The 65,341-nt window shown below is 36.5% G+C and overlaps 1 protein-coding gene across 2 annotated transcripts; it reads left to right on the forward strand.

The window, feature by feature from the left end:
• Positions 1 to 36,302: 36,302 nt before the first annotated feature.
• fign (fidgetin) lies at positions 36,303 to 60,460 on the forward strand. 2 transcript variants are annotated; one of them, XM_042002758.1, is made up of 2 exons: positions 36,303 to 36,552; positions 57,977 to 60,460. In XM_042002758.1, the coding sequence occupies exon 2, from the start codon at positions 57,985 to 57,987 to the stop codon at positions 60,214 to 60,216; it is 2,232 nt and encodes a 743-aa protein (XP_041858692.1). In that variant the 5' UTR covers positions 36,303 to 36,552; positions 57,977 to 57,984; the 3' UTR covers positions 60,217 to 60,460. The 2 variants fall into 2 exon arrangements, with proteins under 2 accessions (XP_041858692.1, XP_041858691.1); XM_042002757.1 differs by lacking the exon at positions 36,303 to 36,552 and adding an exon at positions 37,137 to 37,428.
• Positions 60,461 to 65,341: the final 4,881 nt, after the last annotated feature.

The following is a 65,341-nucleotide window of genomic DNA, read 5'->3' on the forward strand; positions in this document are numbered from 1 at the left end:
CAGTGTTAGTATGTTAATTTAACCAGCATTTACAAATTATTTTCCAAATATTTATAGGTAATACTGTATAATAAGATGTGAACTGAAATGCAGAGATGCCTTGGAGGTAACCATGGCTGGATAATATTGAGTGAAGCATCTTATAGATATATCACTCAGTTTTGATGTTTTAGTAGGGTCCACTGCATGTGGGTGTTTATTTCAGTTTTTTACAAGCACCAATATAATCCTGTCAGAAGGTCAAAAGATATGTTTTCCTATCTGATCAATTTGACAAACACCGGTCCTCACAGTTTTCTTACCTTGCACTTTTTCTGATGACCCATTTTTCCTCCCATTGAGAGGTCATCACATCTCCTCTTGATTCTTCTAATGTGTGTCACCTAAATTCATCCATTCTCCTTACTCTTTTTATTCTGTGCAGAGTCCTGGGAATTGAAGCTCAACCAGCTGACTGTGAGAGGCAGATCCTGGATACTTAATTGCAGTACAAGCAATTAGGAACACACTATTATACTACATGCATTTCTTCAAACGTGCTTTAGGTTATGAATGAAAAACCCCCCGTATCCAAGTTCCACCTGACAAATGAAATATGTATTTTATTTTGTAATTCGTGCAAAGACTGAAAGTCCCAATCAAGCTCAGATTTCCTTGATTTTGAAGAAATGGAAATATATACTGTCAGGATGAAAAATCTATTAAATAAATTCAATGGCTATTAAATAATAACTTTTTGAAAAAAAACTGACTAAAATTCCCTCTCATTAATTTTATACAAACTTTTCAGAACTCTGAAACAAATTGCCCAATTTTTGAAGCTATATCTGGCCTAAAGCTGGTTCTGTCAATTTGCACTATTTTGAATAGATTTCATAAACTACCCGCTTGGGATCATGTTAGCAGTATGTGAATGAATGCACATTATCTGGCACATAAGAGTTCATAAGTGCAATCAGAGCATTTTAAACAGAAGTGAGAAAGCTGCAGGAAAACCCAGAATGCTCATTATCTCTTTAAGTTGCCACTGGCTATCTAGCAAAATGTTGTGTTGCTAATCTCTTTACATCTGATGTATTTCACTGAAACATACAGTAAAATAATGATATCCTTATCGTCTGTTCCCTCTTTGAGAATAAATGGAAGATATGAGTTTTCATTTTGATGTTGTTCTGTTTTGATTAGGGTTCAAGGCAGAGGTGGATATGTTCGCCCGTGAGAGAATAAAGACAAAGGACTTCACAAGGATTTCCTTCATGCCTGAGCATTAATCTTATTGCAAATGTATAATATACACAGTTTATCTACATTATCTAACTATATTACTTCAGTAGATTTCCTCAGATCTTGTATTACAAGGTGACAAATAACTGCATTATTCACACATGACTTTTTTGTGTAAAAGGCAAACATCTTTATTTCTTTAAGGGATACAGGGTTTTCATTCAAACCTGAGATCTTCTTATTTGACCATAAGTAGTGCCTCCCTCTGGAGCCTTGGATTGTTATTGTACAGGATGGCCTTATTTCTGACGGCCTGGAGCCGGAGCTGGGACAGTTTTCTTTTAAATCAGCTATGGGATCTCATAGACCACACTGATTTCCTTGTAGGCTTTTACGCTCTTAAGAAATGATCACCCTCTTTCAATGCCCTGCAGATTTAAACAGGGCAGAATGGTTCACTCCTCTTTCACTCGGCTTCATGACTCTACCTCTGTAACCAATAAAAGACTAACTAGAAAAAAATGAGGCAATGTGAGAATCAATCTACTATAGGTCTCCCCATAGTTTTCTCATCATTTCTTATGTCGTATGTCATCTTGTATTGTAGTTCAGCAAAGTTAAACTTGGTATGAGGGACAGTCTCTCAGCTATTCAATGCTCAGAGAAGTCAGAGTGTGAAAAGGTTTCAGACAAAGTGTGACATAAGTTGCTTTTCAGAGTTAAGTTGACTACAGTTGAAGATTGAATCTTTTGTTTGCTGTAATTTCTATTAACATACATTTGGATTTTTTATTATCCATAATATTTTGATTGTGACAGCACCTTAGCCCAGTGAACATTATTATATCCCCATTAAGCCAAAACTGAACAAAAACACATTTTGTTCACACAGTAGTCAATTCTGTGAATAGACAAATTTTTTTTTAGGTCATCTTATCACCATTTTTATTTGCAATCTTTACAAATATAATTCCTGTTTACCTAAGCTTCTGCCAATAATTTGGCTTTAAAGACTTTTACCATTTTCTATATGCCAGCTACAGTAAAGCACCGCAGTATTTCCTTTGGTCTGCTCAGCTCTATTCTGTGACTACTCTATATCAGGGGATGAAGCTGTCTGTTCAGGTGATTGACACAAGCCCACATTAAGAGGTGGTTTTGGAAATTAGTCCATGGAGACCCTTTGGAGCTGAGCAGGAGAAGGAGGGCTGTCTCTGAGAGGAGCCGTGCCTTTTTAACCCCGCTCATTTGTATGCCGATGTGCGAGTGGCAAGCTGCTCTCTAAATGGCTGAGGCATCCTGGCTGGTACCCCCTCGACACGTTCCTGCACAGACAGACCCCGTGGAGAGCTGCCAACAATATGCAGCCCAGAATCCTCAAATTACAATGGGCCCAATTAATAATCACATAGTTAGTTCATATTTTATATCTTATAGAGAATTCAGATTAACAAAGCATCCATCAGAAATTAATACCCTCTGTTTTTCATAACCATTACCAAGCTTTACCTTAACACTGTGAACTTTGTGTTTTCTTTTCTACAGAATGTTAGAATTTGGGATATTTTTAATGATGTGGTAGCTTGACCATTCCTTCACCCTCCTTTCAATCCACCATTATGGACAGATGTGTAAAAAATACATAATAATGGGATCACTGAGGGATGGTCATGAAATTTGAATAAGTCTGGGAGGAATTCACCGTGAAATAAAGCCCATACCTAAAAATGAAAGTATTTCCAGTTTTGGACCAATTAAGCCCTTTCCAAATAGGGAATACTTTAGTTTGTAGATAACATTTGTAGTTTAATAAAAGGTGACATTTTTCTTTATAAGCCTTTGTGTTATGTATAAATTCTCCATCTGCCCAAATAATTTAGCAAATGTGTTTGTGAAATCTAAAATATGCAACCAAAACAGATAAATAAACAAAAATAAAATACCCCCCCCCCCCCCAAAAAAAAAAACAAACAACAACAACAAAAACAGAATAAAATTAAAAATAAAAAGCCATCTATTGGCTAATGCTGCATTAGCCAATAGTTGTCATTCTAATCTATGTGTGTGTTCACTGTTTGGCTACAATACATTACAAGTACAGACAATGTCAGCATGGTCCTTTGTATGTCAGTGAAGAACAATTTTTAGATTTTGACATGTTCATTTAAAAGTTGTTAATCAGATATAAATATGCAAAGCAGCTTCCCTGGGCTCTCTTTGAAATGCAAATACAGGGTGCAAACAAAGGTGGGGTGAATATAGGTTCTGATGCAGCAGAATCATGGAGGTGTATTACTGTTCATATCTCATTAAAATATGAAAGACGTCAGTTATGTTCCCTCAACCTTTTTGAAATGGCGTTGCTGTGTTTTTTAAGGGTTTGTGATGAGATTTGACATTTAGGGTTTTTCATTTCCATCAATTAAGCTAGAGAAGCTTCTAAAAGTAACATTCAACAATAAAAATATCAGTTTACTCCTGTTGTACTCTCTCCATCTTTTGATACAAAACAGATTTAACAAAAGTTAAATTTGGCCTGTATTTTGGCAGATCTAATAAATGTGCAGCTGTGATATTCAGGTGGGTGATTGGTGGCATACCTTAATGGTTTGGCAGATTATGAAAAGGGCTTAAGTGATGCTGTAAATCAGTCTGTTATTGCTTGTATAATTTTCATTCATAAGCATGTATTTACAGTTTCCGTTACGGTAAATAAATATACCCTGTACCTTTTTTCGGGGGGTGGGGGGGGGGGGGGGGGGGTGGTTTGCTTAGTAGAATTCTACTGCAAAGTAGAATAAAAACATCTATTGTCCACAGGCAGTTTTACTGGTTTTAAATGCTGATGAAAACAAAAATTATGAACAGTGTCTCATTACAATTACTTTTAAATTATATATGAGAACCCTATTTTAGCAAAAAAAAAGCATTTGGACAATGATGGGTTGAGTGGTGAAGCTTTACACACAGCTATCAAACCAAGTTTTATTTTCTTTCTTTTCAGTGATGTCTAAAAGTTTTTTCTTCGCTTTCTGTTCCATTCTTTCTTAAATTTAGGCCATTTTCCCACATACTATTTGTCGCTTTCTATTAACTTTGCTTTTACTTGCTGGTTGGTTAGATTTATTTACCTCAATCATCTGGTTCACAAATACTAACCTCTGTTGGCAGACATTATTTTATAGTCAGAGTTGGTATTAATAAAAAAAATTGTTCTACACTCTTGAATTACAGGGGGGAAAAATATAGGATTTATTCAAACTTTATGACAATGATGTTATAAGGTTCTGTAATATTCATGTTAGAGTGTGTTGATCCAAAAACTGGTCTTTGTTTTCTTCTTTGTAAAATTAAATGTGAAAATACCACAACAACAACAACATAAACTACTACTACTATTAATAATAATGATAATAAAAATAATCACTATTATTATCATTAATTTTTTTAAAAAAACATAACATATCAACCTTTATAAATAAAAACAATTAACATTTTCATACAGTTACACAATCCTATTTCTCTACTTTGGTACTCTAAAATAAATATAGTAGCCTAAGTTTACAGTAAAATAAGAGTACATTGCTGAAATTACTGACAAATCTGTTATTTTAGAGCAAAATTCTTAACTATGCTTGAGGTAATAGAAAAAAAAGTAGATAAAAAAAATAGTTGAGTCTGGAGTTTAAAATGTTTCAACTTTTGCTGTCAGTTTGACTTGAAGCCACTGGCTCAAAGCTCTCATGAAACCAATGAACGAGTGTTATTATCCTCTGCTTGTTTACATGTTGTGGTGTACCCAGAGAAGAAAGCAGTTCTATTTGTCCCAAATCAAACTACTCAACACTGTTCGGTCAGTTTTACTGTCTTGAACATGCCCCAGCCACTGTCTCATTCCAGTGTAATACAAACACTGTATGAGAGCGCACTTCATTGGATGATTAGTTGCTTTAGTTGCTTTTATCCCCAGAGAGTAAGAATACTAAGAAACAATAGAAATAATTTTCCAGGAATGACTATTTCTCTCACTGTTGAACCAGAAACTGGCATACATGGGACGTACAGCTGAATGTAAAACATGTTAAACAAAATACTTCAAATTTTATCTCTCACTTATTTTATGTATTTAACTTCACTTGTAAAACTTTCATATAGAGTTGGAGCTGTGAATGGTTAAATAGCACTGCACCTTGCCACTGGTCAGCCAAAACTTTGTTGATGATTTGTACTTTACTCTCATATCTACACATTTCCAATTTCAGTAGAAAAAGTGGGATTCCTGAGTGTTTGAAGTACCATTTTCTGAGTCTTTGGAGTGGAAAATAGGATTCAAATCCTGTTCAACACCTCTTCATTAACTAACCAACCAAATGCCAACCACAAAAAGAGCTTGCATCAAAGAACTTTGATAACTACATTTCTGTGCCTCCTGAAAATATTTCCAGGAGTATTTCACAGTGGTTTTAATGCTTTGTAAAAAGTGCACTGGAACACTGGAAAAGTCAAGTTTTTCATAATTATTCGTTGTGCCTGGTGAATATAAAGTAACCCCGACCAATCCCTCTGGAGAGGTGTTTTAGTTCCTGGTGTGTACAGCCACTTAACCAGACTCACAGACATTAGCCACCCATGACTTTACTGCCAATCCAGATTCGACACCCACTGTACTCCCCATTAAAATTTTACAGGTCAAAAATTTAAAAGGCAGTTAAAGAAATGTTCTTTTTCATTACACGTGACAAAAAATGAGTAGGTCGCATAATGGCACCGTAATTAAGGACTCGTGGTTTGATACAGTGTGACTGTAAATCAATGTAAGACTAATTAATCAATATTTTAATTATTAGACCTTGTAATGAGGATTTTGTTAAATTCCCTTGGATCGTGTTGCCACTCTGGCCTCCTCTGTCATCATTAGCAGGAACACTGAGGCTTTACTGTGTTTAATGTGTCATCATCCTGCAATGAATAGTGACATCAAAGAGCTTAAATCTTTGCTTTTTCTTACTCTTTATGCTTAAGTCAAGATTCAAAGCTCTGTCTATAGATGGCCTTACTCCATGGCCATTTGTATCATTATAATTTCCTCCATAGTTTTCTTTTTTAAACATGTGCCTACATCTTATGTTTTTTTTCCTTTTGTTTGCTTTTTTCATCAGTACCCACCAAAATAATTTATTTTCAATAGGCAACCTTTACATAAACATATGCAGCTGACAATAGCAGTCAGATTAATTTATTGTAATTAATGTAATTAATGTTTTAGATTATTTATTAGTCGTTCTCTTAATCTTTAGTCTTGTGGGGGCCTAAAGTAATGTAAAATACATTATGCACAATATGACATTTAAAGTCACACTATGTAACTTTTGAACTTTAACATTCTGGAGTCCTAACTGGTTTAATGGCACTATGGCATCTATTATGTACATTTCTGGAGCTGTCATTGCCCAGCAGCATCCCAAGGCTGAGAAACAGCAATTCCCAATTTTATTTTCCGGGCTGAGTTTCCCTTTACACACCTCGTCATATGCTAGCAAGTGGATATCAACACACCAGCTGTTTTGATGTCACATCATGGCTAATTCAGCAAAGGAAGGCAAGAAGACATCATCAGAAGATGAGAGGAAAAGAAACAGAGAAAGAGACAGAAGATAAGTCAACATCAGATTGGCTTTTACTGGCTGGATAGAGCTCACAGTACAGTAAGGATGCAAGATGGATGCCGAATTTAGTTAGGGGACGCGTCACTGAGTTCCGTAGTGTGTCTTTAACACAATCAAATTATATCAAAACCTAATATTGTTTTAAAAGAACTGGCCAAATTAACTGTGATGTCACTCAGTGCTTAACTCTCAAAGGCCTATATTAAAAAATATCCACCACAAACTCATTGTTAAACTCCAGTTATCAAACCTAGAAATGCATTTTTATTACAAAGCAGCTATGTCTACAAATAATGGTCTTTCATTGGACACAAATCCAGTCCTATAGCTAAAAATTCTGTTTGAGCTTCTTCAGGGTCTAATTAACCAAAGAAGAAGTCATAATAAGGGTGAAGTATAAACAAAATAAATAAATAAAAAAGCTAATTAACAGCAAGTGGCTGTTGGCTAATGCTGTGAAAGGGTGGTAACTTGTACAGGGTGTGCCATGATTCTGATCCAACGTCAGCTCAAAACCCAGGCAATATCCAATTTTCCTGACCCCGAACAGAATAAAGAGGATCTACTTTAGAGAATGGATAGAAAGTTGGACACTTGCTGAATGGGGGTCTATTGAAGCTATTTTAAGTCGGTGCATTCAGATCTATGGTTGCAAAGTGACCTTCCACAGGTTAAAGAAATACGGTGCATACAAAGTAGTCAACATACATTAAAACATACATTGTTCTAATATTGCTCAACATCAAGCATTTGTTGAGACTGCAATCTTATTAATCCACTGCTATCTTGTGATTATTCAGATTAGAAATTTTAATTGTTTGACATCTCCAAACATAGTAAACATTAAAATATCATCTAACTGTTGCAAAAACAGAATCAAGGCCATTAAATGTTGAGAAGAAAGTCACGATGAAGCTTTTTGAAACTGAAGGAAGGTTAAGACTTAGGCAGTGATCTGCAGGTTTATTATTATTATTAGCCACCCCATTCCATATATATATGTATATATATATATATATATATATATATATATATATATATATATATATATATATATATATGTTAGGCTCCAACTTCTCCACGGCTCTAGACTTGCCATTTGAGAATAATTTCTGAAAATTTCCAATTGCAGTTGAAAGATTTAAATTGAAGATGCACTATGTTTAGTTTTGAAACTTGCCAGTACTTGCGTATACTAAAGCAGAACTTGGTGATAAATTAATTTGTTGAAAAAACAGTAACTGATTACATTACCACAAATATTCTGAATGTAAGATTAAAGGGGTTAATTGCGATGGCAATACCTAAGTCTTGCTTGTGCAGTTGCTATGGGAAACAGCACATAAGCTGTGTTGTTTTGCTCCTATTCAAGGATCAGTTGGCATTTCTTATGGTCATTACAAAGACATCATAGACTACAGGTGTCACTCTTTTCTTTGTCTGTTCATTTATATTAGAAATATGTAATTCAGTAAAACAAAATCAAATAATTGGAAACCCTCAGTGTTTTCCAATGTGATCCATCCATCTATCTATCCATCCATCCGTCCATCCATCAACCCAAAATAAGCAGAAACTTCATTCTGAAAACACTAGACATGCACGTAGACCAAGAATAGATTTTACTTGACAATCTTTTATTTATAATATTGTGTGTTTTTCCAAATGAGGCGAAATCCGTCTCTGCTGTTTCTTCTGCAGTGAAAGTAATAGCTTTGGATTTTAATTCTATAATCTGTGTGAAGTCAAATCGATACAGCAGCAATGAAGTTGGATACCTGAAAGCAGAAACAATATAAGACAAGATAAAGTTGCATCAGGTCCAATAATATGAAGATCACCCTTCCACCTAAAACGGTGTTTAGTCATTAATGAGGAAGTCATGTTATAAAATCTTATAAAACTAGCATGTAATGCTGATCACACACACACACACACATAACACACACACACACACACACACACACACACACACACACACAGGGTATATATATATATATATATATATATATATATATATATATATATACACACTACCGTTCAAAAGTTTGGGGTCACTTTGCCATGGGAGTCAATAGGGAAGTGACCCCAAACTTTTGAATGGTAGTGTATGTATATATATATATATATATATATATATATACCCTGTATAAATATATATATAATTATATAATTATATATACATATATATATATAATTTTTTAATATATATAGATATATTTATGGATAACAGCCATTTGTCATGGCAGCCAATAGAGCTTCCCTGCACTCCAATACCAGTGAAAATCTCTTCTTGATGGCATAGAACAAAATTAATATAGACACAAGCCTAGTTTTCAGAAACAGAATATATAATATTGGCTATTAGGAATTGGTTTACCTTTACAATCAAGGCAAGGCAAATTTATTTGTATAGAACATTTCATGTACAAGTAATAGGTAGTAGGTAATTACATAAAACATTACAGCAGGGTGCAGAAAGCAATACAAGTGTATTAAAAAACAAAGAATAAACGAAATAAAACTAATTAAATAAAAACAGAAAGAAAAAGCTAAAATAAAATAGACAAAATCAAGAAAAAAGGTTCCAGTGTGTGGAAAGACAGTATTAAGACATGAATTTTAAAGATTCCAGCTTAAAAGAAACAGATGCAGAATTGGACTTCTAAATAAAAACTATTGAAGTGCAACAGAGAGCAGGTGGGTCTTTAACTTAGATTTAAATTAACTGTTTCAGCTGATCTGAGGCTTTCTGGGAGTTTGTTCCAGAAATGTGGAGCATAGAAGCTGAATGCAGCTTTTCCATGTCTGGTTCTGTCTCTGGGAACTGATAAGAATCTGGATCCAGATGACCTGAGGGTTCTGGTAGATTTATACTGGGTGAAGAGGTCACTAAACCCTTTACAGCATTATAAACCAACAGCAGAACTTTAAAGTCTATTCTCTGATGAACAGGCAGCCAGTGTAAAGTCCTCAGTCAAGCCTGGTAGGACTGCAGTCATCCTCAACAGTCCCTTTTGGAGTACCAGCATCCTGGACATCAGGGTCTCTATTGTTGGTAAAAGACTACCGTAGTAACAGTTGTCTTCACCTGGCAACATCTCCAATGCCACTGTCAGTGGTTTTAAAACACTGCAGTATTCCTTCAGGAATAGATGTTCGCGTTCTGTCGGGGCTTCAAGTCCAGTCTAGTACAAAGCATATTCAAATCATTGGCCGGGGTGTCACAGATATGGCACAAGGCATCATGGTAGGAATTCCACCTTGTTGATGAAGGCACAATCAGTTTTTGCACCACATGTTTCATCTACAATTTCAGAGGTCACGGTAGAATGGCTTGCCTTAGTCCATGGAGCAGCACACTTCCCTGTTCCACTCCTGTACACAAGGTTTGCATTTCTATTGGATGACAGCCATTTGTCGACGTCATTGCATAAGATCAAATTGAACGTATCTAAAAGGACATATAAAATGTGGGAGAAGAGAACACTGTCCTTCTGTGGTCCTAAGCAACTCTTCCACATCTGTGAAAACAACACCCTGCTATTCATCCTCTTCCTGGTTGGTGTGGTCAGGCTCAGGAGGTGCGCACATCTTAAAAGCTTTAACAAAATTCGAACCATTATCTGTAATGGTGGCGGTGATCCGATGAGAAAAGCCAAATGCTGGATGAATCTGCTACATTTCAAAACCAATGACATCATATGTATGTCTGCCCTTTATTCTTTTGCATGCAACTGCAGCTTTCTTGCGATTCAAGTTACGTGAATTGATCCAGTGTACTGTGATTTCCTTCTTTTTTTCACTCACTTCTTTTCGGTAGCATTCATCCAGATAGCCCCTGAAAGTTCTACGATCTGACCGTGGGTGCCTGTCTCCTGTTAACGGTATCTTGTTATGTTTTTTTTTTGTTTGTTTTTTTTTGTTTTTTTTTAAGTGAAAGATTCCACAATATTGATAGACAACATTTCTTTGACAATGACTGGACTGACAAGCTTATTCATTATTAATTTCACCGGGACACCAGCCCAAGCGTTATGCACCAGACTAGGAATCCTCCAGAACCTCTTTATGTGTATTTCAGCGTGAGAAATCGGAGGTGTGGTGAGAGAGCGTGTGAAGCCACTCAAATTTATGAGTCTCACGGCCAATGCGTGAGCGATGGCAGCCCTGTCCCGGGTATCTTGGGCTACAAGCTATACGTTAGCATGTTTTGCTTACAAATGCTTGGTGAGGTTAGCAGTTGAGTTTACAGCAGTGGACAACAATTTTTTGGCAGGACACAGCGTACACCTTATGCTCACATTCCTCCCTCTAACTTTAATGAGTTGAAAGTAATAGGAATAATTCTATCCCTTCTCACTCACCATGCTATCACCAGCCTCTGTCATACTCTGTGTGGCCTGAGAGCTCAGGAGTTGTGACTACTGCACAAGCACACATGCGGCTGGGAAAACAGTGTTGCTGTCAGCTCCATAGACCTAAAGAATGCATTCTTTAGGTCTATGGTCAGATCTGTCCCTAAGAAAATTAACGTTGTGATAAACTGAAAACATAAACTATGTTTCATTCAAATTTTCATTAGTAATGCATTACACTACTTTTTAGTTATATCTCCATATTGTGTGCAGCGCTTTACTTTGTAACATGTTAAACATAATGCTGCTTGGAGTCAATGTGGAGATGCTAAGCAGATAAGTGTAGTGGTCTTGCTAACATTCTCAAAGTTGCAATATATGTGTCACTAGTGCATCTGCAAAGTATTTGGTACCATAGCATTAGCCAACCTTAGCCAACAGATGACGCAGTAGTTGATTTATGCTCTCTAACTGAAGCCATAAGAAAGATAAGTATCATGAAACTTTGTAGTGTTAATACTAGCAGTTAGTTGGGGTTTGCTCCTTGTGCCAAATCAAATGTTTATCTGCAACTTTAATATTGTAAAATAGAAAAATAATACTTACTACCTATAATTCGAATGCCAACATAAAGCTTGTGCAGTTCACACAGCCTTATGATGTGAAGCTCCTGTTTAATAAACAAATTTACACAGACAAATTCTTGTACATGGTTGTGGGCAAGGCTGAGCTAGCTTACATTTTGTAAGTGTTTACTGCTGGAGGCCAGCTACTGTGCTGGTATACAACAAGATCTTCCACTTTTCCTTAGCTTATTTGAAAGGTTTTAGAGTCTTCTAAGAGTAGAGGGGGGTGATGGGCTGGGAAGCTGGGGGGGGGGGGGGGGGGGGATTGGACTTCATATTAGCAGGGCTGTGAAGTGGAAGAACAAGCAAGGTTAATGAGCAAAAGCAGACAGAGCAGTGCTCACAATGAAATACAAAAGCAAAGAGAGGTGAAAAAGGAATGCTTTTTTTTTTTTTAATTTTGTGGAACAAAGATGCGTGGTGGAGAAAACAAGCATTGATGCTTTGTTTATTAATACAGTTTTATGTATGCAGACATGTAGACAAATGGTTATACCAGGACTTATTATTTTTCTGTGAGATGTGCTTCCATAAATGGAATTACACAACCCATCTGAGTGTGGCCTGTGAGTGTCAAGCTACATCTTAACCACAACTGGCAAAACTGTGTGGAGCTCATCTCCGCTGAGGCAGAACTAAAATCTGGAAATAATCAGCTACTGGGGAACATGAGAAATTCTCCAGAAAACACTTTAACGCCACTGGAGCCCACTGCTTCTCAAGATTTGATTCAGGTACCTAATCCCAGGCGGCAGCTGCCCACCCGCCCCCTTGCTTTTCTTTCGTACAGTGGAGTGCAGCAGCCATGGGGTGTCAACAGGGGCAGAGAGACTGCTGTGGCTGACACCTGCTGGGCGCTATAAATATATATATAAAAAAAAAAAACTGGAGCTGCCATTGTTAGTTTGTACTGTAGTTCTCTCTCCCAGGCCACTTTCTCTTGTAGGCTGATGTCTACTTTAATGCAGACTGAAGGCTTCTGCCATCACCAAACCATTAGATAAGCAAGGCATCCAAATGACTCAACTGATTCCACCCAGCAGCAGCAAAGATCCTCAGCCTAGATCACAGAGAAAAGCTGCCACTGTAGCTGGTGTTCCACATCAGAGCTATTTCCTTAACTTAAGATTTCTGTTAGGCAGTACATTTAGAAACTTGTTATCTTTTATGTTATCAAGACACCTGTCTTGAGATTAAAAGCAGATTTACTTACATTTACAATGCATTGAAATTTTACACAAATTATTTATTTATTTTAGTGGAATGTGGTTTTATAAACATGACACAATCTGCTAGAAAACAAATGTTCATTAAGACTGACCTTGGTTAACCTGGTTGTGATGTTGCTATTGTGGAAAGTGAGCAGCTCCATCTTCCTCTCTCTGTCCCTCTGTGTGTCATGTGAGTAATGTTAGAACCAGCATGATGTGAGGTTATGACAACATCTTTCTGTCCAGACAGTCATTTCAGAATTGGTCCTGGCATTAAGGTAACAGCTACAGTATGATACAGGTTAGAGTAAAGACATAGCCTAGGGCTAATACCAGAGGTCTTCCTATTAAGGTTAAGAGTTATGGATCTACAAAAGGTTACAGTTCTTTGAAAATAACTGGATGTTGCAGTAGAACAGCATAATCAGTCCAAAACAAGGAAAACTAAAAATTAAACCTCACTTGAAGCCTTTCCTGCAACCCATAGATCTCTTTATGTTGAAAAAACCAAGGCAACAGCAACTTTTGTGTTATTCTTCTCTAAAGGACCTTAATTCGGGTGTTTTATCCAATGGAAGGAAATTTGGAAGCTCACACCTTCTGGACCCTGGACTCTGGTATACACCAACATGCATGTTCAGAAGCTTTGATCAAAATGTATTGGTTGCAAGCAGAAAACTTTAATATAAGTAACATGGCACCACTATATCAGGACTTATCATACAAGCAGGGTTGTGCTAAACTGTGTATGATCATTTTCCCCAACTGCTGTATAATCATGTTGTTTTTCTTTTTACTGAAATCTTTACTGGCGTCAACCAGACAACATTAGGGTAAAACAGAAAGCTTAAATCATTAAAACCGAAAGTCTAAGCCCAACCCTTTTACCTCCTAATGTAACTTTGACATTTGTTTATAGGGCAGTTTTTACCCCCAGCATTAAGTCTTGCCCTGTACATCTAGTGGCAAAGTGCAACCAGCATTGGCAGAAGTTCAGTATTTCACTCTCTGGGAATAAGAACTCGTTGGTCAATTACTTTCTGTTGAGGTAGATTTCCATTTGGCTTGCATGTTGTATCTTAAGCAGGTTGTACTTGATTAATAGCTAAATTCCCTGATTTAAAAAATATACATTGATCTCTTTTTAATTTTTTAGAACTTGGCAAGCAGTATGGTGGTACATTACCACTAATAGCTCCAACAGTGTTAATCAGAGAAATAAACATTATGTCTTAACTGCAATATTTTCACAGCGTGATAGCAAGGAATTAAGTGTTGTTGGGCTATTATGGCATTAACTTTAACTGTTTACATTTTACAGATGTTTTTGCCTAAATTCAACACTTTATTTTGTGTGTTTTAGCTTTGTTTGGATTCCAGCAAAAACTATTTTATCATGCATCTCATTGATTACAGCCTTGATGCTATTGTGTGTGTAACAGCTTTGCTATGAATAAGCAATGCATTTGATCCTTTTATCAACCTAACAAGCTGTATAACATAAGAAAAAAAAGTAAAGCCTTAGAAATCCCAAGATATTGGTCAGTGATTGAACAACCTCATAATGAGTATTTTTGCTAAGAAGGCTATGTGTTCTTTTCATGGAAAAAAAATTACTTTAACACATGTTGTCAAGCTTTGCATCTGACCTGGTAAAATTGCTTTTAGTATTGCAGTTTGTTCAACATGTTCTAATAAATACATAAGTAAAATTCAACATCCCAACAGATGTCAAAGAGAAGGAGAGTTTTTGTTGAAGATTAGCAGTATATGAACCACACATTACCATAGATCAGCAGCATGATCACATTTAACACATGCATTACTTGCATTACCTGCACCCATGGAGAAATGAAATGTAAAAATCTTGTTGTGTTCTTAGAATAACCAAAATGCTTTCTTTGATACTGAGGTGTTTGCATTTGGCTTTTTTTTTTCATCTTCCCTAGCTCTCGGGTTTGGTTGTAATCTACACCAGTTGTAGAACTGCTCTTTACACATGACTACTGGAATTCCAATTTGCAGCACTCTGACGGCTACAGGCAGTTGTGGAGCTTTGGCAGGATCGTCAAAGCCAAACTGCCCCCTTCGCCGTCTGCATCTGTGACATCTCCATTCCTTGCTCTTGTCAGTTGGTTGAAGAATAGGTGGATTAACGTCAGTTCCAGGAAGCTTCACAAAGCAAATAGTAGCTTCAAACATGTGAGTGACTCTTGTTAAGATGGTCATCTGCAGCATATGTCAGAGGGGAGAAAAAAAAAAGAAAAACAGAGGGCTAGAACACACTGGCGACACCTTGGGTTATCAAACCAACCTATTTAGAGGCAGCAGCTTAATCAAATGTAAGCAACATCAGGCAACTGACACCTGAATGTGCACTGGAAAATGCTATGCTTGTGTGTATATTTTCTGTTTGACCCTCCCCCATGGCCTTCTCTTCCCCTTGATTTTCCCAAGGGACACCCCACTGAGGAAACAACAGGGCTGCTAAAATGTACAAAACCAGTTCTCTGCAGGTTTATGTTACCTTTTTCTGCGTATAGAGTGAATATCTGAACTGAGCAAAACCAAATGAAAAAGCAATATATAACCACTATTCATCCTCACAGAATTATACTTGAACATCCTTAGACACGATAGTGCATCACTTAACATTTAATCTAATAATTTACAGAAAGAAATGGGCAAAGTGTGATGCTTTTAAAAGATTTAATACAATTTATTCACTGTACCTACAGAAATAAGTCTTTAAAAGGTTAATGTAGAGATAAAATATTAATAGCTGTTCTATAACCTAAGAAGACATAACACAAACATGAAAAAATTACAAAAGAACGATTATACCAGTGCTTTCCTTACTATTACTTGAATAAAAAAATGGCGTAAAAACATGATTAAGTTCTTCATGTTGGGTTGAGACAAGATTGGCAAGACTCTGCTGGTAATCCACACTTTGGAACACACATGATAAACTTGCGCCTTGTACCTCTTTATCACGAGAGTCCCCTGTACAGGGAGTAACGAGAAATAATGTGAAGCACAGAAGATCTTTTCATATGCTAGGAAACACCTAGCTAACTTGTAGCATGCCAAAATCACAGAGAGAAACTTAGCTACAAGACTCTACCAAGCACTGCCATCCAAGCAAAACACAATTTAAACACCAATATGAGCAAAAACAAAAACATGAGAACAGCACAATCCACTTTTGAGCTTCTGCTAATTCTCCACTTCAAGCAAACCACACAAACAAGGTGTCAAATGAAAACAGAGATTCTGCTGTTTACAAAGACGTCTGTCTCATCACTGTGGGACTATGAGCTAGCAGCCTATAAGTATCAAAACAAAAAATCACAAAATAATAAAGCCTCTTTTACAGTTGTAATCAAAAGTTTTATTAGACCTTGAAAAACATTGTTAATGTGTAAGTCTATCTTTATTTGATTCCTGGAGGTCCTGGTTGTTTACAAGAAGATGAAATGATGTCAATCGTAGCTGTCACACATTCATACTGTTTTTTCCTTCAGTGGCGCTAACATAAAAATATATATTATGGGCATGATTTTAGTGATGTTTAACCTTTTTGTTTAACATACCAGAAACAGTCTGTAAGCAGATTTCATTTTCAATTACAGTAAACAATAATTCCTTTAAAAATAATATAAGTCTGTATATTTTTTGGAACTATCATTACTATTATTTCACTTTGGAAAAAAATAAGCTTGACTTAGACTTAAATATCAGCAGGTTTGAAAGGACTAGCAGTGGGTGAGGCATGTGTTCAGCAGGCAGAGTTAAAATGTGCCAATAAATATGTATTAGACCGTGCTGCTCTCTAACAGGTCATTCACATGTGCACTTATGTTTGGGCCTTCTCCTTGATAGTGTGCCACATGGCCAAGCTATTTATATCCCCAACGCTGAGATCTAAGTAACATCAGTGACAGTTGTGTAAAGATGACTATGAATCTGTAACTTGAAAAGAAAGAAAAAAAAATCAGGCTGGATGGTTTAAAAACCTTTTAAATGTTCAGTGTTGTGATGTGAATTACTCTATTCCTTTATATGTTTTTTTTTCATAATTCACTGGGATTTTTTTTTTTTGTTAATTTTCAGTTTAAGATACAGTTTATACAATGCATAAACAATATTTTCTTTCAGCTCTTTGTGTATGTGCCAGAAAATGATGGCAGTTGTCTGATGTAGCCTGTTTTCACAAACACCTACAAGCAAAAATGCAACACTAAGACAAAGATTTTCGTCATTTGTCCTTCTTTTACATAATAGTAGTAAGGAGTTGTATTTACAGCATGATTTCTCTTCAGTCATTATCTGGAGTTTTGCTCAATTATCAACACAAAGGGTATTGAACCATTAGAATTGGTCTCTTTAAAGTTGTGACAGTTCAAGGGGACCAGGAGCCATAACATATTCAAAATGGATCATAGCAAGGTCAGGGTTTTAGTACCTTTCCATGTCTATGCACTCAAGCAGACAAGGATGCAACACATTTCATCTGGGACTGCTGGGGAAGACAATGTAGAGCCATGACTTGTCTGGATGCCTGCTACTCGTCCTTAGCACAAATGGCTTAGTAACAGCCCTGTGCTGAAATAAATCTGTGATCCAGTCTGCTCATGTTATCAAAGTAGTAGCAGATTCTTTGCACTCCTCAACTAAGCAATGCACCTCATCTGCTTTGTAATGCATGCACTTTACATTGCAATATGTACCACTGGCTCATGCATGTCTGATTGACCTGCATTCTAAAGCCAGCCAGCTCTCTGCTCACCACACCTGGGGCCCATGGCTGGCGTGTGGCTGTCACTGGCCATCGCCATGCCATGCGATTGATGACAGCTATTCACCGATGAAGCTGTATTCATCATTCCTGTCCAGGGCTGCACTGACCAGATGGACCCTGACCATCCATCCACTGTCAGGGACACATCTGTTCCTGTTGTTGCTTAGAGTACTAACAAGTCACCGACTCCCTGAAAGGCTGGTGTCAGCCACGGAGGGATGAACGCCGCAACATGCTGTCTGTTAAAGACAGAGAAAAATCCCCAGCACAAAACTACGGAATCCTTGTTTCACAATTGTTTGCTCGGCATGATTATTGTCTAAAATGTAAAACTTATTTTGTGGAATTTTAAAGAACATTCTTCCAGAAAGGTTGCTTGCTTTTCTCACTTTAGTTCAAACTCTGCATTAACTTGTGATCGCACTGCAAAATGGAAAAGTTTTCTTGGAATTCTTCTAACTAGAAATGAGTGAAATAGCAGATTTTTTTTCAGCTTAATTCTTCCCTCATTTTTAGATAAAGATAAATATTGAAAAAAAGATATCAGCATTGTTTGGAAACATTCCATTCACTGTCAAAACACAGTGAAGAATTGCTATAATTTTGAAATAGTGAATGGTGCTGAATTGAACTCATTTGCCCACTTTGCAAATGTAAACTATAAAAGAATCAAACAATAAATAAATAAATAAACACGTATTAAAATGTTTTATTTTATCCTTGGACAAGCTTAATGTATGTTGTTAGACAATCAAGATGCTGATGAAACCAAAATGCAAACAGAATAGACTATATATGTGCAATTTTGCTTTAAAACACAATATTGGTAAAAAGAAAAAAAAAAAAAAAAAAAAAAAAAAGTTATATTGAAGAGTTTTCCCATTTTCCAGAATCATAAACTGAATAAAATAACTCAGGACTGACCACAACTAAAACTGTTTTGCCAAAATTGGCCACAATCAAGCTGGCAATTTCTGCCTATGCACAAACAGCCTCAAATACAGCCAAGCCTGCCAATTAAAGACATATAATGTAAGATATTTCTAAAAACTAACAAACAATGTTAAACTGCTACCAAAGCAATCCTTCTGAGTCACGTCATACGACCTGTAGAAGTGAGTGAGTATACATCTATGTCTCTGCTGAGACATTTCCCTCTGCTGGGATTTCCCATCATCTTTTATGTTTTTTTGGGGTGGCTTTAGGCATAAGGTGTGTAGACACCAGCCAATGAGAGCATGAAGCTGTGCTAGTTAAAAGAAGAAAAAAGAAAAAAAGATAGATAGAGATCAGTTCAAATTGCTGTCACACATACACAAGCCCTGTTGGCAGAAAATGGACTTTCACAAGAAATCCACAGATGCAGCAGCTTCCCACAGGGTTGTGTGGGTGGTGTGGGTGTGTTTATTTGTGTTTTAAAACTTGAAGGGTATTTATTTAAGGGGTTTTTCTTTTTTTGAAGTGGGGTTGTGTATATAACTTCTGAGCACTCCATGTCTTTTCTACAGTTGACTGTAGTCAGAGCACTCCCAGTTTGGAGAATCAGGGAGGAATTCTGACAGGTGAGATAAGAGCTAAGAGCTACTCAGAACAAGGTCATAAAAGAGCAAATTTTTGCCATCTAAAACAATTGCAAACTTTGTCCATTTCATAGATGTTTTACACTAAATTGCAGATTTTGAGACTATTTCAGTTTTGCATGAGATAAATGTTCTCTTTGTCACTTTATTTTCCTAACCTCAGTATGCTGATGTGACTTTTCATTTCTTATATTGTGACTGTATCCTTTCCTCACTCAAACTGCTTTTAATTTTTTTAGGGTTAAGGTATTTAAATAGCTAAAATGAGCTCTTCTTCTGCCCCACCGTGAGCGGCAAAAACTGAGAAGCATAAGAAAAAAATTAATAAAGAAGGAAATTAAGAATCTAGGAAAAGATACAAACAAAAAAAGTAGCATTTGCTAGTTGTGACTGGAACAAGGTTTCACAAAAATAGCTTACATTGTTCTCTAAAAAGCTTTCAAACAAACACACCTTTGTTGGCACTGTTTTTATATATGAATTATGCCTGACTGAAGCTCTTGTCCATAAAAGTAGCACTCAAAATCACAATCATCATTTATGCTAGTAAACTGCTATGATTTCTTTTTTCACATTAACTGATTTATTTTCTATAACCACTTAGTTTTGTTTTGGAGCTGGAGCCTTGACATTCCTGGAGAACACAGATCGAGGAAGAACATAAAAACGCCACACAAGCAGGCCTTTGTAGAGATTTGAACAAGGAACCTTCTTGCTTTGAGGCACTAAACATGTTCCTCACCCTCAAACTGTACTAAATTCCCATGCAGGAAACAATAATTTGTCACCCTTCCAAATTTTTTAACAAACAAGAATTACCAACAGGGCTAGATAGGGGCCACCAGGCCATTACATTAATGTAAGAAAATGATGACAAAATGTTAGGACAACAGTTTTCAGGTCTGCAATTAATGTTGTTTAAGAGAACAACCAAATATAATTGCTTTAATAAAGTTAGTTCATTTTCATATTACTTGCAAATGAAAATACTTAATTTTCTTTCAGAGCACAAAAAGTAACGTTTCTCCTCTAAACTGACTAATAAGTAGACTCTATCTTCTTAAATAATGCATCATTCTTTAGAAGCGGTCCATAAACATAGACTAATATAAATAAAACTGTCCTCACTGCCCATATTGATTTATTTGAAAACACACTGGTTAAATCACAAATAATAAGAATGACATGAAATAATTCGATATAAATCAACTGATAATGCCATGAAAAACTGAAGTGACAGAACAAAGCAAATCTCATCCAGGCATATGACAAAAAAGTATTAATCTGGGCTTTGTGAGTACCTCAGTCAGTGGAATAAGGTTGGCAACTCCAGGTATGATTTCACTGGTTATTTCATCCTTGCTGCTCTGTGTGGTCACATGAGCACACTGTATAAAGAAACAGTTGAGAGCTGGTGGGTTTGAAGGCACTGGAGTTGGGCCAGTTGTTTAAAAGGCTGTTTAACAGATCTGACTTCATTAGAATCTCAGTGAGGAGTCCAAGTGTGCCGGAGGAAGCCCCATGAAGTTCTTCATTGCCTTAAGACTCAATTGTAATCACCTTACTCATCATGACTGACAGAAGAGCTATCTTGCTTGATTGAAAGTATTGATCTTTTGGCAGGTCTCTGCAGACAACTCTGAAATGCACAATCACAGTGCTCATTTAAAACAAAAAAACAAAACAAAATCTCTTCATCTGCCTTAATCATCTGATCAATAATTAGCATGAGGACAGTGGAGGCTCTAGCTATGTGTTAGGTTAGACAGCTTTCAGCCGCCTGCTGGCTTCTCTGTTTCCCACAGGAGAGGAATTTGCTGAATAAAGCTGATCCAGCGGATTGGGGCAGTGAGGGCAGGGTGGAAGCCCAAACAGCAATGACTTTCAGTTTCATAAGCTCCACCCAACCAGCTCCGTCCATCCCCTTCAATGTCGTGCAAGATCGACAAGATTTCTGTTACCCTCAGCTACGGCAAACTGCCAAGTGCTGCTGGAACCAAAAATCATTCTCACAGCATCCTGTCGTAGCAGCATGAACTTGTTAATCTTCTGATAATTGCGGCTTTAAAGAAGTTTCACAACTGAGGTGGTAGGAAAACAGAGAGGGTCCTCGATCACAATGCGCCACGCTAATAAACATGTTTCTACCTTTAGTCTATAGTATTAATATGAATATGTTGTGAAAAAATGTTTGAAAGAGTTACTTTTGCATATTGTGGACAGGCACAAAATGGAAATCTTTCAAATGTTCTTCTGCTAAACTCCATCAGTATTATGACTTTTTGTTTGACATGTTTGTTATTCACTGTACACTTTCAGTCTTCATCTCTGTTTAGGGACCATTATCAAGATATAAAGCACAGCAACACTGGATGTGCTGATATTACAGGACTGCATGGTTCTTTTCTTCTGAAAAAGAAGCCACATATCTAAATGCAAACAGACACAGGAGTTTCACAAAGGAGACTACGGTTTGCGTCTCATCCAGGGAAATCATTCTCTTGAGTATACAATCTCATGGTGCAGCGTTAAAAAGACTCAAAAAGAAACTAATTTCATTTGTGAAGATGTAAAGAAATGCTGCAGGGTTTCATTGCATGATTAATTTCAAAGTGTTATGTTCCAGCTGCAGGATTTTTAACCTTCATTTTGTGTCTTTTGGTTGCGGATGAGGTGGGAGTAGGAACCTTAATAATCTAAAAACATACCATAAGAGGGTCTATCAGTGACACACTGACCTTATAATGACATCAAACACAAAGAGGTTATGAAAATCAATAAATAAAAATAATAATAAAAAAAAAAAAACCTAAATGTGGATGTAAATAGCGTAATTTTAATTGTAGTTTTTCTGTAAATTACCATGAGTCTGTGTAAAAGTGCTAATAATTGCATTTTATGTGCAAGTTTGAGACTGAATGCGTGTGTAACACATGTTTGAAACAGAGAAAAGATGAGAGGAAGGATTTTGTCATTTGAAATTACAGCCAAGTTATAACTGTCTTCACATCCACACCCTATAATTGGCTAGTGTGGTCACAAGGGCTGCAAAAAAGAGAATACGAAGGAGCAAATGGGAAAACAAAGGAAATACAAGTAAAAGGTGTTGTCTCCACAGAGAAATATAACGCATTCCTATGCACGAGTCATAATCAACAGAGCTCTCTTTGGTGTAAATCTGTGTGTTGTGTCGTGTGAAGTGGAGAATGCCATTCATCTGAGAACTGAAAACATTTGACATCTTTTAGTGTAAACTCACAAAATTTTGGGCAGGATATCGATGCAGCTTTTACAGATGTTGATGTGAGACAGAACTGACACTGAAACCTGTTTTGGACTGAAACCCATCCTTGTTATTTACAGAACCTTGACCCTAGCAAATACCCTAACTTCAGAACAACACAAAAAAATCTTAGCGGCAATGTACAAAGTGCTTTATAAGCAGGTTCACTTTAGCCACTATTTATCTGGAATCTGAATGCATGAGTTAATAAGACAGACTTATGTTGTGATGACACATTGTTACTGCATAGTTTCCCAGCCAAGCAAATCTATTTGTCACAAAATTGTCCAAAAATCAAAAGGATATTCTTCTTGAGGACAAAGAATAACAGTGTCTTCTGTTATGATCTGAAGCATTTTTACAGACATTTACAAAGGAAAATAATTGCAGGATGACAATCTTACAAGTAGGGTTAATTTAGATGATTCTAGCCACACTTCTGGTGTACTCCAAGTAGGTTAACTTCTTTCTTTATGTGCTACCCTTTCATCAAACACCATTTGATTATTGTTTTGTAATTAATAAAATGAAGCAAGGTAAGGGTCCTTGAATGCCAAGATAGAACCTCTTCTGAACAGCCTCTTTTTGTTTGTGTTGATTACAACCCCATGATACTGACAAGCGCAGACAAACTCATCAGCTAATTGTAAAGGGTATATAGAAAGGTCGCAGAACAATTAAAACAAATTCAACCTGCAAGAACAGTGACTGCACACAGCTTTCGAACACATATACACACAGACAACTGACAAAATGTGTGAAAAGCAAATAAATAAGTGACTCAAATTACAACAAGATAGACAAACCAATGATATATATCTGTTTTGTACATTTTATCAGTTCACTTTGTAATTTGTTGTAAGGCAGCAGAGTTACAAGGAAACACAAACAAGCACTTTATCAGAAAATAGCTGATTTCTTTGGAAGGCATGGCCATGTGTTTTGGTTTAGACTAATACAGAATATAATGTAACCCATCATCTTTTCTGCATTTAGAAAGTTTCATGTATTTTTTTCTGGTATGTATTCAGATTGTGAATCACCTTCCCACAGGGCTATTCAGCACCTTAATCTTAGTCTGCTGATAAAGTTAGAGATGATAAAATGTAAAAGAAGAGCAGCTCTCTTTTAAACCAACCTTGAGTGTTTTCACATACAGAATTGCTCTCCTACCATTGGCTGTTAAGACTTTGCTGCAAATTATTTCTGCTTTTTGTCACCATGGGTATAAAAAGTAAGAACAATGACAAAAAAGTAGTGCTGTGAAATGAAAAGGACATTTTTCTTTGAACACTTCTTTTTTGCCCTTGTATTAAAACGGTCTACTTTGAAAACACATTATTGTGTGTTGCATCTTTTTCATACTTAGATTTTTTAATCATTGCTTTAAAGCATGCATCTTTATACAAAACTTAGCAGAAAGTATTAAGACAGGTACCAAAGAGCTCTGAATAGTAAGACACACAATAACCAGGGATCCAATTAAGGCCTCTCACTAAGAGGAATAATTGAAAACATACCTCAAAGTGTCATGATTTTTCACTAGAAAGTACTTAGCAAGGTGTCTCTTTGTTTGCTTAATTGTAACACTACTGTTATGTTGCCTTCATGAAGGCCAAATCTTGTTGGAGACATGCCAGTTGTTTTCTACTTGTTGAGTCCATTACTCTGTTTGCTCAAAAGCAAGCAAATACACACAGATAGACTCTCCCCAGCGCACAGCACTGCCTCAGAGGTTTAGATGATTGGATTATTATTATCTGGAATTCAAGTAAAACACATGAGTACCATGTAGCTCTCAGCAAGGTTTTGCTCTGTATTCTTATGTTGTTTGCAATGGTTCTGTTATGATGTTTTGGACTTTTTGTCAGTATTTAGTCATTTCTATCTCTATAGATCTTGGGATGTTATAGTTCTATATGAAATACTGCTGCAGTAGTAGTTTTCACGACTACTTTTACAGATATGAACAAGCCTTAAGTGTAATTTCTGTTTCTAATGCAAGGTGGAAGTGTGCAGGCTGTTATCTGCTTAAATTCTTTATCATCTATATATGAGTCCTGCTCCATCTGCAAAATACATAAAAAGACAAGACAAATAGCTTCCTATCAATTACATTCATTCAAAAGGTCTACTGGTTGTTAGAAATAATATAATCGGTGTCCATCAGTATGGATATAATAATTTTTACTCCATGTCTGTTTCACGTTGTACCATGAGTCTGGGTTGGCCATTTACCTGAGAGGACTGACTGTTAGAGTTACATGATTTAACAAGAGCTGCCAGTAAATTTATAGTATATGTATTATTGAGAAGTGTGTGTTTAAAATGATGGGTTGGTAAAAATTAATCAACAAAACACACTAAAACCAAAATAAAGGTTAAATTGAACTGGAACCACATTCTGCTATATCAAATGATGTGTTTTATATACAGTAAATAGCTTGTCTCTTGTACATAAAATAACAAGATGGCAATTTAGTAAATTAGACACCTAAATGCAGGCTATAATTGGAAAGATGAAACAATTTGCCCCATTAGGGTGTAAATAAGCACAAAATCATATCAGCCAAAGATAATACAAACAATGCGATACTGTACTACCAATTTATCTATTCTTAATGAGGAATGATACATAAAACTACATTTTACATGCAAAATTACTCTTGATATAGAAAAAAAAAACAATTAATAAACAGAAAATGTCCCATGCAACTAATAAGCAACAAACTAAGTAAAATCTGAAAGTGAGAAAAAATTTGACCACTGGTGTTGGTCAAGTACAAGAGTTTCAACAAATAAAAACAAATCAAGATTTAGATAAAACTCCCATAAAGAAATTTGAAACATTTTAAAATGTAGATTAAAAAGTGGGTGGAGCATAGTCCTTTGTCCACCCAGAGACATGCAGGTGAGTGAAATCAGATAAATCTATGTTGAATATTAAAGGAAAGTAAAGAAAAACTTTCTATAAGCTGTCCTGCTAAACTACATCTTGTGTCTTGTATGTTTTACCCAAGCGATTACATTGAATCCTTAAGTAAGGATGTTTTCAAACATCAAGTACCAGTCAACACTAAAGTATTACATAACTCCTAAACTATTTTGTGTTATTGAAAATATAACTGCTGTTATTATCATGTATAATGGCATAATGAATTGTTACCAGCATGGACTGTGTAGTTCAAGATGTTGACACAGCTTTATCAAACTTTAATATTGTTCAAATAAATAAAAAGTCTGTTGGTTGCAGGGATGGCTTTCTGTGTTTAAATATAGTAAACTTTCACCTTGTTAGTTTTTTTTGTCAGAATCTAACCAAGACACCGGCCCTTCCTATACTAAATGCTTTAAACCTAACCATTACCATAAAAACTAGACAGGCCTCCCAAGAAAATGACAACATAAGTTATTTCAGTCTGTGCCCCAAGACAACATATTTTCATGATCAATGGCAAAGCCTCTAGTGGGCAGGAATTATGACAGATAGAGAAAAAGAAAGTCAGAGCATGCTGTTATGTTGTTAAAATCTACCAAACCCAAACCAGCAGCATCACATCATCAAACAGACATATTATGTCATTTAGGTTTAGAGTACTTGGTAATGACATTAATCACACCTTATGTATGGAGTAAAACTGCAGCAGTCTGGAGTTTTCATGTAATTTATCAGCACTTTTATTAATTACAGAAACAGTATGCATATAGTTACAGTCCATGTTATATTTATCTCTACACGTACCTTGTAGGTATTTGCATTCATTGTGTTTGTGTCCATCTGTCAGTGCATGTACATGTGTGAGTGGGTGATTCTGAGCATGAGCTTGAATATATGTTTGTCTGTCGATGTGTTTGTTGATGCCTATTCTGTGCTCCTCTGCTCATGCACAGGCACTCAAGAGACGCCTGCGCTAATGGAAGCTGAAGCTGTCGTGGCTGTATTGATTGCTCAGACCTGCAGATTATTGCTCTGAAGAGTGACCAACAACAACCCACTGAGGTAGAAAAAAAACTTCTCTAACCAACAGCAGTCTGGCTGCTCTACCCTGAGAAGCAACATGTTTAATTGTTTGTGGTGTTCTCCGGCCCCTGCTGCTCAGGGCCCTGGGGGAGAAAGGCAAGTCCAGGGCCTGACCTTTCCCTTCCATCGCCAGCCTCATTCACACATAGGCTGGGAAATGTATCAGTGCTCCCAGCTTCAGCATTGCTCCAATTACCACATTCAAACAAAATTGGAGCCCTTATCAACTGGAATAGGAACACTGCATCCATTGGAGACCATGGGGTAGCTTATGCACTGAATTCTACAAAAACAAGTTAGATAGACAGAGGATGCTATATTCTGAGGTTTTCTGAATTTATACCATGACAACATCAATTTCCCATCATGACTAGTGTATCTTAATTTATGCTTCCCACAAGGGTTTTATGGGCTTACTGATTAAAAGTCAGATTGTGTTACAGAAATCTTCTTAAACACCTACATTGATTGCTGTACAAATGCAGTGAGAGATGCATTAGGAAAGGCAGACCAGTGTTGGCAACTGAACACACTCCATCAGCATTCAGCTCAGTAGATTGCAATTATAATGAATATTAATGACTGTTTTCTCATACATAATATTCTCATAATGACTCCACAAAGTAAATGCAGCCCTCCTAAAACAACCATTTATCATAACTATGTGCCACAGTAATACTGTCAACCACTGCAAAGATAAGACCATCAGTTACACTCCTTAAACTCTCACATGTAAGTGCACATCTGACAAAGCACATACTGCTTTTGTAAAGATATTACATCTTATATTAAATCCTAATAAACATTACAACGACTGCTTGTAATATAAATATGATCCTCTTTATTCATCATCAACTATAGCAACAAATGTAATTTTACTACCATTATGTTAAATCACAGTATACACACTATTATAAACATCCTCCACTGTCCAATGACCATGCACAATACAAAACAAATTAAATTCTGTTCTTTGAATGTGTTTTAGAAGAACCCTCCTTTACTCCTCAAACACCTTTCCCCGTGGGCCATTAGAACAGCAGAGGAGCCTGGCTCAATCCTCACAGACATTATCTGTGAGCGACTGAACCCTGTTTGGGAATTGGTAAAGCGTACAGAGAAATAGACTTGGGATAGAACACCCTGGCAAATTCCATTTCACATCTGAAGTGGTCTACTTGTGAAAGATCATTTGGGTTGGAGTGAGTAAACAGAGGGGGACTCCATCGCTCTCAATGACTTATGTGTGAAAGCTGGGGATTACAGCCGATCAGGAAGTCTTGAAGTTGTTTGGAAAAGCATTGCCTTGCAAAATGAATCAAACCCCGGGCATTGTGTTTCACAAGCATCTGCTTCTCTCACATTTGTCTATGTTGTGCTGAACTTCTGTGAATTAGGTTAGGCACATATGCTAATGGATCCTTATATTAGCATTTTTTTTCCTTTTTTTTTCTTTTTTGCTTTACTTGTTCAATGACTTTTTGATTAGAAGCACACGTGCTCAAATGTTCCTTGGAATTAAAGATTCTGAAGTGACACTGTATCAGTCATTTTTGAGACAAAGAATATATTACAATATTTACAGCAAGAAATTTGAGTAAAAAGGATGTGAAGGCTTTATTGTAAAAGTTAAAGAAATCTTCCCTGGTTTTATACACTCTACAAATGCAGTGTATGTGTTTAAGGGTCCAATATGCCTCCACTTTTATTGATATTAACTTGAAATTTAGATTACCTACAAAAAAAAAAAAAAAAAAAAAAAAAAAAAAAGGCATGTATGTATACTGCCTGCACTTAAAAATGAATTATGAGATGGTGTCTACATCTTGGAAGACCATTCTCATATGTAATGTTGGCTTTATATAGCTTTGCAAGTACATCCTTGAAATACAAATATCAAAGTCTAGACATAAGTCCTCAGCATATTAAAGTCCAACCAAGTAACAACAAATGAAGAGAGAATTTTAAACAAATCTGACCATAAAGGCATTAACAAAATATACATTTCATTCTTAAGTCATTTGTTCATACAGCTATCAAAGGTATACAGGCAGAATAACCACATTGTACAAAAGGAGGTTTGAAAATTTGTTTTTGAAATCTAATTATTTCAATACATGTTCATCAGCCAGAATAAAAAAAAAGACTCTGATCATAGAGGACTTTTACTTGGGCACAAAAGCACTTAAGTGTGATGGACAAAGAGGCACTCAGTTTCTGTGGAGCTAGTGAAGCTGATAAAAAGGGAGAGGCATTAATTGAATGACCTTGGCATTACTGATTTAAATAAGCAGATCTGCTTCAGTATAGAAAGCATACAGCAGGAGAAAATCATGTCTAACTCGCTTTTAATGTCTGGATCTTTGACCATGTCTTTAATATTATTTAATTGTTCACTAATCTGCTTTAGTAAAATTAACATGATGTGAGTGGACCTTAATAGTCATCTTCTACACAGGAAAGTCTTAAGATTTGAATGAACTTAGGTAAGGGGTTTCTTTAGGTTAAAAACAGACTAATCAACTATTTTAACAGATTACTAATGGGTTGTCTGGATGTCACTGTGATCTCTGACACTACACTGTCCTCTGAACACATCAGGAGAAGGGGCAAACAAGGAGAGGTGGACCAAGAGCCTAATCTGGAATAGTAACGTGTTACCTGAACTCCAGCTGAGGGCAGACACTGGCAGCTATGACAGATCCATCAAAGCAGCAGAGGCTGTCTCTCCTGATGTGGACTTCGGCATGGGCTCTGCCTGCTGCTGAGAGCTGAGTCCAGCTCTGTATTGTCCACTGGCAGCAAGCCAAACTGGCCCTGCCGCTATTGTCCTTCATCCTATAAGCTCCAAAGCCTGCTATTCAATTAAGATACAACAACTTTGCCATGCTTGCTTTAGGAGAGGCTTTAAATAGTTCCTGCATTGAAACTGTGTATTAAAATTAAGAAGACAATAATTGTAGAGGTCCTTTGACATTAATCAAGATCAAGAGAAAGTGGAGGGGCTTTATGAAAAACTGTTTTTGTCATGCTTTCTTGCAGACCATATGACACCATGCTGTACAGTACCAGACTTTCAAACAGTCCCTGTATCATCTGGTGTATCTGTCACATGCACAATTACATTATTGCTGTTTCACTTGCATGAGCCACTGTGTCAGAGCTCTCAAAGCCAAACAGATGGAGCTAGTTGGCAACAGAAGGCAGGCAAATCATGGATCATTTGATTGGAGATCTTATTTAATTATTCAACCAAGTGGCCGTCTTGGATACAACTCAATACATGCTGCCTACTGTACAATATGTGTAAGCAAATGTTACAATCTCCAACTAATAATGAGTTATTCAAATATAAAAAGTAATGTGTTGCATCAAAGTATACATAAAATATCTGGAAGACAAGATTTCTCTTTTTTCTGCAGTTCTGATTTTGCTTTGAACACTGATATTGTGCTTTCCCTTTTGCTTTATAAAACATAATGAAGCAATCAGGAGGACACTACAGTCTTCATTATGTGTATAATGTGTATACCCACCTATCTGGCATATTCCAAGGGTTCCTACAGCCACATTGAGGTGTGATGTTAATTTTACGCAAGCCTTACAAAAACTCAGGGGAAAAATAGGGGGAGAGGCAGCTGTAACAATGAATCCAAATTACAATCGTGTCAAACAAGACAAGAATTTCAAGCAATGAAGTACATTAAATGAAAATTTAACGTTGGCTGGAATAGTTTGCAGAAAAACAAAATGAGCTGTATTTAACATTCAGGCATAATGTTGAAAAGTGACAATTGCTTATCTCCATGGAGATCAATAATGGCTGCAGGATCATTGTGTAAAGTGTGTGCAGGTTTAATGCAGATAGGATGTCATTATTATTTTCTTTCTCCTAATGACCATCATTATGCACGGACACTGATTGAATTCCATTTGTTACCTACGTTTGAGCCTGAGTGGAATAATTACCATTTAAGTATCTCCATTAAAATTCATGCACGGATGTTCATACTCAGACCTTCTTTTAAAAATAACTGAAGTATTCACTGAATACAAAATGCATCGGACGTAACACAGCCTTGCTTTCATACTTCAAGAATAATTACATGTTGTGTTATTAAAGCTTGTCTTCTTTTTAAGAAAGTACTTTTTTTAATGGTGGCTAAAGAAAAGCAGTTGCTTCTCAGTTGCTATCAATACAGCACAAGCTCTTAATATTTAATTAAAATGGATTGCTGGTAAGTGTGATCAATATCCAGCACCCTTTCTAAATTGCTTTTTCAACCTCTCAAGTCACGTAGAAAATAAAAATGTTCTAATGGTTACGTACATATCTGTTTTTTTTCACAGGCTAAAAAGGTGATTGTGCTGCATTCAGATATCACTGGATCTTTTTTCTGCTGTTGGAAGCATGGATGACAGCTTTAAACAAGATTTATTCCCAAGGCAGCTCTGTCATAGGTCTATAAGCCTATTTCTTTCTCCACCGGACCGTGATTTCAGTAACAACAAAACATGCCACTCCTTGTTTCTAGTTTTACTGGTGGTCATCCTGAGTGTATAGTCACCCAAGTGGAAGTAACTACGTTTATGTTGCAGGTAAATAAGGCAGCCTCTTTACTAACACAGCCATCTTTCTGTAAATACACAGCTGTGTCCGAACAGTGAGCCAGTGGAGGAGAACAGAAAGGGGATTTGGCCACACCTAATCAATCACTGACAGATTACTGCTAAAGCCACTTCCATACACATTAAAGAGGGACAAATGCAGAATTGCAACTGAACAAGTTCTAGTTTTAAGCCAACAGTGGGACTTCCTGGTGATTTATCAAAGTCAGTGCTGCTGAGCAGCATGCCTGTGTGATTGTAGTTCACAGCAGACAGAACTGAGGCGTAGCACTGAAAGGAGTGTTTATGCCCTTAGCTGTGGCACTGTCAGCCTTGTGGAATTTACTGTAAATCACATTGCTTTTATTGCAAGATTTAGTAGCTTATCCTCTTGTGGGCTCTATTCACTTCAAGCTTGTCCCTATAAGGATTTTAGTCTATTTTAGAGTCTATAGAGGGACTTGGATACACATTTTTGAAAAAATGTGCAAAATCAGGTTTGTAATTTATCACTTTTAGCACATCTTTCTTTCTGTGATAGCTGCACTAGTGTTACCAAATGCTTCATTGCTGTGACTTAAACACACTGAATGTGCATGTGTGCTCAAAGATCTATTGCAGATCAGAAATCATTGACTTGGATAGGCCAGAAATGCAGTACAGCATCTGATTATGTTGTTTACAGCATCACTTTATGAAAAGCCCCAAATCAAATTTGATTATATTGTGTAATGATAAAGCATATAAACACAGTTTAGAGATGAGAATGTATTAAAGATGGAAGTGCTCAACATCTATTTATTTCTTATGAAAAAAATGTGCTTCTGATTTGATTACTGTAAGGGTCAGTCGATAACTCACTAAAGCAATGATTGGGGTGAATAAAAACTGTTACTTGAACAAATGTGCTCCAGTTTAGCAGCTGGTTTCTCCAGAGTCAGTGTTTCATGGCAGAAAAAGTAAATGCCCAGCAACATTGCTGAAGTGATCACATATGACATAAGAGTCTGTAGGCAGAAGGTTAAAAAAAGCCAGTCACATGTCACATAGACCCCTAGCCTCATTCCTGGGGAAATGAACAATTTCACTGTGTGTGTGTGTGTGTATGTGTGTGTATGTGTGTGACAGGAAAGGGGATATCACCAATTGTTTTAATTTTTTTTAAATGTTTGTATAATCATAACTGAATTTAAATTAATACATTTATTTGTAAAATACCTTATAGGCTCGCTTCAGGAGACTTATAGCAAATATATGAACTTCATCCATCCAATCTCAACTTTATAAAAAAAAATCTATAATGTTAAATTTGAATCTAAGATCATGTAAAAGAAAAAGCAAATGAACAATCATTATGTAATTTTTCTTAAGGTTTGGTACATATCAAGGATTTAAGTGCGTGATGGGAGTGAACTGTGTTTTTGTGGCTGTGTGTGCGGGTGTCTGCATGATGTGTGTATTGACGTGCTGTAGCAAGAGTTCAGGGAGGCAGCTGAGCAAAATAATTTAGAATGTCCTGCCTGCTGACACAAGGACAAAGGCACAGACTGAACATGCCCATATGAGGAATGAGACAATGGACGTGGCTACACCTGGAAATGCACTGCTGTTGTTTTCACCATGACCTCCACAGTGCACCAAGATTTTCACAAGCTATTCCTCTACAAGCTTGGACACTCACTTCTGGTCGAGTTATATGTGTATTAATAGGATATCTCTCCATTGCAGTTCAAAAATCATTAGATGAGTACTGTTATCATCGGGTACCCAGCAGTATAATGTCTTCACTCATAAATTTTGTTATAAGAAAATTACTCTATTGTTTGCTTACAGCGACTTTACTGTAGTGATGAATGCTGCAGGATTGTGAGCTTAAATGGTCGTTTTCCAGAGCAGTTCAGTGGCTGCTTCGTGTGCTGCCTTATGATTTCTCCAAAGAGTTCCTGCAGTTGGAATTAGTATGGTGCAGTCAAGGGAGCACTGAAGGCTGAATCAATGCATCACTCCCAGGGCCTTGGGTATGGAGATGAGAGGGCATAATGCGACTTTTGGTGCTAAACCTCATATCATGTTTCTAACCAGGGTCCTTCTATAGTCCCTAGAGTAGAAGGGATCACCTACCTTTTTTCAAGGTTGTGTACAGATAATAGCAAGAGACTGGATAATAATCTGCAGAAGCATGTGACATAATAATAAATAAATAAATAAGTTGTAAGTTTTTATTAACAAAATACTAAAAAGTGTATAGTATCTGTAAAGTTGTCACAATATAAAAATAGTCACTGTTTTTTAGGAAAATGAAAAAAACAAAAAAAATAGTTTTGCTCAGTCCAGAGACAAAACTCAGCTAAGATTTCAGCAACATATTAACATAACATTAGCAACATATTTATTATTTAATCTGAAAATGATAAATTGTATTTTTATGAAATTTCATTTTAAGCATGCGCATGTGATTTGATGGAAAAGAGTCTTATAAAGTAAAAACATAACCACTTGGCACACTTATTTAAAGAGCCCATATTATAGTCACTAAAACAAAACAAAACTACAACAACAGAAGCACTACCATTCTCCCACCAAACCATGCTACAGCCCCTCTTGTGACCCTTCTGTTTGAAACACTTTATATTGGTTCCAGTCTCTTTGAAGTCCCCATGCAATTAAATTTGGTGTTTAAGTGTTGCACCTATGTTTTTGTCTCCTATCTCACAATATCTGGCACAAGCATGACAAACAGAAACCAAACAAAAAAACAAAAAAGAAAAGAAAAAAAGAAAAAACGGAAAGAAACTGAAGACAATTTCTTAGAGTTTCTCCTTCTCCTGGAAAATGCTACATAAATGTTGAAGATTTATTCTGAGTGTATACTAATTTTCTTCTTTTTTTTATTGCAGCAAAACTGATTCAGTCAACACTCCATTAATCATCTTATAAGAATTTTAAATATGTGTGGTGTTAAGAATGAAGAAGCTAGTTTGTGGTGTAATGTAGAATAAAGCAGCAAATCATAGCAATTAGACTGATTACATCACAGATATTATGTTCTAAAGAACAAATTTAAATGACATCTGCACAACACCATGGGAAGGTACTGCATTGTTGGTTTTGATGCGAAAGTCCTTGTTATGCTAAATGAGATTGAAAGTGCCTGTGTATGTTGCTCAAACAAGGAGGAAATGGTCATTAGAATGAATAAGCATGTTTTTATAGTCCTCGCACCCACATATTTGGCTGGTTTTTACACATCCTCTGCCAAATATTTGCAGTCCAAAAATGTCATGAAAACTGCAAAGTTGCAAGAAACAGGAAATAAAAACAGAGGCTTGTTGCTTCAAAGATTTACACTAAAACACTTCTAGTGGGTTTTAATCCATTTTGAGATTAAATATTTCACCTTTGAGGACCATTCTGAAAGGGCCAGTCTGCACTGATTGATCAGCTGATTGGTAAAAAGCAGCAGTGAAAAGTAGTAATAGTTTGGAAGATGCCAAACTATCTGTTAAGAAGATCTTAGGAGCTTTTTTTTTTTATTTCTTTACACCAATTACGATCTTTTTGGGTGGCACTCAACCAGGATGTAGCTGTGGTGCATCTAAATGACATTTGATGACAAACATATTTTTAAATCTTTACAATGATTCACTGAAAGAACAGTACAGGCTTGCTTTATTGCACAGTCAGATCTTCATTAAAACAAGCTAGTTTTCAGTGTGTAGGCTGATCAAGAAGCTTAGAGGTTGTTGTTAAGCGTGAGGGAGATTTAAAACATAGTTACACAGACTGCACAGGTTGAAAAGAACACTGGTTGAAGGAAGCAGCTTGCTGGGAGGCATAAACGCCATCCACACCAAGAAAAATAAATTTAAATGAAAGTTATAAATAATATTCAGATTCAACTGGATAATGGAGTCCACAATGTAGCTTTTATGGCAATGAGAGGGGCAGAATCATAGCGTTGGGATTGAGATTTGAGCAAGGAGCTGATCAAAATAGAACAGAATCAGAACGCATTAAATTACCTGCAGCACATAAAGTAAGGTTACTTCTTTACTGATGTCCACTTTGATGTTTCCCACCATCTAAACTTGGAAAGAAGATAGTTATAACAAAGTGGTGGATTTTTCTTTTGTCTCAGGAATTTTGCAAACCTACCTTTCTGGTTTCCTTTTTATGCCTCTGTGCAATGTGGTCATCAAAATCCATTTTGGGACCAACCTGTAGCCAGCATGCTTGTCATCACCACTTTATTAACAACGTTCACAATGTTATTGTTATTGTTTATTGTGTAGACACAGCCTTGTTGGAGAAGCTGACATCTGGTGTTTAAAACTGAACCTTGACTAACGGTCACATTTCAGGCCCTTTTGTGGCTGTGGGAGAGAATGGCTGGTGTAGACTTTCATTTTTGTACACACCTTTTACATGCAAAACAAACAAACAAACAAAAAACATAAAATTTTACAGGACACTGATAACGAGACAAAAAATAATAATAACGGTTCTTTACCTCTCTATTGCCATTTATTCTTATTCCTAGTAAACATTTCTTTGTGTTAACCTGTTGTTTTATATAATTGCACCACTATTATCCTTGTAGTGAAATCAAGTCTTGACATCATGAGATGTTAGACTATAAATGCATGTCTTTTAGGGTTGATGTGCTGAAAGGAAATAAGCTTCACTGTCAGGGCTGCGCTGATTAAACCACTAGAATAACATGTCATGAACCTAACAGAGAAATTTGTCCCAAGGTTCTCCTACACTGAAATATACACGAGGCACATCGGACTATACACAGCTGTGCATATACAGTTCAAAGCATAATATGGGAGAAGCGCTTGCAGACAGTAAGATCACAGGTCCAGCCTACGGCAAAATATTGCCAGGGCAGGCTACTTAGCTGCCGCTCATTAAGGCTGATTCTCTTTGAATTTGGCTCTCGCCGGAAAGAACATGCGCAGTTTGCAGCTTGCAGCCTTCAGTCAGTGTAGCAGCTGTCCAGGGTTTGGAATTCCAACATGGCAGAGGCTGTGGCCAGTCTTCCCCTCACTAACTTGGAATGGTTTCAAATCGTAAGCAGCCACGCTTGACCGCAGCGAGCCATTCATCTCCGCTCTCACCGGATCGATGTTACGATAAACCCTGACGCTGCCCTGTCACCTACACAGGTAAGTCCCGTTCTATCAGTAATACGAACAATTTAAAAAGAGAAATGGAACAGCTCTGCACGCACAACCGCTCGCGGAGAGACGGTGTCGCGCATCGCAGGGCTGCAGCGCGGTCTGGTCTGTCTGTGTCCAGTCATTCTGCGTTTTTTTCCCGAAGCAAAAATGACTTGTCACCGCTTTAGAGAACGACTGTGTAACAGCGTTGGAGTTAGATCGACTTTGCGATTAATGTTTAACTCCCCTCGTAGTTTGAGGAGAAAGGTTCACACTCGGCTGAATACAGGTTCCCAAATAACTTTCCTGCAACGAGAAGTTTTTGCATGTCAGCCTGAATAAAACTAGCCGCAGGCGGGAGGTTCATAGATAGATGGGCTGTCATTGCGCTCTTAGTGGGGCAACTGCTGGCAAGTAATCTATTTTAAAAGTAAAGGGAGGGGGCATCACGCTGATTGAGCCCCTTCCTCTAATGGGCGGCATGAAGAATGTGTGTTTTATGTCATCTGCAGTCTCTCACATGCTTCCTATTCTCTGGTTTCAACTAGCGCAAGAAGTGACAGCATTCAGTCGTGCCTCTGTGGCTCCTGCGTCTCTGTTCAGGGCTCGTATTTAGGCTGCACGTTTTTCTTTTCTAACTGTCACGCGTGGCCAGTTTTATTCCGTTTATTTTATTCATAATTACATGGCCTAAATAAATACCTGGGGGAAGAACAAGGGGACGTTCGCTTTTTAAAGTTGTGAAATCCGATAGCTGAGCGGAAAAAGTGGCTGTAATGAGAAGCAACCTTTGGAATTCCTCCTCGTGAAAATTCCGATTCTGCTGTTTTCCTTCTCTTGTTTTTAGGCTTGAAGACATGATCACTAGCACCAGTATTTATGGTAGGACTATGTTTAATTTGTAATTATCCTCAATGTTGTTGTATTATTATTTCGTATTTGTCACATTCGGAAAAAAAGCTGTCATTGCAGCATTTTTGTCTTTGTGCATGCATGGTTCATCTTCTAAAGTTTGCTTGGTTTAAGGTTCAGAAATGTGAGGAATATAGCTCAGCGATATCATGGCACGGTGTGTAATTAATTTCACACAAGTTGCATTATCAGTTAAGTTCAGCCTCTTTAGGAATTTACTCGAATTTTGATTTAGTTTGATTTGTGTGGTTTCTGTAACAGATTTTTTATTCTTTTTCTTTCTTATTGCACTGTTTTCATGTTTTTGCATGCATAACTGACTTTACGTAAATAGATAATGAACATGACATTTTTAGTTAATGCAAATTGGCATTTAGAGATCAAATTTCAAAATCACTCCTAACATTTTTTTCTTCTCTGTCATAAATTAGCCATAAAGGAATTTTTGGGATTAAAGGAATTTATAGGACCTTTTTTTTTCTCATAATGTCATGACATTACATTGGCACAGAATCTGTCTTAATTGTAAAAATACATTATTAGAGTTATATATTCACTAGCACAATTTCACAATTATCAGCATGCATCACATAAATAATGTGTAGTTTATTCAATAATAATGCATGTGAAAGGTTACTTAAATGCTATATAGCAAGGCTGTCAATACAACAATGCTGTAATTTATTATTCTTACAAATAGTATGGTATAAGTAGTCTGTAAATATAGTCAAACACCATATGAATCAGAATTGTGATCAGTTTTATTGTATTTATGTGTGATATAGAATTACTTTTGTTTAGTTTTTGCTGGCTCACAAGTAACCCAAAATCAGAAATTTGTTTGAATTCCCTCACAAGTGAGTTCAAAAGGAATGTCAGAAATAGTTGTTTTTCTTGTTCCAGTAGCAATTATTTGTGACAAGCCAGTAAATGGACAGAAAGTCAGGAGAAGTAACAAGTTGTGTTCAGGGTCTCCTCGGCAAACACTTTGTCCTGGGTGAACCTTCTCCACCTCCGTGAAACAATTCACTTAATTGTGTTCACACATTTCATTTGCATGTTTTGCTTTGAGAGGAAATTAACATCATCAGCAGTGAAGCTGAAGTATGTTTTCACTCCTCTTCAAAAATAACAGCATCCCAGCATCCATCACTCACTGGAAAAAATGTACATTACCCCCATGTTCATTATGTTTGAGTGTTTGGTTGTAATGTGGTTTTTGTAAAGTGGGTATTACATTTTTTCTCTTGGATTTGGATGTTTTTCACTTTTGTATCTCAACCCCCCTCCATGCAAGTGTGGTGGGTTTTATTATTATAAAGAATTTTGTTTTGAGTTGCTCAGACATGGAAACTGCCATCATAACAAATTGTTTGGAGCAATAAATTATATTTTAGTCTTGAACTTTTGCTTGTGCTCTAAATCTAAATACAGTATGCAATCGCTTCAAATGTACCATCTCATAGTAATAATTAATTAAAATAATAAGCCGTATAATAAAAAAAAACACTGATGTTGCTACATGTGCACACCTACTTCAAATTAAATTTTTTTTTTGATCAAGTAAAAGTTGTTTATCATAATAAATTGAGGTAGATCTGTGTTGCAGAAATAGTCTAATTGTACTTATCAAATCTTTCTTCTGTATCTTTGATCTAAAATATTTATCACAAACTAAACAAGCACATAAATTAAGAGTTGAGCCTCTGGAAGAGTTCCATGTCTGAGCTCCTGCAGAGCGTTAGGCAATTCTTGCAGATCCTTTCTTAACTCCAGACACCTCGGGTGTGCATGGAAAGAGGCGGACAGCCCTGTGTATTCCTGATATGATAGCACCTATGATAACAATCTGAGCTGCTGCTTGACATAAATCTCTGAACAGAATTTGACAACAGATGCTGACCCCCCCCTGTTTTCATCACCCTCTTCACTGTATGACACACAGGTTGTAAAGAGAGGTGGTAAATAATAACAAGGAGCTGTGTGGAGTAAACTATATAACTGCATCTACAGAGACTTAAAAATATTAAATAATATCATTGTTATACTTAGATATTTTTACAAAACATACTGGCTGATAGTGGGTGAATCTTAACATTTCCTTTCTTGTAGTGTTATTTGATCTGGCAGAGTAAAAAATATTAAATAGCAAAAGTTAAAATAATGCTTTAAATATTTAATTTTTTTGTTACCGGGCTTTATAAGCTCTCATTGTTTCTGTGTGTTTACAGACTTTTGTCAGATCGCTTATTTTCAGATGTACCCAGACACACATAAAGAAATAATCTGGGATGTGCATCTTGAATAAAATTTGTTCTTAACAGCTTAATGTGCCCTTGTGAAGCAAATTAGCTTCTTTAAATGTTATGTCTATAATCCAAGTGATGACTAAAATTACCAGCGTAATTTGCAGCATTACTTTAGGGCAGGAGTTTCTAAAGTCGGTCCTTGAGGGCCACTGCTCTGCAGGTTTTTGATGTTTCCTGCCCCAGCACACACAAATCAGTTTGATGGGTCAACATGCTTGGGCAGAACTTGACAACAAGCTGTTAAGCCAAGTCATTTAATTTGAATAAGGTGCGTTGGATCAGGGAAACATCTAAAACCCGCAGGATTGTGGATGCCTGAGGACCACGCTTTAGGGAAATGGTATACAAAAGAACTGAAACTTCATATTTACACTAATCAGAACAATTAAAGCAAACTCTAGAATACATTGACTCTGTGAAAATGCCCCCTGGGATGTGTGGAGGGCTTTTGTAAATAGATTAAGATATTGTTAATCTTTACAGATGGATCTATTTGACAGTAACTACAAGAAATCCCATCCAAACCTTTGACTATGTTAAACCAGATCAGAGCAGGATTGTCATTCTGAAGCAGGTACGTTAAGCAGGGTCTTTGCTGTTTTTCAAATAAAAAGCAAGGGAGTCCCCACTGGAGTCAGACTCAAGCAAAAGGGACAGAAAACTCCAGTCTTTTAACATCTCCCCCCTCCCTCCTCTCTCTCTTTGTCTCTGTCTCTGTTCATCTTTCCCTCACTTGTATCCACATCTCTGTCGTTTCCCTCGTGGCAGCTTGCTATGTTATCTTTGCGTATTTCTCTCTACACTGACAATTCTCACAGTGATTTAAGTTGCACTGCATTAGAAGGTGGAGGCAGCTGTCTGTTGCTATACTGAGGGACGTGTTTGCTCTACTGCAAAGATGAAGGACCATGAATCCTTGACATCCTCCCTTTTCTTCCCTCCTCCTCTTCCTCCTACCGTCTCATTTAGACACAGTGACTGTCTGCTCAGACTTGTTTTTTTTTTTCTTTCTTTTTTTTCTTCTTCCTCTGAGTGACAGCATATAGCATAGACATTTTCTAAAATACATGTTCCTACCATCGGCTGCTTGTACTTACCCTTCATATGTCTCCTAGTTACTGGCCTGTCATGTAATTTATTTCTTGTAATTCTAGTAAAATACTCACAGGTGAAATTAGTTTTGCAGATTGTGATGTACAAAACAATGTTGACTACACATTTAAAATATCTGTTTCATTGCAGCTTGCCTCAAATAGACCTTTAGATTTCTTTGATTTGATAAAGTATATTTCTTTTTTTTATGAAAACCATAGATACAGATGGCATTCTTACCATGTGTGCTTGTGTGTGGATGTTGGTCTGTCTATCTGTTTTTCTTTGTGTTTGTAATATTTCACAAATAATTTTGTGTGCAGTTTCTTCAAGATTCAGTATTTTTTTTAAGAAACTAATCCTTCATCTATACTGCCATACTGTAAAACATAATGTGCTTATAGAGCTTAGTGTTCAGTGAATGACTGATTGTAGTAACAACACTTTCATAAGGTTTGTCGCAGGGCTGCTTTATTCAGGCCATTGCCAGGCATATTATTTACACAGAGTGCAACATTTGTTGCCTCAAACTCCTCTTTCTTCCCATTTCCAACACACTGAAACAAGGGGCTTTGTTTCATCTCCTTCACATGAGGTGTCTCTGCACTCATAAGAAGATGAGGCAGCTCAGAGCCTGTTGGGGATTGGCTAGAATAGACAATCCCCAGGTGTACTAAACTAGGTTTAGCACTAAGGCTTTTAATCTGGACTTGTAGCAGATTCATGTGCATTCATAGATTTGCCTCTGTAATTATCATTCCCCCAGTGGCAGCCAGAGAGACGTTTGCCCGAAATCACTGATGTCCTCATTACACTGTTTACATTTTAATTATAGATGTAAAAAAAATTTTTTTAACTGACCAAAACAATTTGGAAACTTAGAAATCTTCTTTTCTGCTTGAAAATAATTCGACATTTTTATCAATATGTGCACCACTGAAAATATATAGATACTATTTTATATATTTTTCTTTTGTTACTTTTTTATATCCCTTTTATGTATTTTCTAATCAAATTTATGTGGTTAACTTAGTACAATCTGGAAGAGAGTGGGATTTGTGCTACAAGTGCATGCTCTGAGGAGATATCAACTGCACTACACAACAGGATGCTATTCACCTATGAGGTATAACAACATCATGTCCTCAGGACTGAATCCACTTCCAAATCTTCAATTCATTTCTTTAACAAGATAATGAACTGTCACAGTCAAGCTTTAAGTACCCAACACTCAAAGAGTAGGATGAACAAAATCTACATTTTCATGACTAGAAAATAGCTGGCACTTTGAGCCGTCATTGTGTCTGAGTACTGTTGCTTATCATTGAATAACCTTGGTGAAGAGAGGTGTTTGTTCCTGTCCTTCTTCCAAGGTGTTTTTTTTTTTTTTTTTTTGGACATGCTGTTGGGGAGTTTCACATTGTGAGAGAACAGCCAGCCTTTCAGCCTTTCACAAGAGAATAAGAGAGAACTCAGTAATTTTTTCTGTATTGAATCGTCTCTTGTGCTCTCACACAAGCCGGTTTCTGATTAATCTGCTAATCGAGGCCACGGCTGCAGATACACTGAAGACTGCAAACAACTAGACTGATTTTGAAGTAGTGTTTCAGTCCGCAACATTTGTCAACTTTAATATGAATTGTTTTAAACAGAAATTGGTTAAAATGTCTGTTCTTTAATACAGATAATTCAGTTTGTCTTTATCACTCATACCCTCTAATAAATATTACACTTGACTGGTTGACGTCGTTTTATAGAAATATAGACAAAATGTAGAATTTTCAATACAATTTTCTTACAGAAAAATAGTCCAGTACAACCATGTTATCTGCGTCTGTTACAATGGTGAAATAATTATTTTATGATTCATGTATTGAAATACATGCCTGTATTAACTTTGATATTTATATTCTAGTGCATGCATGCGTTTGCTTTGAATATAAAAGCTCATCTTTTGACTCTTTTTCCTCCTCCCATTTATCACAGCCTATGCTAATTATCTTAAATACCAATTTGAAACAATTAGCTAAAGCGATGATCAGATGAGATGTGAGCTATCAGTGCTTTTCTTAAAGTTCTCAGAGATTCATTCATCCTCTGTGGCGTCGGGCGGCTGACAGTTTGGCCCGTTGCCAGGTGCTAGCAGCGGGAGCCTTGAGTGCCAGGGACAAGAGAGGATGGGTTGAGGTTTGCCTGATGGCGTGGAGAGGAAAGAAGAAAATCAGGGGATGAGTAGAGGAAAGGGAAGGGGGTGTGGGGGGGTGTTTATGCTGTCATGGAGGTTTAAAGTGTCAGGCTGTGGCAAGGCAGCAGGTGTCTACAGTGACATAGTGACATCAACACTGCAGTTTGTGTAAAAGAAAGGGGATACAACAGAAAAACCAGGAGAGAAATAAAACTTTCATTCTTGTGAAATTAGTACATGTACATGAATTAAATTCACATTAGATTAGAGTTTTGTTTTTGGTGTGTAATTGAATAATTCCTGAAAGTCTTGTCTGTCACCCGGTCCACCCGGTATTAGATTAAATTTTAAAAAGGAAAAAGAACAGCACACACAAAAAAAGAGTGTTCAAGAGTTCAGCATCATTGCTGAGCTTTATGAGGGCTGACACGCTTTTGTGTTCATTATCAGGAAATCACCTCAGGGAGTTGTGTTGACTTTGCATGGTCTAAAATAGCTGTTACAGTGGACTGCCCCACGCTCGCATGCTCACTTCCACTGCAGTTATCTGGGGAGGGAAGGTGGAAATACCAGTCGAAGGTTTTGCTGAGGAGAGCTAAACATAGTTTAAACTCCCACTTTCACAGAGGAAATCAAGCCATTTGTCCTGTTGCTTTGTCCAGCATGTTGCATGGGCTCAATAAAAGCCTGCATTGTGTTTAAGTCCAGTGTAATATGGTATTCTATCTGCAGAGCAAAGACCTGTTTCATGCTGTTAGCTAGTTGTTGCTGCAGTGTGTCCAACTCATTTAGCGCACAGATCATTTCTTTCTTCCTCTGTGACATAAAAACACAACTTCATTGTTAGTTTTTCGCTAATGTTCCTCTTTTTTAAAGGAAAATGTTTCAATACTATATCATTCTTGGCATTATTAGGTCCGCACACAGTCTATAGCAACATTTCTATAAATCTAGAACAATTCATTTAGTTGAAACGTGATGTTTCTGCAGCCCAAACCCTGACCGCATCGCCGCTCCCACATCTTTAAATGGATCCCATGAGTCTTCAGTTCTGTTTTTTCCATTATTCATTTCAAAACTTCCATGTAGCACAGTGAGGCTAGAGAGGTGAAAAATAATTTTGTGTTGGAAAAAAAATTGATGTAAAGCGAAGTCACTGCTTTATGCAAAGTGTGCCATGCCATGGGAGCATGCGAGCTGGTGTACTATCGGAAGAGTGAGCACTGCTTGAAAAAGGAATGGACTGTGCGTGTGTGTCCTGCCTGTGTGTATGTGTGCTCCTGTCAGTCTGTCAGTTAGGCCTAATGTGGCTCCCTAGAGGTACCTGGGGGAGACCCATCTAGCACCCAGTCAGCCTCCGCTGGCGGCCAAGTGGTGACAACGGGTTCCCACAGAGAGCGGAAGTGTCATAGCATGTATGTAAACTAGTGACAGATGACTGGAGACATGTAGCCTGTAGACACTGGTCTTGAAAGTAAAGCAGTTTTGCATCTTTGGCTTCCTTCGCTTTCATCCCACTTGAGACATCAGAGGGTGGGCAACAGGCTCCATCAGCAACACACAATACTGTGACAACAAGTCAAAGATGTGAATAAAAAAGGATGGAAATCATTTGGCACAAAAGACACATGCTCCACATAAAGGTTTCGTTTGTCTTTGAAAGGCTGTAGCAAAGGAGTGAGGGGTTTGTAGTATGCAGAGCTTCAGGCAGCTTTTCTAGGCCACAGGTCATGTGGGTCAGTGTTACACTCCCTGCAGCCTCACTTCAACCCTCGGTCTGGAAATAGAACATGCAACGTCACCCAGCCAGGAGGGAGGTAGATTCCAGACCTCAGTGGCCACAGGCTGCACATGTGGAATCTGCTTGTGTAGTTGACCCCAAGTGTTTGAAACTCAGAGTGCTCCCAGTAGGATATTGTTATTTCATGCATACCCAAATGAGCAGGGCTGTATGAATTGCCTTGTACAAAGTGGACTGGTGTACTTTCTGTTCACTACTGGTTGTTCACAATTCATCAAGGGAGCTCACACTAGCTGGAGGCAGGTTTATTTAGCAGTGTGCACATAACCTGTAAGAAAGGCAAAAACCTTACAAATAAACAGAAAAGTAAATGTTTTTTTTAATGCATATTTTAATGCCAACTGTAATAACTTACAAGTGTTTATTCATTTGGATAATTTCCACTGACAAGATATAAAATCACTATTCCTAGTTCCTAGAAACTCTCAACTTTTGATTTTTTTTAGAATCATCTAAAGGAACCTAAGATTTTTCTTTAACTTTTCCATATGTTATGCTCCTTTTGAGTTTTCTTTCTTACAAAGTCTAATAAATTTGGAGAAGACTTTGTTTAAGCATGATTACAATAACAGTAACTGTAGTCAGCATCAGTCTTTGATAATGAAGTTTTTTTTTTTTCTAATAGTGACTATTTGGGAGATCTGTAGCTTTCTATCCAGGCAAGTAAAATCTATCAGCACTGATGAGTTCATGCTCCAACGAATATATGCATGCCAAACTGTTTATTGTGAGCTCCAATAGTGCTTTTGTGCTTTTCTCTAGTCCACATGGTGCAAAGAGCCAATTCACATTTGAGCAATGGCTGACCCTTGCTTGTGTATATTGATGAGTGGGATTTGTGTCTTGATAGAATTGTGTCTAATTAATTAGCTTTTAATTGGTTGAACTCTGAACATGCAAATGCAGCACAATGCGGAACAATCATTGCTTTAAACTGCATAAAGAACTCCACATAATTAAATCAGGGAAATGTTTGACGTCTGTTTATTCTATGTGCGGTAATTTGTGCTTTGTAGTGTAAAATGCACTTCCTACTTGAGGAATGGAAGGATAACACCCAAAAGGTGTTTGTTGAACAAAGACAGTGGAGAAATATTTGAAATGCCTACCTCTCAATTTCTATTAATTATCTCATTTATTTTTCACAATTGCTTTGTGACACAAATTGACCTTTTTTCTTTCCTTCATTTCATAATCTATTAAGGAATGCTCTAGAATAATATTCATTGCACGTTCCTCATTTGTGTCAAAGCAATAAACTCTCTGAAGGCTCCGATCTCTCAACTGGCTGCCTCATAGTGGTTTATGATTGTTGTCACTATATACGCGGGCATTTCTCTTTCTTCTCTGTCATTTGCACAAATGCCTGCATTGTTACAGTATACCCTGTTACAGCATGCCTGTGAAAACATTCAGTAACAGGTAAAGCTAACAATACACAATAACAGCAATTTATAACAGCACACAGTGTTTCTGCTTCCTGGTAACCTTTTTTTCTTTGTTGTTGTTGGGTTTTTTTGCTGTTTCATTTTAAAGATTATAATTTATTAATCTAAGGAAGGACATGATTTCAGAAAATTTTTTGCAGTCAGTTGTTTTTCCTTGGTCCACATTTTCGTTACTGGTATTTTATAATTATTATTACAGTAATTGTAATTAGTGTGAAGGTTTACACTACAGTCATCACAGCCACCAGATATAAACTTTAATACCTTTGAGAGTTCCAGGTGCTCTGAAGCTGCTCTGGTGACATGTGATAAACCAACAAAGATGCTTTATGTTTTATTTTGTCTTGTTTTGGTCAGTTTTTGTGTTTGTGCTCATTTAGAAAATAATTTAATTATTACTTTATTATTCTACTGAGCTGTTAGGTGGAGCGGATTTTAAGTCACAATATGGTATTGAAAATAGAAGAATATAAGAAAATGTGATTAAGCTATCTCTACCATTCTGATTATTGAAAGTGTCCATATTATACTGTAACTTTTTTCTTTTTTTTCTTGGCAAAGGCTCAACCATTTGTTAAAAAAATTGATTTTCTGCCTTGTAATTGCTACAGGCAAAAATAAACAACAACAACAACAATAATAATAATAATCATCATGACATTTTATTAATAAATAAAACTGAACTTTTTTAGGTTTAAATTACAAATATAAATATGTCCATTGAGCTTAATTATAATGGATTTGCTTTGATATTATAGCTAGAAAACACATGTGTGTCTGAATGTTTGTTCAAAGTAAGCAACTCATATCAAGCAGGTACAGAACTTAGAAATAAAGTATGACATTCTTATTTTGTCATTTTATCGCCATATTGAGGGAAATCTATGAGGCTGTTATGATGTTATTTGATGTTTTATGATATTTTTCTACACTTTTTCAAAGCATAATTTTTCTCAGTTACATAAAGATATTAGAATCCATCTAAATCTAGACCCACCTTTAAAAGTGAATGTTATAATTCAGGTTCATGGTTCTGTGCTCACTGTGCCAGTTTAGCTCTTTGAAGCCATTGTTTGCCAGTGGGCGAACCAATCTCCTCGACAGCTTTTTCCTTGTAAAAGTTCTCCTTTATGGCTTCACTTCTTCACTTCGATAACTTTATTACAGTATAGCTGAGAGATTTCTATTTCATATTGACCTAAGATTGCTTCAGTTGTCTCATTTCACCTTTTGTCTGGCCTGTGTTGGAGAAGTAACCTTCTTTGAGACTTGCAGTCGATACCACAGAATGCTTCAGAACGCTCCTGACAGGCAAACATCCTTTCACTGATCACTCGGGCATTTTCTTTTAGAGTTCAATTTAAACTTTTAATCAGTTTAATGTGTGGGGGAAAAAAAATAGAACAACGCATGGCCTTGGCATTCGTGTTTCCATGCAATAAAGAAGACGAAAAAATCAACTGCTGAATGCCATAAATGCAATTGCATTTCAATGCAATTAAAAATGTTAAAAATTTAAACAAGTTTACCTTTCAGTTTTTGTTGGTTTGAGTTTTTGTTAGTTCTTTTTCATTAGGTATGTTTGCTTATTCCCATTGTTATTCTGAGTAATGCTTTGATGTTTTTGCAAATGCATTGTCTGATACTGGTATTATTGTTGTTTTTGTTATTAGGCTTTTTTTACACTTTTATTGTGTTATTTTTCTGCCTTACACATATTCTTATAGTACTTGAAAACCACAAAAGGAAGCAAAAGCCACAGGATGTGTTCTGACCTTCTGAGTTACAATATTGTTTTTTCATCCACATATATTTGCCTAGGAGACCACAGTTCAATTGCTTTTAGTACCATTGTGTCCTTTTTGTTCTTTTTTCCTTTTTCTTCTCATTGATTTAGCTCTCTTCCTTCAAGTTAGAAAAAGATTGTGGTTGGGATATAAATACAGTTTACAATGAAATGCACGTTTAGGTCAGATTTATCTCCACAATGTATTTTTTATTTATATATTTTTTCTTTTTCACAATGTCATTTTGTACCTCCTGTAACCAGGTTATCATGGTTAAGTATAATGGTTGGATGTAATTTCAGTTGTGAATTGGACCAGTGAACAAGACAATTTGTTCATTTCCGGTGGGCCAGTAGGTGTGTAAATCAGATGACTCAGTATGATGAAACCACTGCCTTCCAGTTTAAGTCAAGATGTCCATGTTCAACTCATTCTAGTCTTCCTTGGGGTAAGTGAACTTTGGGTGGTGAAGATGTTAGTGAGTAGCTTTTGGTCAATGAGGCCTCGTGTAGCAGGGTCACAATCTGCTTCTCCTCTCACTTGAAGTGTGTAAGTGATCCCCTGAGAGGCAAAGTAGCCAAGTTCATAAAGGCTTGGAAAAAAAAAATATATATATATATACGCCTTCTACAGTATATGTGCTCTAAGGTTAAACAAGCTTCACCCACTGCTTGAGTTCAACAACTGTGTTCTTTTAACTAACAAGCCATTTGAGTATTCATCAGTATAATGCACTGCAGAATACTATAGAGTCCAGTCTCATGTAGTTGTCTTAATTTTAATCAAGTTCTGCTAGTGTGTACTGGGCTGTTACTTTAACATGTGTGGATTTAGCTTTACTTATGGCAGTAATGGAAGTTGTTGCCTCAAGGGCTTCGTGGCCTGAAGAATTGTGGTTTAATGAGCATCATTGAAACAGAGAAATGACAGCTCAACCTCACAATTTACTGGATTACTGAGAAATATGAGAAATACAGCATAGTTTATCATTAAACTTAACCCAAAAGGGACTGTAGGTTATCCAGTGTATGCAACTACTGCATTATGCAATTAAATTTGCATTTCAAACTGTATGTATTCAGTAGGAGTCATTGTAAACTGTATTATCCTGCAGAATACTTGGCTTTCAGCTAACATCAAAATATAATCCTCTTGTTAAATTGTGTGCATACATAAATTGTATCATAAATGTAAAATGTGTAAAGTAATTTGAGGGCTAAAATAACATTGTGTACATTGTGTAAATATTGTATACAATCTGGAGAAAAGACTGAAATTATCATAATATTCTAGAATTGAACATAAATTTGTCTGTGTCATTTTATATGAGTTAATTTCCTACATGTTTGCAGTATTTAAAGCATTGCAATCTTTCTGGGAGGGCAGCCCTCGGTTACCTCCTTTGAATTGTTTTGTTTAAGTGATTCAAAATCCAAAATAAGAAAAAATAAAATTATTTTTGTGTGTGAGGACATCTCATCTGCTTTGTGCTGGTAAACCAGTTTGTCCCAATAAAAGCTCTTATAGCTACTGTTAAAATAATGCAATGCTTTATTTTTTTTGTAACCTTTTTGTGGTTCATTTAATAATTCTGCAACTAGTTTTCAAGCCTGGGGGAAAAACAAACAAACAAACAAAAAAAAAAAAAACAACATAGAGGTGTTTGTCCTTGCACTAACGGCTGTTCACGAATTTTAAGGAAATATCATTTTTTATGATTTTTATCTTTTCTTTTTTACTTCTGCTTAGTGTTTGGGTTAAGTTAAAGGACTTTCATTTTTAAGTTTGCAATAATAAACATCCAGTTATGATTATAAAACATGATCTAAAATCTTTATAGGAAAACAAACATTTATAAAGTCCAGCTTTCTGATGTCCTTTCATCCTGCTGAAATCTCCCCCTTCTTGCGTCTTGTGACCTCCCCACCCCCACTACACCAGTGGTGCATGTGATGTAAGTAGGTGAAATAATAATTTGTTAATATCTTTAGCTGTTTAACTCTAGTATTTGGGTTTAAGTGTTGTGTTATTAGTGATTAGAAGCAATGCTGTATGTTGTAGATCTTTAACAATAACTAGGGGAATAGTCAAGCACCTAGTCAAGCAGTGGCTTAGTTGTAGTTTAGAATTATTTAACACCCATCTTTATTGTCATTCTTGTTTGCATCCAGGGATACACCCTGGATTCATCTCATCATGTCACCATAAGAGTAGTCAGAAATGTCATTCTTCTGCTATGCTTTTTTCTTGTAAGATTCAAATAATTTCTAGATGTCAAATACGATGATGCCTTGTAAATGTTGGCTGTTAGATGTGTTTTATTTGTGTTTATGGTGCAAGCAATGATAATTGATGTTATATACTTTCACTGCTATATCTGAACAATGCATCCAGCAAGTGGGCCAACTTGGCACACTGCCTGTACAGAAATGGTGCACACCCACTATGTTGTTTTCTTTCTGGCATTGATGCTGAAGTCTTGCTATGGCTGACAGACCTGCAGTAAAACCATAGTCAACATGAATTTAATGGTACAATCAGGTCATCCACCAGGTTTATACCACACAATATTCAATCTGCGGCTCTGTGTGCTGACATAATTACAACTAGAATGTTAAATTGTAGGTTTAGTTTTGTATTGATTAATCTTTACACCTCTGGTCCCTCGTCCAGGACAATTTCCTGTTATCAAAATGCAGCCCAGCTCTACATGACACAGCAACAGGAACTTAAAATTTCAACTTATCCTTGTAAATATTTATTAGGAAATTTATAAGTTTAGAATGTATGTGTTTCAGTATTTTTTGTTTCTTTTTTCCTTCTTATTGATTTGTATGTTGATGTTTAGAGTGAATTACGTTGAGCTACTTCTTGTATATATTAGTCTGGTGTGTATGGATACAGAAACATATTGTATGAACTTGAATAAAGGTGAAAACTATTCCTACTATTTGCTGTGTGTAACTTCCTTAGCTTTTGTGTATATCGAAGTATAGATGAGCCGTTTAGGTTACTTTGAGTTTGTGTTATATATCTACCAGCGAACTGGCTCCTCATGAAGCTGCAAGCTTGTGAAGTTGATCAAAAAGAACTAAGAGTGGTATCCGCATCTTACCACACTTTCAAGATAAGCAGAACGTTGTCTACTCATTAATCAATCAATAAAAAAATAAATGTGAATGTGGCTCTTGTTTCTAAAATTGGCCGTTTAGGTTTTGGCTTTGTGAAACTGAGACCTGTTGCTTTAAACCTTAATTATTTCAAATGAAGAAATGTATTCCTATTCAGTTATTAATAATTTGTTTATTATTTTATACTTTAGCAATTCCTATCTATTTATCTCAAATTATGGGTGGTTTAGATTTTTTTTTTTTTTTTTTTTTTTTTTTGGAGTTAAATCCGGTATGGGAAGTGTTTCAAACATGATAGATGCAGGTATCCACTTTGATAATGAGGTTTGTGATTGGCAGTGATTACATGTGTGAAGCCAGTTAGGAACATCAAAGCTCGAAAAAACTTTCTGGTTGGTCATCAGTGGATTGGGATCTGAAGATGAATGAACTTGCCTTTGTTGATGCTCCCTCGTTGCAGTTGAAAGAAACTGTTGACTTCGTGATTATGTGTCAGATGTTTGCTGCCCTCCCGAGGTGCAGCCAGTGGCAACAAGGTTTATCATGCAGGTAACAATAATAAGTTTTCCTTGACCCACTGAATTTTTTCTGTGGATTTGTGATAAACCTTCTATTAAGTCATGCTGGATTTTTTTAATATAGACATTTAAAATTTAATATTGTTGCATGAACATATAATATACATTTATTATGCCAAGCATAATTATTTTTTGTAAGAAAAAAAGTTGGGTAACTCCCAGATTCATTGCTACTTAAAATCCTGGAGATTCAGATGCATCACATCAGCAAAAAATGCCTGGTGCACTGAGAATTTTTGAGGATCCTTTTTAATTCAAGTACCAGAGACTTCTCATGTACCAGAGAGTACTCATGGTGCGATTCAAAGATTTTTTGGAGGCCTTCAGAAATACTACTGTTATTCATATAGATCTATCTATCTATCTATCTATCTATATATCTAAAATGATTATGTATTTTAGGTCAGTCAAACTATTAAATTTTTATCTGATTAATCACAGGATAGCTGTGGAATAATCATGATTAATCTCATTTCAAGCACTTCAAGCTAGAGGTGCTTCACCAAGAAGAACAACCCCATGTTTCTTTTCGTCATTGTAGCCAGGCTGACTAGGAGTTACAGCACTGTCGAGTCATCCATTCCGTTAACTCTTAGCTGCAATGACTTTGTGAGTTTCTCTATACACAAAATTGTTTCTGTTAGTGAAAAAATCCTTCAAATATCCTTCCCACTATTGATAATGTGGATTTGTTTTAGTTGAATCACAATGAATTTGCTTGAATTGATTAAAGAATTCAAGTTAATTCATTGTAAAATGCCCTGAGATGACTTTGTTGTGAATTGGCACTATACAAATAAAGCTGAATTGAATTGAATAAAAGCATCAGGGTGTAAATGCTAGGACTACTTTTCTGGGCATGGACCACTCACAATCAAAGAATCCACTTTGAATTTGGTTATATTCTGTTCAATTTTATTTTATTTTAAGAGTGCTTTAAGAAAATGTGAGACCATCTGTCCAAAGATTTAAGCTGAATAAGAGGTGGACCAACCACATGATAATAATCCCAAACATTCATGTACATCGACTAAATAATGGCTCAATAGATAGAAATGGAGATCTCTGGAATTTCCCAGGCAAAGCCCAGATCTTAATCCTATATCAAGATGTGTGGGGATTAAAGACAAGCTGTGCGCTCAACAAAAACCAAAAAAAAAAACTCTTAAATATCAAACAGCTGAAAGAACTGTTGGTCTATGCCAGACAGTTAGCCTATTATAGGAAACATAATAAATCATTTTAGCAAAAGGAGGAAGTGGCAGCTATTAGGCCTTAAGGTTTCCTAATCTAAGATTCATTAAACATCTTTGTCAGTTTCTGTCACAGATTGATTTTTTTTTAATTGGTGATGTAATTATATCACTTTTATCAATAAATATGATTGAGAGGAAGATAAAGTATTAATCCATTAATATTTCAGAATAAAACATTATATATAATTTATATGTTTGTGATTGATAAATTCAAAACTGAAAACATACAAATCTGGTGGAGCAATGATTACAACTTAATTCAGGTAATGTTTAAAGTGAGCATGTAATATACCATTATTTTTTTAAGGTTTTTATCATTTTACCATAAAGTAGCATGTCAGCCATTTGTTAAAATAGAATCACTTTTATTGTTATTTCTTCAAGGAAATTGGCAAAGAAAATACAAAGAAATATTTTCCATGACTTTTTCTTCGTGATAACATAAAAGGGTTAACTGCAGCAGCAACATTGTCTTGAATGAACATTGTTATAAACTTTATTCTAAATCAGGACTTCAGCTAAGATTTTAAAATATAAAATATATTTAAACTTTTCACCTTTATACCCAGTCTGTTGTCATCATTAAGACATTGATGTTTTTTTGCCAATCAAATAATAATTTTTCTCAAAATTCAGCCACATCTAATCCAATTAATTGTTATTCAACAAGATAATTCACTGTATTAAATCACATGTATTACGTGTGATTATGTGAATGTAAGTTGTATAACTTCTTCCATATAAAGAAATTTAAAGGCATATGTTTGATTTTGATGTTAACTAAAGGCATTCCAGATGTTTTGTAAAGGTGCTTTAAATTGCTAACTTTGTGTTCACTAAGCTGACGTGGTAGCTGTTTTTTTTTTTTTTTTTTGTGGTTACATAAAAAGGTCTTGTCAGAAGGAGTTGTTTGTTTAACTGGCAGGTTGACTGCAACACACATACTATAACGTCATGCTTCAGTTATTTTCTATGATTGATTGGAATATAATCCACTGGGATCAGTGGACTTTAAAAGTGTGGACATATGTAGTAATTTGCTGCCATGGCTGGTCACAATGTGAAATGTATGGGCAAAAGCCCTGGAAAAGACAGTGACTGAGGAAGGCATATCTTTTCTAAATGAGGGGTTAAATGGCACCCTGCCATCTAAAGATTGGAATTACTGCCACATGGAGCTCTAAATTGAGTTTAAATAGTCTTAACTTGATATGTGAGATGAATGACTGCCTGTAGCCATACCGATTACCATTTCACATTGTATTAGAATGTTTCACCACACCCCTACTAAGACTCTCTCCAGTGAATCTGAATATGAACATGAGCTTGTTTTTATTTATAAACATAATTACTGTCTGTCTGCAATATTTGCACGCTTGTCAAGTAGAGAGTTCTGTGTGCAGAATAAAAGCAAATACTGCCATAATTATGTTTACGTCCAGCACTAAAAATCCCATAGTTGTAATGATCAGTAATTATAAATACTTTTTCTGTATGTCTACTGCCTCAGCTGGGACTATTGTGTGGTGTGAAGTGCAGAGTTTGTGCAGCTTAATTATGACATTGTACATGGTTAGATGTACTAGTCTGCTTCAGCTACAGTTTTCAGTGTGTAATCGTGCTCAAGTCTGACTTTAAAGAGCTCATTACAGTTAGTTTTCTAAAGAGTGGCTTATTAAACACAGTTACCTAATAAGCATCTTTGGTGATGCAAATTGGTAAAAATGGTAATGAGTCTGATTAAGCCACGTTTCAATTAAGACAGTTTTCACCACCCCATCACACACACACACACTTCTCGCTTAAGCCACTAATTTTCCCTCTCATAAGCAAAAGAAGGGAGGAAAATCCAGCTCTATGCTTGGGAACCTCCTGGAAGGCATTTTGCTTCCACTCTCTCTCTTCCTCTCCCTCATACACACATACCATACTGCACATACTCAGAAAAAGGGAAAGAAAAACCATTCTGCCACCTCTTCGCTTCCTTTCAGCAGCACTGTAATGAATAGAGAATTGTGCAAGCGGTGGTCCAATTTACGCGCAAGGAAATTGGATGGACAGAGTGGAGGCCCACTCTTGTTTGCTTAAAAACAGCCCGGGCTGCCAGATTAATAGTTCCCAAAAAGGTCAGCATCTCTGTTTCATCGATGATGATCACTGAACCAGACATTAAACACCACAGCACAGAATGACACCACAGCATCATCACACATCAAATGGCTCACAGCTACCTGCTTTACTTTTCATTGAAAAGTGGGAAATTGTACACACAATTTACAACATTACTTAATAGCAGCAATGGTTCCAAATGTTTTTATTTATTTATTTAAGAAGTATTTATTTTATTTAAGAAGAATTTATTTCTTACCAGGGGATTATTCAGATCTTTCTTAAAAACTCCAAAAATTGGCCACATTCTAGAGAAATGAATAAATACATTTTAGAAGAAGTCTCCCTCTAATAATCATTGTAGAATTTATCCTTGAGGATTATTTACGACCATGAATTGACAAATAGGAAACAGTCTAACAAAAGCCCTTTTTGTTGATGGCTGATCAGTGGAATTTGAGCTCATGTCCCGAGGCTATCTAAAACATTCCACCAGCAGATCGCTTTGTAATTACACCGTTTCAAAGAGGGACAAAGGAACCTGTGGATGTTGTTTTTTAAATTTCTATGCAGGTAGAATACAGTGCAAATTTTACCACAAAACCAGAGTACCAAATTATTATCATAATGCAATGTATGCATGAACGTGTGTGTGTGTATTTAAGGAGGTGGGTGCTATGTTTGGAATTCTTTATCAATGTCTTTGTACTAATTAAACTATATAGTTGTTGTTTACATTTTGTACTATATAAATTTTTAATAGGATATTTAAGATTTTTTCACGTTTTTTTTACTTGCACAGAAAAAAAATGACAGCGTCATTGCATCACGCAGTGCTAAATATTTATGTTACATAATATACTCTCCATGTTGTGGAACTGCAAGATGTCAGTATTTTTTAGTGTTGGTATATGAATAAACTTTTTACCAAGTAAGAATAAATTATTTTCTACATAAAGTCTGTTAGAGAGTTAGCATCATTCTGTAATTTGTTCACTTTGAATGATTTCCTCTCATGCTCAGTGAGCTCAAGCGTACTTCGCAAGTAATTCCTCCTTGATTGTCCAAAGTGGTACGTTGTTTACCGAAGGTTTATAACACAGGAATGTGGGCTCGGTGTGGGATGTGTGCAATTTTGTTATTGACAAAATTGGCCTTGAGTGTTAAGGAACTCTACTGAATGATTTTTACAAGAGCCATTATCATGCTACTCTCAGTTCAATGTCAGTAATGACTGGGATTCTTAGCTGACAATACAGTGCAAGTTGCTATTTCCCTAACACTATTTTAAATGTTGGAAATACTTCCGTTATTCATATAGATCTCTCTCTCTCTCTCTCTCTCTCTCTCTCTCTCTCTCTCTCTATCTAGCTATCTTAGGTCAGTCAAACTATATATATATGTATATGTATATATACACGCACACACACATACATATCATGCCTGGCCTAGAATATAGTGAGTAATCACTGACATTACTTTGTATTCTCAAGAGTTTAATTACTTTGATTCAAGCATATTCAAAACCCAGTTTATCTGAAAAAATATATATTTTTGCATGCATTTGTTTTTCTTGGTCGTGAACTTTTTTTTTTTAACTGTTCATCCACAGGCTTCCTTATTTTCCTGCTTATTCTTATACGTATAGGGGGATTATTAGCTTGGATGGTTGACAACCATGTGAGCCATAGCATGGATCTCTTTGACTAAAACATTGTAAATTAACACAATTAGCGCAGCATCATCCTGCTAATTAGCTGCTGGTGTCTGGTGTAGCGTGTTGGCAAATGGCTGGGAGGGAGTCAGAAGGGAACTTACATACAAACACTGCCTTTGTAATCTGCCTCTGGACAGTGGTTGTTTGTTGTTCAAATTCTGGGATATGGATTTAACCTACTGAAGGATGAAGAACAGCAGTGTAGCAGCAGCTTAAGAAAAACAGACATATTTTAACAGGCAGGAAATCTTTCCTTAAGTGCATCATCTCTCAAATCTTTGTGTAGCTCTTGGTCAGATTAGTGATGATGAAAGATGTGAAAGACTGCACAGTGCCTCAGATTGTTTTGAGCTGTAATCTCTAATAGGCCACATTCAGAAGGGCGACATCATATTCTCTGATAATCCCAGAGGAAAAGATGACATCATGAAGTAAAACTTTTATTTCCAGATTGACTTTAGGATTTAACTTGATTATTTCTGTCATTCAAACCCTTAAGGCCACATAGAGAGGCTGAGCGAGGCTGCAGAGAAAAAGACAAGTGAAGCATGTTTTTTTCCCCACTCACTCTGTCGATGAGGAAGCAGTAGGCAGACTCGATGTGGATGTAATTCATGCTGGGCTGAGAGCTTTGTGTGATGAAAGCAACAGAGCGCTGCCAAGGAAGATTGCTTTGCTGCTCTCCTCCAAGCAGATTTGAAACTGTCTCAGAATGCCTCAGATGAGAGTTGGATTATAGACTGACCTGCAATGTCTGTGTCACTCTGCTCTGTGTTGTGTGGATTATACCACAGTAACCAGGTGTTGGGTCCCACATCCTCATACTGGCCATGATTTGTATCCAGTTAGTGTTGTCTGTTTTTCCCAGATGAAAGACAGATTATGAAGCAAGTTGTTTTTTTGTGTTTTTATTTTTTTTTTTTTTTATAGCCATTCTTCATCTAAGCAAGAAAGGAAAAAAAAGGATTTTTTTCTCTTTATCTTTAAATTTCTACTTGGAGGTTATTACAAAATATGCATGAATACCAGGATATTCATTTAAAATGATTATGAATCTTTATAAATGCTTACTTTGACATATTTCTCCTTTATTCGGAATATCTAGGTCTAAAGATGCAGTGGACCCCGGAGCATACACAATGGGCAGAGCAACACTTTGACATCTCATCCACTACCCGCTCGCCAGCACACAAAGTGGAGGCCTACCGGGGGCACTTACAGCGAACATACCAGTATGCGTGGGCAAACGATGACATCTCTGCACTGACTGCCTCCAATCTGCTCAAGAAATATGCAGAGAAGTACTCTGGGATCCTAGAAGGCCCAAATGAAAGAGCCCTGCTGTGCTCCTACTCTGATAACACCACCACTGGACTCATGAATGGACGAAAGTCAGAGAATGAATCCTGGCAGGAGGGGATTTACCCAATGAACTGTGCTCCAGATGTTATATCTGTGAGCAAAGCTGGAATGACAGCTGCCCTACCCCCTACAGACGCGTCAGCTAGCATAGGCAGCTCCCCAGGGGTGGCCAGCAGCTTGTCTGAGCCCAGCTATTCCAGCAGTAACTGTGGGAGTCACCCAGCCACCACTCTTCACTCGGGCCTCCCCTCTCAGGAATATACTGCCAGCTACAATGGTTCCTACTTGCATTCTAGCTACAGCAGCCAGAGTACCCCAGCCCTCCCCTCCCCACACCCCTCTCCTTTGCACAGTGCTGGGCTGTTACAACCACCTCCCCCACCTCCTCCTCCTGCTTTAGTGCCAAGCTATAATGCTGGGTCTCCAAACCTTCCCAACTACAATTATCCTCCAACAGGGTATGCTTCACAGACTGCTGTGGGTCCTGGTTATAGCCCTGGGGGAGCACCTCCCCCTTCTGCTTATCTACCGTCCGGTATTGCAGCCCCTACGCCAATACCTCCCTCAACATTGCCTGGCTACACCTACCAGTCCCATAATCATACACCAATTGCACCTACACCTTTGAATGGCAGCACATCCAACTCATTAAAACGAAAAGCTTTCTACATGAGTGGACATGGAGATATGAGCTCTAGCTATGGTAATTTCAACTACAGCCAACAGCGCTCCTCACAGAGCCCACTGTACAGAGTAGCAGACAGCAGTGTGTCAGACTCAAACAGAGGCAGTAGCTTTGAAAGAAATACTGAGGCATCAACTTTAGCTTTTAAGCCAACCAAACAGCCAGTGGCCTCTGATCAGCCACGAAAATTTAACTTACACTCTGGCAGAGCACTAAGTCCTCCGTCCTACGGATCAACCAAAAGCTCTGCAGAGGATCTCAGATCCGGTGAGCCCTACTCTAAATTTGGATCTCCCATCATGAGTGACCAAACTGAAGAGCACAGACAGCACCTCTCTCACTCCCTAACAGGGTCCGATGTAGGTACATCTACCTCGTCCATCCACGCTGCAGAGGAACAACTGAAGAACAGTGATTCCAACCTGGTGGAGATGGTGACCACTGAAATCCTTCAGCAGGGCTCTCCAGTGGACTGGAGTGACATTGCAGGTTTGGAAATGGCCAAAGCAGCAATCAAAGAGGAGATACTTTGGCCTACTTTAAGGCCTGATATGTTTAGTGGACTTGCCACATTACCTCGGAGCCTCCTTTTATTTGGACCTCAGGGAACTGGCAGATCAATGCTGGCACGTTGCATGGCCAGCCAGCTGGGGGCTGCATTTTTGCGATTGAGCAGCTCAGCACTGGTGACCAAGTGGCTTGGGGAAGGGGACAAGATCATCCAGGCTTCTTTCCTTGTAGCACGATGTCGCCAACCAGCAATAGTCTTTATCAGTGATGTGGATCTGTTGCTGTCAGTCCAGCTCAGTGAGGAGAGCCCAGTAAATCACCTCAAGGCTGAGCTCCTCATACAGCTTGACAGTATTCTGACCTCTGCTGAAGACCATGTTCTTGTGGTCTGTTCCACCAGTAAGCCTGAAGAAATCCCAGAAAACCTACGGAGGTATTTTACTAAGCGATTGCTCATTCCCTTGCCTGATGGGACAGCGCGCCATCAGATAATCAGTCAGCTGCTTTCACTGCACAACTATTGTCTTAGTGACAAAGAGATGTCACTGCTGGTTCAACGAACAGAGGGATTTTCAGGACTGGATGTTGCCCAGCTGTGCCAAGAGGCTCTAGTTGGTCCTCTCCATGGCATGCCTGGTGCTGATCTGTCAAACATGCACCCTAGTCAGATGAGACCAGTCTCTTACCAAGACTTTGATAATGTGTTTTGCAAATTCCAACCCAGTATATCACAAAAAGAGCTTGACATGTACACTGAATGGAATGAAATGTTTGGCTGTAGTCAATGAAAGAGACCCATCAACACAATTTGTTTAAACTCAGTTGTTGAATACAAATGTGTTTGGCCTTCAGTGTGCAATAAAATAAGAAAAAAACATGACATTAGCATACATTAAAGGGTATAGTGTTTGCCCTTATAGGCTTCTAACTGAGGACCACCTGTAAGACATCACACACTGTTTAAATTCAATTAACACACTTTATATGGCACATACTCATTTACTTGGAAAGGATGCCCCCAATTTTTGTATATATATATATATATATATATATATATATGTATATATATATATATATATACACACACATATATATATATATATATATATATATATATATATATAATATGTATGTGTACTGCTGATCTTGAGATTTTGTTGCTATCAAGTGCCTGAGATGGTGCTGGTTAAGTTTTTATTTTTCTATTTTTCATCACAATCTTCAATGGTGGTATGTGTTAATATTTAAAAAAGGCTTTACAAAATAAAAAAAAAACTAATTTTTTTTAATTGTAAAGGTGTTTTTCAGCTATGTCTGTTTTGTGCTCTTTGTGAACCACTGTGGTTAATTTGAGCTGAATTATTGGCATTATTTGTCATTGGGCTTCATTATCTTGCGGTTTTTGTGTGTGTAAGTAACAACAATATCACACTTTTTATTTCTTTTTTTAGGCTGGAACAGTGAAATTTGTTTTTGTGTAAACTTACATTTGTTTGGTGTATTATCCTTTCCTCTGTAAATTCCAACACACAAAAAAAAATATTAATTTAGAAAGTGACTTCAATTTAAACAATACATTATAATGTAATTCCTGTCAAAACATTGTAACAGTAAGTAATTCCTAATATAAAATTTACCCTTTTTTTTATTTTGATTTTTACTTTTTGAAAACTCAGGAATGTGATGATATGTATAGTACCTCATGGGCTTGCATTGATGCAGTAATTGCTACACAAGCATTTGGGTTGCATTTGAAATTGCATCATCTAAACACAAAAGGCTTTATTATACCTCAAAAAGCTTAAAATGAGAAGGTTTCTGCAGTGAATGTATGAAGGTAATTGTAGTTTATTTGCAAGGCTTAAAATCAGTTTGTTTAGTATTCTTTACCTTTGAATTTGTTGAAAAATGGAAACTGGTATTATGATCCCTTTGAAAAGAAAGGAACTATTGTGCAGTTTGAATTATAGCCTTGAGGAAATTTCTATGTAGTTCTTTTTTTTTTTCTTCTTCTTTTTTCTTTGTTCTAGTGGCTAGAACACGGAAAACTTCTATTTACATCAAAAACAATGATCCCGTTGTTTTTGGACACAGTTGTTTAGCTTGCCGTGATCCAGTGCTGAGCAAAAGGTACAGACAAACATCTTGGATTGAGAAAGACAACTGCCCCTAGCTATTTCATTATATCTTGCTACCCTTTTATCATTAATGAAACCTAAGGATTATGTATGGCCCAGGTTATTTCCTACCTCAGTTTATTTGCTATTGCAGAAAAAGAAATCCACAAAGACTGCATCTACTCTGCTTGTTTGATGAGGAAACCTTCTGAGAGAACACCAAACAATATTTTGTTGTACAAAAAAATCTATTAGCTTTACATTTTGATAACCATGTTTTTTATTTAGATTTTTTTTTACCACATAACACAGTTAAAGTGGAATACCACTGAATATCACACACTATGCCTTTGCCTTAGGATAATTTGGTCTTTATCAGCTAATTATCACCAGTAGATCTTACAGCTCGTCAGATCCCAGAATCTGCATTGAGAAATGCTGTCTGCACATTCTGTGTCTCAAAAATTATTTCATTACGTCAATACAAGAATTGGTTTGATCCTCCTACAGTAAACATTATCTGTAAAATACACACATTTGAGTGGCATTCCTTTTTAAGGCATGAAGACAAATCTAATGTGGTTTGTTTTTAACGTACTACTGTTCTTTTATTGTTAATTCACATTTAAACTGTAACTGTGATGTTATTTGCTGCCATCAATCAGTAAGTTTCCATGCAACATTTCCAACAATAGAAGAGCCAGTCCGACAGCTGAATTGGCAAGTACATGTGCTGAATGTATTATGTCCTCTGAGAAGTAAGAAAAGCAAAGCACTTGCACATTTGAACATGCCACTGATGTAGAAAGCACTGTAGGTGTGGGTGTTGCAGAACTCCAGAGGCACTAAAGGACTTTAATTTTTAAGGTCCATTTAAACAATGTTTGTTAACTGTTTCACATATTTTACTTTTTGTTTTATTAAACTTTATGCATATTGACCACTGCCACCTGGTTTGGTATCATTAATTCTCCAGGTTCATATCAGTATGTTTACCATGTCCAAAACACTAACCTTGCTAAATAAGCTATTAGCCTTGTCAGAGGGAAACTGGTCTATACTTTACAATTATATGTGCTATATCTGATGTGTATAGGTGAATACTTTGGTCATAAGATGATTAGAGGATTATCATTAAACTACACAAGTTATTGCAATTGGAAAAATGATCAGTCATTTTATAAAAGGTTCTTATTAACACATTTGTTGTCCTAAATTTAAAAGAAAACAGAAGGTCCAAGTTTAGATGAAAATTGTTTGTCAATGGTAATTGATCTTCTGAATTCAAATCATTAAATTGGGTCCACTTTGTTTTTTGTTTCTTTTTTTTTGTTGTTTTTTGTTTTTTGTACAAAAGAAAGATCAACAAAACCAGGAAAAACAGTTTTTTCTGTTAGGTAAAGTCTAGTTGTCAGACTCACGTGTTGCATTAGGTACATTAAAAAAATCCATTAATAAGTTTTTAAAAAGTAGTTAAATGCTATTAGAACTTTTTTTTTCTTTTTTTATTAACAAAAATAAATTTTGGAAAAATGTTAAAAATGCTGAACATTCTTCTTGAATTGCACTTTGAGGTTTTTCTGAACTCTTGTTTTTCTTGAAGCCAAAGTGATTTCTTTTTGCTTTTTTTCTTTTCTTTTCTTGTGATAAACATGTTTTTGAACATTTATTTTTGTGTGCACTTGTTGTCAAAGTGTAAACTGTGATTATCTAAAATATAATATTTTTTACACTGTCAGCAGGCATTTTTTTAATCTATTGTAATAAAACACATTAGACATTCAAATTAAATTTAACTGTAATGAAACCTTAGTCCCTCAGTTCTGCTCTACCAGAGTTCATGAACACTCTATCACCTTTGCCTGGGCTATGAAAAAACACAGTTGATTTGTTTACTTTAAATAAAAGCACAGATGGCACAAGTCATTTGCCACACAGTGTTTGGTCATACGTATATTTTCTTTTTTTCCTCAAAAGGGTTTTAAAGTAAGTGGCACTGACAAGCACAGATTTCACAAGTTGAAGAGGTCACATGCAAAGGGAAAATCGAGCAGTGCTAGTAATCTCCTAGATAACATAAGGTTTTGTTACTTCTCTGCTATTTTTTTCATCTGCCTTTCTGTCACATAAAAAGTTATGTTCATACAACTTTACAACCTGCTCTCACTCCTAACTTGCCACATGCTGGCACTTGTCTAAGAGCCTGCTGCATTGGTTTTGAACAGAGATGTCTCCTTTGGACATGCAGGGATTCCCAAGCTGAGAGCATGGGAGGAACTGCCATGGCAACATGGCAAGTGTTGGCATAGCTTTCTGCTATAAAATGTATTTTATTGTGCATTTTGAGGCCTAACAGTTTTTGTTTTCTTCTTACTTTTAACAAGTACAGTCAACAAAGTATGTCAAAATAAAGACACTCCATGCTTGAAGATGGATGTCTAGCCACCTCCTTCACTGCAGCCCTCTGGTGTGCCATGTTACTTGTCATTAAGCAAGCATTTTAGAATGACATTTTCCTGTCACCATCACCTTTGGCACAGCCAGTGTAACACTGAAAAATACCTGGCAATATACAGTTGTAGAGCAATTCACTGTGCATCGGGCTGTGATGGTAAGTATTGAAAACTGATGCAAAGGGCTCTTGACCAAGCATCTGTATGTGATGAGATGGGAATGAAAATATGTTGAAGTTTAATTGTCATGACAACTAGAATATAGAAAAGGTTACAGCAAAACAATCTTAGACATTTATTCAGATAATGGTGTTTTTCACATGTTCCAGGAGTCACCATTAGAAATAGACATCCATTATTGTGGTGCGACGCCATGAGAGGACCTACAGTCACAAGCAACACTAGAGAAGAACCTTTAATAAGCACATGAAGTCTCGATACCGACTTACAGTGATACCGACTTTGGCATTTAAATATTTTTTTTCAGTATTTCTGTAATTCCATTCATTTTTGAAAACTGCTTAAAATATTGAATCCATTTTAGATTTGTCTGGCATCCTTTACAACCATTACTACCTCATTGCTACATATTGTACTTGTAGTACTCATTTTGTTCAATTTTGAATGTCATGCTTTTGTTGGTTAAAAAAAAAAACATATGAAAAGTTACGAAAAAACTGAAGGATAAAATATGAAAAAAAAAACACTTGCCCTTGAACCTGAGCAGTCTACAGGTTCAAGTCACAGAAGAAATAAAGCACCTTGAGGACAAGGATGAAGTTAACGTGCACAGTTTATTTACAATAATCTGTTTTCATTGACCTGCTGTCGACTGTATCTTCAGAGAGGTTTCCAATGCAAATTGTATTAAAAAAAAAAAAAAAACACACAAAAAAAAAAAAAAAAAACACAAAACAAAACAAACTGCTTTAATCCTTTGTGAACTGTTGTAGTGCCATGTTAACGTGTATTTATCTGCACTTGCAAATCTACATGCAAGTATGAAGGGTTAATGTTAAAGTATGAACATTTTAAATTTTTACTTTTCATATACATGTACAGAAAAATAACTTGCACATAGATGTATGTATTGTACATTTGCTATTAATATACAGTCTACATACGAAATGCACCACATGTTTATATGTGTGTATGTATTGCCATATTTACAGTACAGTCAATTTAATTGTATTTCAATTTCAAGGTACATAAAAGTTATTGAAATTCTGAATAAAGATGTTTTCTTTTTTCCTGAACTCTGTTTTATATTTTTGCCTCATTTGGTCTAATTTATGGTGGTGTGAGAAATTGTGTTTTTTTTTTATAAGTACAGATTTAACATG

The sequence above is a fragment of the Melanotaenia boesemani genome, chromosome 12 (genome assembly GCF_017639745.1).
Source record: "Melanotaenia boesemani isolate fMelBoe1 chromosome 12, fMelBoe1.pri, whole genome shotgun sequence".
In the NCBI taxonomy this organism is placed as follows: domain Eukaryota; kingdom Metazoa; phylum Chordata; class Actinopteri; order Atheriniformes; family Melanotaeniidae; genus Melanotaenia; species Melanotaenia boesemani.

What these genes read in the sequence shown, in the direction of transcription:
- fign (XM_042002757.1), top strand. Translation starts at nt 37,404, where the DNA reads ATGATCACTAGCACCAGTATTTATG. An exon ending in CACTAGCACCAGTATTTATG is followed by an intron (nt 37,429 to 57,976) that starts GTAGGACTATGT and finishes CGGAATATCTAG; the next exon opens with GTCTAAAGATGCAGTGGACC.